This window comes from Schistocerca serialis, chromosome 3 (assembly GCF_023864345.2).
Source record: "Schistocerca serialis cubense isolate TAMUIC-IGC-003099 chromosome 3, iqSchSeri2.2, whole genome shotgun sequence".
Lineage (NCBI taxonomy): Eukaryota > Metazoa > Arthropoda > Insecta > Orthoptera > Acrididae > Schistocerca > Schistocerca serialis.
This window is the reverse complement of record NC_064640.1, coordinates 607,221,916-607,294,004: the sequence shown is the minus strand read 5'-3', so window position 1 is coordinate 607,294,004 and position 72,089 is coordinate 607,221,916.

Genomic DNA, 72,089 nt, shown 5'->3' with positions numbered 1-72,089 from the left:
CTGCTGAAGGCACTAACCACTGATAGGCACAGTTAGCAAAAGAAAGATTTTGATAGAGAACAAACAATGTATTTACCTTAATATTGTTCAAAAGTCATATTATATATATCAATTCATGACATCCAGTCTTACAAATTTACTCTTTCTTAATGAGACACGTCCAGATCGTCCGCTCTCAAAATTCCGCCATCTCTCTTCCCACATCCACCACTGCTGGCGGCTCACCTCCAACTGCGCAACACTACACGCTGTTAACATCCAGCTGCCCAACACTACAATGGCAGACAACAATGCAAACTAGCCACAGACTGCACACAGCACAGCCAGTGATTTTCATACAGAGCGCTACGTCGCGTTACCAATAATAAAACCTCAACAGCCTACTTACAGAGTCACTGTAGACATTCTCTCCTTGATTTGAGTCTGAGATGTTGAGTATATTGCTTATGGACTGGGATTCGAAATCGGATCTTCCCTTACGCAGGATTTGATCCCTTCCATCAATTCTTAGCCTGCCCAATATTCAAAAGTCCCCAATATCCCCATGTATGGAGCGTGTCTGGTTCCTAAGCCTCGTCCAGCACAAAAATTTTCATCATGCCTTTTCAAGCTCTAGTATAAGCACACGCTACAACAGATGTAAAATAATTTTTATTTTTAAGCATCTTATTTCGCTCTCAATAATGTTTTGGTTTGGGAAAGCATTACGGAATCATTTGAATGACTGAGTAGCTGGCTCAGATACTAACGAAAGTGGTAATATTTCAGAAATGTGACTTATTGTAATAAATTTAGCTTTACAGGCTTTGCCAACTGTCTCCTCTGCAGTAATATGGTTCACGATATTTGTAGTGTTGTGGTATCGGTCCAAACGTAGAATTAGTGCCATATAGAGCAATGTTCTGTAGCGGTGACTTTTGGTAACCACTTTTTATAGTGTAAAGACTGGACCGAGGAGTGTTTAGAGGACCCGCAAGGAAGTTGCATTATGTGGTCTGCTTGCAAATCAGGCGGAAAGCACTTCATGTCGTTTGGACGTTTTTGAGTATGATAATTTTTTAATATTCTTTTCATTCCCTCTGTAATACACTCCTGGAAATTGAAATAAGAACACCGTGAATTCATTGTCCCAGGAAGGGCAAACTTTATTGACACATTCCTGGGGTCAGATACATCACATGATCACACTGACAGAACCACAGGCACATAGACAGTGTATATCCACCTTTCGCAGCAATGCAGGCTGCTATTCTACCATGGAGACGATCGTAGAGATGCTGGATGTAGTCCTGTGGAACGGCTTGCCATGCCATTTCCACCTGGCGCCTCAGTTGGACCAGCGTTCGTGCTGGACGTGCAGACCGCGTGAGACGACGCTTCATCCAGTCCCAAACATGCTCAATGGGGGACAGATCCGGAGATCTTGCTGGCCAGGGTAGTTGACTTACACCTTCTAGAGCACGTTGGATGGCACGGGATACATGCGGACGTGCATTGTCCTGTTGGAACAGCAAGTTCCCTTGCCGGTCTAGGAATGGTAGAACGATGGGTTCGATGACGGTTTGGATGTACCGTGCACTATTCAGTGTCCCCTCGACGATCACCAGTGGTGTACGGCCAGTGTAGGGGATCGCTCCCCACACCATGATGCCAGGTGTTGGCCCTGTGTGCCTCGGTCGTATGCAGTCCTGATTGTGGCGCTCACCTGCACGGCGCCAAACACGCATACGACCATCATTGGCACCAAGGCAGAAGCGACTCTCATCGCTGAAGACGACACATCTCCATTCGTCCCTCCATTCACGCCTGTCGCGACACCACTGGAGGTGGGCTGCACGATGTTGGGGCGTGAGCGGAAGACGGCCTAACGGTGTGCGGGACCGTAGCCCAGCTTCATGGAGACGGTTGCGAATGGTCCTCGCCGATACCCCAGGAGCAACAGTGTCCCTAATTTGCTGGGAAGTGGCGGTGCGGTTCCCTACGGCACTGCGTAGGATCCTACGGTCTTGGCGTGCATCCGTGCGTCGCTGCGGTCCGGTCCCAGGTCGACGGGCACGTGCACCTTCCGCCGACCACTGGCGACAACATCGATGTACTGTGGAGACCTCACGCCCCACGTGTTGAGCAATTCGGCGGTACGTCCACCCGGCCTCCCGCATGCCCACTATACGCCCTCGCTCAAAGTCCGTCAACTGCACATACGGTTCACGTCCACGCTGTCGCGGCATGCTACCAGTGTTAAAGACTGCGATGGAGCTCCGTATGCCACGGCAAACTGGCTGACACTGACGGCGGCGGTGCACAAATGCAGCCCAGCTAGCGCCATTCGACGGCCAACACCGCGGTTCCTGGTGTGTCCGCTGTGCCGTGCGTGTGATCATTGCTTGTACAGCCCTCTCGCAGTGTCCGGAGCAAGTATGGTGGGTCTGACACACCGGTGTCAATGTGTTCTTTTTTCCATTTCCAGGAGTGTATATTTGAATGATGAGGTAGATGTGAAAATACTTTGTGGCTGCACATATGTGAGATGAAACGACTTTCAATTGTTTTACTTTATATACAGTTTGCTCAGTTCGTAATTTGTTTCCGGGATAAATGTGATAGTATGGAAAATTGCTAGCTGCAACGTGATCCGGCGCCCAGGTTGTTCTGTAGGTCGCCCTTTGCTGGCTACTTATGTAGCCAAGTGCACACCACCCCCAACACGACTACCACGTGAGGTAGCGCAGTGCTTACAAACTAGGTCACATTTACTCGTATAAGGACGGCACGTCAAATCTCCGTCCGGCCAAGCAGGGCCAAGTTTTCCGTAGTTTCCCTATGTCACTTACGGCAAATGTTGGAATGGTTCCTTTCAAAGAATATGACTTATTTCGCTTCCTATTCTTCCTCTATATAAATCTGTGCTCCGTCTCTAACGACCACTTCGGAAGTAAGACAATAATCCACCCTCCTTCTCCCAACGCGAGCACTGCTAGCGAAGTCCTGAGTCGATCTAACAAACCTTAGCACTGACGAAACTTCTTCATTACTGTAGTCTCTGTATCGTTCTTATTCATTATAAGTGAAACTTGCTCAACGTACCATAGCATCATTAGCTTCGGTATTTGGTATGAAGGCAAAATTTCTTTTCTGTGGGTGTGACTGTAGTGGCTAGGGAGGGCATTGGAGAAGTAAATGAGTGTTTTCACAAGCTATGTAAAATATGCAATAGAGATATAAATATAACGGACAGGAAAGGAAGGTTAATGATTTCAGGCTGAATTGAGTAAGGCAAGAAATGATTTGCGCAGGTTAAGGACGAGAAGGTTAAATATAGATGGGAGGCAGTAACACGTAATACAGGCGTGAAACGATCGGGACAGGTGACGAACGGAGAAGGATAAAGAAACGTGCAAAGTGATAACATGTGGCTAAGGCTCAGAAAAATAACTTACGTAGGGAGCTCTATACTAAAGATGGAAAATAAGTTTCTCCCGTTGCACAAATTAGAAAGGGACACGCCTGAGGCAGATTCATCTACATTCACATGGTACTCAGCAAGCCACTTAATCGTGTGCGAATGAGAGTACTTTTGGTAACACTTCCATCTTTAGCACAGACCTATCTACATAAGTTATTTTTCTCGCTAATGGCGCGTGGGAGGAATTATTGTCAATAAGCCTCTGTAGTTTCTGGAATTTTCTCGTCGTGGTCATTACGCAGATGTATGCGGGAGGAAGTAATATGTTTTCCGACTCTTCCCGGAAAGTTCTCTCTCTAAATTCGAAAAGCAAACCTCTCCGTTATGAACAACGCCGCTCTTGTAAAGTCTGCAAACAGAGTTTCTCGAACATCTCGGTAACGCTCTCGCGCCGTCTAAATCATCCCGTTACTTCGTTGGATCTTCTCTGTCTCCTCGATCAGTCCTACCTGATAAATATCCCATACTGATGAACACTATTCAAGAATCGGTAGAACTACCTTCGTGGATAAGTTACATTTAATTAAGATTCTTCTTAAGAATGTCAGTCGGGCATTCGATTTTCCTACTATTTGTTTTATGTGACCATTCGACTTATGTGTGCACTGGACATAACAAACTTTCATCAAGAAATTGGAAAGTGAGAGTATTGGGAAGACGATAAGGAACAGGAAAGTTTTGTAGTTTCAGAAGTTCTCAAGCTAATGGTGTTGGTCAAATGTTGCAAACTGAACTAGGATCTGAATACCAGATCACCAACTGTTCTTAAATGTAGTGCTGACCTTGTTAAGGGGATAGATAATGTATTGGAGCACACACCGTGGTTTAAGTGGGGGTGGGGGGGGGGGGGTGAAAAACTGTACTGACAAAGATCTATAGTATTATTTAGAGTGGGACTGCTAAAAATAGCAGCAATATCAAGCCATACCAGTGTTGGCTTTGTATCGGTCTTGGCAGTCATTGTCTAAATCATCTGTAAACTTCTGTCAGGAGAATCACTGAGGTTCTTGTCGTTGTAGGTGGGGTAACTATAGGTATTGCCAACATCTTAACAGGAAAGGAGCTGAACTATTATCAGAAAACCTGAGGGGGGTTGACGGGGAGGGAAGGCACTGTTATGAGTGGTAAAACACCCGTTACTACTGCTGGGAACCACCACTTTTTTGGAGTAGAGAGGACAAGAAAAGAAAAATGTTCGAGGGTGTATTAGTGATGAAATGCACATTCAGTCTGAGAAAGTAGCTAAGCAGTACAATTCTACCATGTTGCTGGTGCAGAAGGCTATTATTTCAAAATTTTCCTCGAACAGCCAGAGATTTTCCACAGACACTTAAATTCAGTTAGTGTAAGAAGTGAGATTTTCTTGCTGCATCAGAATATTCTAGGACTGAGGAGCAAATTTAATTTAATTGATGAATTAGAGTGATAGGACCTAATAGACATCTGCCACTGTCTCCTGCAGTGCCTCAGCCGAGGCAAAAGATACTCCACTACAAGAGGAGTAACAAGTCCTTTTAGTTAAGAAAGCGGCCACTTCAAGTCCTGAGAGGAAAACTCGCCACAGCAGGCTCTGTGGCAGTGTGAGATATGGTCTCAGAGGGTATACAGCGGCGCGTAATACCTCCGCCGGCACGGCACCGAGCACACGTGCAAAGGGCAGTAACAGTTGGATACGGCGCGTCGTCCCTTGCCCCCAAAAATTACAGTGTTAACAGCTGGAACATATAATAGGTAACTGACAGGTAGGCTTTTGAATTGTAGTTCACCTCGTTACAAAAAGGTAAATAGGGGCTATTTCCCACCATGTCATCCGGGAAAGTTTATTGACATTGAAACAATAAGTTGGTGTTTTGGGGGCTTACAGCACATATAAAAAATAGGGTGTAATGCCGTGACCAGTTGGGCCAGTTCGTGCGAGATTCCATCACATTCGGAATCCAGTAGACATAGATCTTCGTCACGACGTCCTAAGCAAGTATTCCCAATCCAAACCGTCATCTCTGTGCCCCCTGTTACATAACGGCCACACACAACATTCTGCTTATATGAGGTGCACCATATCAGCAGGGATTGCTGAAACGCCAAAGTCGCCACTGGATAACTACACAGAAATGAATACATGAAAATCACATTAATTAGATTTTATTGCTATAAGCATGCCCCACTTAGAGCTGCTTTATGGGATCACATGTGAGTATCCTATTCTAATGGTAAAAGATGCATTAGTTGACTAATAGGCCAATCGCTTGTCACAACTGAACCATTTATTGGCTTTCAAGAATCACAAGTTCCGCCTTCCGTTAATTCCATGCCGACCGCTGTGGCCGAGCGTTTCTAGGTGCTTCAGTCCGGAACCGCGCGACCGCTACGGTCGCCGGCTCGAATCCTGCCTCGGACATGGCTGTGGGTGATGTCCTTAGCTTAGTTAGGTTTACGTAGTTCTACGTTCTAGGGTACTGATGATCTCAGATTTTAAGTCCCATGTTGTTGTTGTTGTGGTCTTCAGTCCTCAGACTGGTTTGATGCAGCTCTTCATGCTACTCTATCCTGTGCAAGCTTCTTCATCTCCCAGTACTTACTGTAACCTACATCCTTCTGAATGTGTTTAGTGTATTCATCTCTTGCTCTCCCTCTACGATTTTTACCATCCACACTGCCCTCCAATGCTAAATTTGTGATCCCCTGATGCCTCAGAACATGTTCTACCAACCGTTCCCTTCTTCTAGTCACGTTGTGACACAAACTCCTCTTCTCCCCAATTCTATTCAATACCTCCTCATTAGTTATGTGATCTACCCACCTAATCTTCAGCATTCTTCTGTAGCACCACATTTCGAAAGCTTCTATTCTCTTCTTGTCCAAACTACTTATCGTCCATGTTTCACTTCCAGACATGGCTCCACCCCATACAAATACTTTCAGAAACGACATCTTGACATTTAAATCTATACTAGATGTTAACAAATTTCTCTTCTTCAGAAACGCTTTCCTTGCCATTGCCAGTCTACCTTTTATATCCTCTCTACTTCGACCATCATCAGTTATTTTGCTCCCCAAATAGCAAAACTCATTTACTACTTTAAGTCTCTCATATCCTAATCTAATTCCCTCAGCATCACCAGACTTAATTCGACTACATTCCATTATCCTCGTTTTGCTTTTGTTGATGTTCATCTTATATCCTCCTTTCAAGACACTGTCCATTCCGTTCAACTGGTCTTCCAGCTCGCTTGCTGTGTCAGACAGAATTACAATGGCATCGGCGAACCTCAAAGTTTTTATTTCTTCTCCATGAATTTTAATGCCTACTCCGAACTTTTCCTTTGTTTCCTTTACTGCTTGCTCAATATACAGATTGAATAACATCAGGGAGAGGCTACAACCCTGTCTCACTCCCTTCCCAACCACTGCTTCCCTTTCGTGCCCCTCGACTCTTATAACTGCCATTTGGTTTCTGTACAAATTGTAAATAGCCTTTCTCTCCCTGTAATTTACCCCTGCCACCTTTAGCATTTGAATGAGAGTATTCCAGTCAACATTGTCAAAAGCTATCTCTAAGTCTACAAATGCTAGAACCGTAGGTTTACCTTTCCTTAATCTTTCTTCTAAGATAAGTCGTAAGGTCAGTATTGCCTCACGTGTTCCAACATTTCTACGGAATCCAAACTGATCTTCCCCGAGGTCGGCTTCTACCAGTTTTTCCATTCGTCTGTAAAGATTTCGCGTTAGTATTTTGCAGCTGTGACTTATTAAGCTGATAGTTCGGTAATTTTCACATCTGTCAACACCTGCTTTCTTTGGGATTGGAATTATTATATTCTTCTTGTAGTCTGAGGGTATTTCGCCTGTCTCATACATCTTGCTCACCAGATGGTAGAGTTTTGTCAGGACTGGCTCTCCCGAGGCCATCAGTAGTTCTAATGGAATGTTGTCTACTCCCGGGGCCTTGTTGCGACTTAGGTCTTTCAGTGCTCTGTCAAACTCTTCACGCAGTATCGTATCTCCCATTTCATCTTCATCTACAACCTCTTCCATTTCCATAATATTGTCGTGAAGTACATCGCCCTTGTACAGACCCTCTATATACTCTTTCCACCTTTCTGCTATCCCTTCCTTGCTTAGAACTGGGTTTCCATCTGAGCTCTTGATATTCATACAAGTGGCTCTCTTTTCTCCAAAGGTCTCTTTAATTTTCCTGTAGGCAGTATCTGTCTTGCCCCTAGTGAGATAAGCCTCTACATCCTTACATTTGTCCTCTAGCCATCCCTGCTTAGCCATTTTGCACTTCCTGTCGATCTCATTTTTGAGACGTTTGTATTCCTTTTTGCCTGTTTCATTTACTGCATTTTTATATTTTCTCCTTTCATCAATTAAATTCAATATTCCTTCTGTTACCCAAGGATTTCTACCAGCCCTCGTCTTTTTACCTACTTGATCCTCTGCTACCTTCACTACTTCATCCCTCAGAGCTACCCATTCTTCTTCTACTGTATTTCTTCCCCACATTCCTATCAACTGTTCCCTTATGCTCTCCCTGAAACTCTGTACAACCTCTAGTTTAGTCAGTTTATCCAGGTCCCATCTCCTTAAATTCCCACCTTTTTGCAGTTTCTTCAGTTTTAATCTACAGGTCATAACCAATAGATTGTGGTCAGAGTCCACATCTGCCCCTGGAAATGTCTTACAATTTAAAACCTGGTTCCTAAATCTCTCTCTTACCATTATGTAATCTATACCTACTAGTATCTCCAGGATTCTTCCATGTATACAACCTTCTTTTATGATTCTCGAACCAAGTGTTAGCTATGATTAAGTTATGCTCTGTGCAAAATTCTACCAAACGGCTTCCTCTTTCATTTCTTAACCCCAATCCATATGCGCTTACTATGTTTCCTTCTCTCCCTTCTCGTACTCTCGAATTCCAGTCACCCATGACTATTAAATTTTCGTCTCCCTTCACTACCTGAATAATTTCTTTTATGTCATCATACATTTCATCAATTTTTTCATCCTCTGCAGAGCTAGTTGGCATATAAACTTGTATTTCTGTAGTAGGCATGGGCTTCGTGTCTACCTTGGCCACAATAATGCGTTCACTATGCTGTTTGTAGTAGCTTACCCGCACTCCTATTTTTTTATTCATTATTAAACCTACTCCTGCATTACCCCTATTTGATTTTGTGTTTATGCCCCCGTATTCACCTGACCACAAGTCTTGTTCATCCTGCCACCGAACTTCACTAATTCCCACTATATCTAACTTTACCATAGTGCTGATTTTTTGTTAATTCCATCCTTTAGAACTACCTAATTCAAGATCCGTCATTTAAGAGGAAAGAACAAAGCACTGAATGTGCCACAACTGACCAGTGACGCACATTATTCAAGGCTGACGTTGTCTCTGCACACATGAACCTCTCGCGACACCAGATACAAGTGTCTTTTCGAAGTCTTCGTCTCCCGACAGGCTCGCACAATCTGTGGCTGCCTTAGCCAATATGGGGCCAGCACCTCCCTCCAACTGACTCAGGATTTTAGCATTACTTTTTTATCAACCGTATGTTGCTGTCACGTCTTTCTATGAAGCATCTGTACCACGATTGGAATTAGCGATATCCAGTTTTATGTCGCAATACGATAAGTTCGTAGATTTGAAAAGGTGTGTGGGGCCTGAAGATAGCAAAATGAATTGCCGAAACTGGTTGCTTTCAGAATAAAATAAAATATCTTAAAAGTGTACGGCTGTTGGTAAAGTTTACTGACCTTGAAAAGTATATACCAGCCGATGTCTCCTGGCCGTGTTGGACCAACAGAGAATTTATTTTTTATTTATTCATACTATCGACCAATCTTAATTCTCACCCAGAAGCGTACTTCCCGGACAGTGAAACAGTCTTCTGATATTTTCCCGTTTATCCTTTTCGGTGCTGTACGTTGCCCGTATGAACATCTTTTCCGTCGTGTCGTGAGTTTCCCTTTCAGTTTCTCACTTATTTCACTCTCACTCTTTCAGCTTTTAAAACTTTTTGCCACTGCCTTATTTACTAGGGTGACAACAATGTTTGAAGTTCTTTCCGCCCTCTCCTGATAGGTTATCCGATTACGAGGTGAATTCAATATCTCTGGATTCAATTCAGTGAAGATGCCTTGCAATTGCGTTCCACATTTAATGGTCATGCGATTAATATCTTTAAGCCTCATTAAGTACTTGCCAATCTTATCGCTTAAGTGAATGTACGTAAAAATCAGGACGTGACTATCTTCTGGTTAACAGTTCCACACAAACTTCCGGTTTCGAACCATGTCACAGCATTTTATGCTGTACTGGTCGTATTAAATACTACTAATGTTGCCATATGATGTTTTCCTCGGATGCCTATCAGAGCAGACAACAGCATACTTAGGACATATCGTACCTTAGCGTACGGGTCTTGGAGATACAATGAATCTAACTCCTACTCTTGTGTCACTTTGTGAAACTCATGCAATACACAGGTGCCTACTGCGGTAAACTTTCCTGTATTTGTTCCTTCATGCTCCATCCTTTTGAAAATTTGTGCACCCTCGTGCGTAATCTCATTCTATGTGGCCATTTGTCATTGTGAAATGCTAGTGTAACTCATCTTCTTCTGCCAACCCAGCATTAGAGAATATGGCATATTCCGGCCTCACCGTCTCTTCCTCAATCATCCCACATTCTTCCAATAGGATTGTGTTCCGTCGTTTGTCGAGGGATTCTCTGAAGTGACATACCCAATACATGCTTTTTCCAATTCTGCTTTCGGTGGATTACTTTTGCAGTTAAGGGTTGTACTCACAGTTCTTTCCTGTTTTCTTCATTTTCTGTTTTTTCGTCTTTTGTGCAGCCTTTCACTGATCTAAGAAACTTCATTTCTGAAGCTTCAAGTTGATTTAGGTCTTTCGATCTTGATGTCCCACATTCTGCACCATTTAGTACTGTTGGTAGAGCGATGACTTAATAAAATTTTGTTTCAGTTTCCTCTGTCGCTTTACACTTCAGCGTTCTTCTTATCGTGCTACATATAAGTTGATAGGTATTAATTTTCTTACTTACGTCTCTCTCTTCTTCAAAAGTTGTTACATCCTAGATACTCGAAATGTATTATTATGGTACTGATGGTTACTTTTTTTCTTATGGGGTATTTTCATAAAAAGACTACTCTTTTTGTTTTTGTTGCTGATATTTTCAGGTTATAATTTAGCTATGTATCGCTATTTGTAATTTGTCTTCTCTGTCCTCGTCGGCAAAAAGCATTTTATTTAGAAATTTATCCGCCCTCGTTCTTATACCTGATGTACTCTGTCCAACATCCATTTCCTGACAAAGTTGTCGATGTAGATGTTGAACAGTGTAGATTGGCATCTTGTATCTCTATTTGTGATGGCATCTCTTTGCCAGTATATATTCTTATTTTGACATACTTTTACCATGTGCCTGGGGAAACCTCTTTTCTACATTATTGACCAGAGCTTTTCTCTGTGGGTGCGGTCAAATGCTTTTTCATAGTCGATACATGCTAGGTATGTTGCCAAATTGAATTCTCGTGTTTATTGTACAACTTGTATAAGGAGTACATTCACTTCTGCAGAAGAAACCTGCTGGAACATATTTTACAGCTTATCTACTGACAAACTATTTACATTAAAATGTATTATATCTGCAATATCAGGTCCAAAAAATGTACTATACCTCCGTTTTGGGTGCGTATTCCATACTACATGCTTTAACGCTGTAGTTTCATCTCCTCTTCCAGGCTATTGAGTTGCATCACAGTCTCTATGGTTTCAGATATCTGCCGTGGATCGCTATTGTCCTCTGTTCTGTTGCCTACTTCCCTGTGGTAGACCTTTGTTTCTTGTATGTACTGGCTTCTCTGAGTCCCATACCGTTTTTCTCGCAATTTAATATTCTGAATTGCCAAACCTTCTTTTACACTGAAACGCCAAAGGAAGTGATACCACCATGCGTATTCAAATACAGAGATATGTAAACAGGCTGAATACGGCGCTGCGGTTGGCAACGCCTATATAAGACAACAAGTGTGTGGGGTAGTTGTTAGATCGGTTACTGCTGCTACAGTGGCAGGTTATCAAGATTTAAGTGAGTGTGGAATACTGAAGTAAGTAACCCAGTTATCAAAATCGGCGCACGAGCGATGTGACACAGCATCTCCGAAGCAGCGATGAAGTTCGGATTTTCCCACACGACCATTTCACGAGTGTACCCTGAATATCAGAAATCCGGAAGAACATCAAATCTCCGACATCGCCGCGGCCGGAAAAAGATCCTGCAAGAACAGGACCAACGACGACCGAAGAGAATCGTTCAACGTGACAGAAGTGCAACCCTTCCTCAAAATCCTGCAGATTTCAATGCCGAGCCATCAACAAGTGTCAGCGTGAGAACCATACAACGAAACATCATCGATATGCACCTTCGGAGCCGAAAGCCCACTCTTGTACCCTTGATGACTGCGCGCCACAAACTTAACGCCTCGCCAATGCCCATCAACACCGACATTGTACTGTTGATGACTGGAAACATGTTGCCTAGTCGGACGAGTCTCGTTTCAAATTGTATCGAGCGTATGGATATGTACTGGTATGGAGAAAACCTCATGAATCCATGGACCCTGCATGTCAGCAGGGGACTGTTCAAGCTGGTGGAAGCTCTAGAATGATGTGGGGCGTGTGCAGTTAAAGTGATATGGGAGTCCCGATACGTCAAGATGCGACTTTGACAGGTGACAAACACGTAAGCACCCTGTCTGTCACTTGCATCCATTCATGTCCAGTGTGCATTCCGACGGACTTGGGCAGTTCCAGCAGGACAATGCGACACCTCAAACTTCCTGAATTAGTACAGAGTGGCTCCAGGAACACTCTTCCGAGTTTAAACACTTCCGCTGGCTACCAAACTCACCAGACATGAACATTAATGACTATATCTGGGAAGCCTTGCAGCGTGCTGTTCAGAAGAGATCTCCACCCCCTCGTACTCTTACGGATTTATGAACAGCCCTGCCGGATTCATGGTCTTAGTTCCCTCCAGCACTACTTCAGACATTAGTCGAGTCCATGCCATGTCGTGTTGCGGCACTTCTGAGTACTCGCGCGGTCCTTACACGATATTAAGCAGGTGTACCAATTTCTTTGACTCTTCAGTGTATATCGACAGAAAGCTTGGTGTCTTTTTCTGGATGTGCTCTGTCGCATTGCGCATATATTTGTACAGTATCTAACATCCTATGCTGCTTTTTTTGTATCATACTCTACATTCGCTTCTTTATTATACCACACAGTACTGAATATTAGCCAAAAACATTTTTCCGGACGCTGATGACCGCGCAGTTGACCGCCCCACAAACCAAACATCATCATCATCAAAAACATTTTTCCTGCAATTTCAATGGTGAATGATGCTCTACAAGCGATTTTCCTAAACGGGAAACGATCTTTGAGAGGAACAAACATAGTCACACAAATATATCGGGGGAAATGCGTTCGAAAGGAAGTACACCTATTTAAAGATGGAGATTATGTTACAGTGTTTGAAAGTATACATGAGAACACACCATCAAATGGGAATCTTCAGTCCGTACTAGTGTTTTATTTTTATGGCCGCAGCGGACCATCAGCACCGGTCATGTCTCAGTGTGTGGTCGGGGTAGACATTGCCGAGATACCTCAGCACAGCAATGCGGAAGTGGACCGGAGCAGCATCATGTAACAGACACTTCACTCTTGGTACCTCCAAAAGTACGTCTTCCAGCAGGGGAGGCATGGGCGTACGCAGGAAGTGCAGATATGCCTCGCCTGTGAAGCGTTGTGGAAAGATGACTAGTCTCATGAGGCGGTCGCCAATAATTCCCACCAAAACTCAATATTCAGTGGACCCTCCGATCATGTCACGCACTTGCTTATATCAGGCATTAGTACTGATCGAGTTATAAAGTTCACTGAATCGGAGTTCACGGATGTGGTTGATAAGCGGAAATTTTGTCTATTTTATGAAAGTCATGAACTGGAGACATGTTTACTATGCTCATGATAGGAATGGAAAAGGACACAATTATAAATTATCACCTCCACCTGTTTGTTTACCCCAGGTAGTAACACAAATGTGACAGAAAAACCATGGATATTCAAGGAATCAAGTTACCTTACAGGACATAATGGAGGCAGTTTCTGTCAGTCAGCAATAACTCTGATGTTGATAATGCAGGTCATTACAAGAAATACTCCAGAATACTGAAGTAAGTAACCTAGTTATCTTATAAATGCGTTATGAGGGTAGGGTAGCCAGGGGAGAATACACGCAGAAGATAATACGACATACAATGACGAAGGATACTGGTAGAAATACTGATAAAGATTAGAGATAGTTTTAAGAATATATGAAACTTTTGTTAAAAGACGTGTACAGTGTCATGAAGCTCTTAAACAAGCACCTTATGTCAGTACCTCATAAGTGGAGATGGTCATGGTATGTAAATGCTGTCTTAGGATATCTCAGGCAGTCCGTAAAAAATAACTCTGGCAACGTAAATGTGACTCCCGTTTACATCAAAGGAAGTATCGGAAACCATAAAAACCTTTAAAATTAAATATAATGTGTTCTTCATAAAGTATCAACCAAGTCAATTAAAGACTATTCTTTTCAGTCAAGCAATACCTCGAGTTATTCGTGTGACTAACCATTTACATCAGAAAATTTTCTAATTTGTAGACATGTCCCGAACATAAGCCACTGTACGACGAAGGGATGAGAAAAAAACAAACTTTGGTTAATTGCAATTTTGCCAATATTCTCAAAAATTTTAGAAAAGTTGCTGTGTACGTGGCTTATTAACTATTTGAAGCCTCAGTTTGGTTTTCTAAAACGGTCTGATACTTCGAAGGATGTTTACACATACCGAGAGAATTTAGTTAATTCACCAGATAACAAAGTGATCTGTCAAAAGTATTTACTGTATAAATTGATGCACTGCTTGCCAAAACAAGTGAATCACCTAGAAGAAAGGAGGAAATGAAATGAAGCTTCAAGGATTGAGCGGGTATATGATGTTTTAGTGAAAGTATCGAGTCAAATTTACGAAGAACTGAGGCACTATCAGCCTTCGTATCACTCAGACTTTGCGCACACTCTGGCCAGAATGTATGCATTAATTCGGTTGGGAGGTGTGTTATAAAACCATTGTATCTTCTAGCCAACAACTGTTATAACTGATCCTTGACATTCTGAAAACGGGAGTACCTCAAAATCATACAGGCCGTTTATAGAGACGCGTGCCATGTGTGGACGTGCTTTGTCTTGTTGAATAATGGCACCATGAAACTGTCGCATGACGGGTGACACACAAGGACACGGGTTGGCAGTGATGCACCGCTGTGCCGTCAGAGTTCCGTTAATTACTAAAAGGCATGACCTGAAATCATATCTAGTGGCTCCCCATAGTATCGCGACAGGTGTGGTTGCACCGTACTTCCTCAAAACTTCGGAAGAACTGGATCTCCAGTAGATCGCCGCATTTCTCGTAGACCAGATTCATCCGGCGTCGTGTAGAGCCGCGATTCATCGCTGAACACAATGCGACACTCTTCATTAGCACTGCACGCTTTCCGACCACGATACCACCCCAAACGCAGACGTTTGTGTCGTCGTGTTAACGGCAGACTACACATGGGCCAGTAATTTCATAGTCCCGCTACTGCTAGTGTCCGACCAATGGTGCGGGATGTCATGGAATGTTTCACAGACTCCAATACTTCTACACATATTTTTTCTGCTCATGTCAGATCACTTCAGGCAAATGCCGGGATGGTTCCTTCGAAAGGGCACGGCCGATTTCCTTCCCCATCCTTCCCTAATCCGAGCTTGTGCTCCGCCTCTAATGACCTCGTTGTCGACGGGACGTTAAACACTAATCTCCTCCTCCTCTGCTTCTGTCGCATTTTATTACATCTGCTTACGTGTTTCTACCCTCAGTCATCCTTAGATCAAAAACTTAAGAAATCGGTACACCGTATTACATCAAATAGTGAATGGTCGTGTAACATTTGACACAAATCGTTGTATTTATTCTTTAAGTTAATGGCTCAGTGACGAAACAATCAGAAATAGTGAAGTGCAACAAAGAGACAAAAAAATTGCGTATAAATGCGTAAACATGGTTGCTGACTACTACAAAGACGTCCTAACTTCCAATATCGAGCTCGTTACTTGTTGTGGGATGGTAGGCGCAGATGGGAGGAGTTTACGCTGTGCTTGGTCCACAGTACAGCTATCATCCCTTGCGGTGGTCAGGCGTGGTAGACTGGAAATTTATAAAGAGTATGTATGCCCGCCCTCTCGTTCCCATGCAGTCCAACATCGGGCCTTGGCACACCAGGCTGCTCCAAGACTCAGGACATCGCTGTCTCACGTGAGTACGCGCCATCTCCGTGTCCTTCGCAGTGGTCACTCAACATCTGACACTTTTAAGCTCTTATATATGACCTACCACTTGCAGTAAAAGCACTTAACACGAATAACACTAATGCACTCACGTGTCCGCAGTGCCTGTCACAGAGAATTGCAACTCTAATCAATTACGTACCTACGGATTGTGTGAACATGTACGAAGTTCATAGACAGCCAACCGTGCCTTCTACGTGCTTCACTTTTTTGTCAGACAGTGTATCTTGATGTCGTAGGAACAGGAAACCATTTTTTTTTTCTGCAGGAAACAGTCATATGTCAAGTTATGAGTCTTCATTCGAATGAGAACTAATTATATCCTGTCGTACACAAGGTTTTCATATGTATATTACTATCCTTTCAATATAACCAGACGCTAAGTTAGTTTTATTTGCAGATGATACAAACATTGCTCTCCATAGTAAATAAATTATAAACTTAGAAACAGCTGTTAATGAAATTTTCATGGTCTTTAAGAAATGGTTTCTAACCAACTCGCTATCATTTAACACTGAAAAACTTACTATATACGTCTCAGAAACTTCAAAAACTGTCCGTCTGAAACATATGTAAAACACGAGAACATTTAAATAGAAGAGGTTGACACCGTTACATTCTTGTGATAATAACTTGATAATAATTTCATCTGGGAGGAGCCTGCAACTGAACTGCTGAAACACCTAAACGAGTATTTGCATACAATGTATATGTTGTCAGATATCGGTTATGTAAATAATAAAAGTTAGCACAAATGCCATATTTTCATTCTAGAATTTCACACAGTATTTGGGGTAACTCATCAAGAAAATTTGAAGATTTCCAGGCTTGAAAGCATCGCATGCGAATTAATTATGGAATGAATTATAGAACGCCTCGCTGAAATATGTTCTCCACTGCTGCTCATTATATTTATTTCTGAATGAAGTTTATCATAAGTAATGCATATATCTTTCAAGATAACAGCAGAGTTCACGGAATTAATGTCAGTAACACAAATAACAACAATCTTCATAAAGAGTTAAAGTCACTCACTTTCCTCCAGAAAGGTGTCCATTAGTAGGATTACATTCTTTCAGTAGCTTGCCTACAACCACAGAATGTTACACTACCGCACTTCTTCAGTTCTTTCAGTTTCCTTTGTAGAACATTACCGTTTTTCGACTTCCTTCCTTTGTTCTTCGTTGTCACGGTAATAGGAAGATTTCACACTCTATTATATTTCTTATGCTTCACGCAATTAGAGCAAATAAAATTACCTGAGCTTTGAGTCCAAAGAACAAATTCTCGAAGTCATCTGGAAATGGGGGAAGCAAAATTCCCTATATCTTCTCACTCAAAATGAACGTTACCAATTCTATGACGTTTTCTCTGAAAATGGAGTCAAAGGCTGCTTCGCTTCCTAGAACATTTGTGTGCACCGCATTTCATGTATCTGCCTGTGGCATTCTAAAACTTAAGTCTGACAACTGTTTACAATTGGGACACGTGTAGAAACAGTGATTCTGATATTTAGTCACTGATACTGAGCTTCAAATTGACACGCACATGTATAATACCAACTGCTTCACTTTGACTTAACCATAGGAATTTCTTTATCGTATCTGCTCGATACCCTTTTAGTTGTGTTTTAACTAGTCACCTATTGCAACACCAGATTAATGAAATTTGTTAAACTGTGATAAAGTGTCCTCAAAATCATCTAAAAATGCTTACAACCCACACGAATTTCTACTACGCCTACTGATATACGTAGATCGGCGTAGTTTATGATTTATGGATTAATTTTAGTGTGATACTATGGATTGTATTTGTAAAGAGGGCAGCCTAAACTATGGTTCCTTAATAGGGACAGCACGTTTCTGAGCGCTTGCAGAAGCAACAGTTCGAATAACTGCATGATCAGGCCTTGTAACATTTGCTAAGGTGGTCCTCCTACATTGGTAGTGCGGCATGGTAAGAGTACGCTGCAGCAGTTGCGTTTTAAGAGGATGTACAGCTCTATTGTACGATGTAATGATAATGCAAACCTTGTTCGTAAAATAATATTTTGGACCTGAAAAGCCCCTCATTTGGATACATGGCGCACATTGCTGAGGAGGATGTTGTCATAAGAAAAATGAATTGTAGCGATCTACTACCCGGGGCGTCGAATGTAAAGTCCCTTAATCGTTTAAGTAGGGTAGAGATCCATCAAGCCGTGCCTGTAGCGCAAGCCTGCCTGAATCGTTACCAGTCGTCGCAACAGGTAGATTTTTTTTTCTGCGGCTTACCTCTGAGTGGCGCTGGGATTTGTTACGTTTGACCTCTATGAAATGAAAAAGAGTTCTAAATTCCGCTAGCAATGAACGGGTGTTATACGGTGTGTTGCTCGCCTGTCGCATTTACGCGGCTGAGAGCCTCTGCTAGAGAGGCTTTTGTATAACGCAGCGGGCGTTGATCTTTGCAGCGATATAGCCTCCCTTTTAAATAACACCAATGACGCACTCCGTGCTGGCTTTATTTCAATTCGTTACGACACTCCTTCTCTGGAACGATAAGCCTTTGTATGCAGTCAAAGGACACTTTTAAATGAAATAAATGAGTCTCTGCATCTCCCATCCACAGAATGAGGTACTGTAAACAGGCCACTGAAGTATCTCAACAACCAATGATGCGTAAATCTCCTTCTGAAAAAAGTTGTAGGTCAAGGGCAACAAATAGTATCGATATTGCACGGATAGATGAACGTATAGAGGAGATACGGCACTTGGCTTCATCATTTTTAATGGAAGTAATTTGTGTTTTCAGTTCAACGTAGCAGTTCTCGATGTGACAGATAAAGTTTTGTATCCGTTTCAAACTTCTGACGAGCAATTACGGAATAAATAAGCAGTTGAAATTAGAATTCTGAGGAAAAATAGATGAGACGCTGCAATATGATAAGTTCGTAATCAGTGAATTGCCCTTCGTGATATTTGAAGTTCAGTGTTGCCACTGTCTACGTAAATAACATTTGTTGCGTTGGTCGTTTACACTAATTTGGGGTGTCTTCTCTCTCTATATCCCTCCCCCCCACTCTCTCTCTCTCTCTGTCTATCTCTCTCTACGATGTACAATTGTCCAAATAACCCAAATAATGTGGAAAATCCCTGTTGTGTGAAATTACCACGACCTCGTTACACTGTATGGAAAACCACGTACGTCCCTATGTTGTAGCAGCATCAACAGTCATTTGGACTTTATGACAGACAGACGCTTTGTGAGCAAAATTTGCACCGGACATTGAACTTGTGCCATCATCGTAACTTGCTCCCTCTTCACGTATTCGTTGTTTCACATGATAAAATGTAATAAAAGCAGCCAAATATGCGCCTTTAACAGTTTCTGACTCCATTCTACAGAATTCACAGATAAGGTGACGATTGACGATTGGAAACACCCAGGCTTTTATGTCTACCACTAAGGGCACTGGATATCAGTTTATCTATACAGTTAGATGACAATAGAGGGAAACACTTCTGACAACGTGATTTGTGTGTTCCTCGCCCATCAAGTTTTCCTTTCTCGACATTTTTGTTTCTTAGGCCGCTGAACATTGTCTTCGGAATTCATTACTCACTCATAGAGACACTCAGCCTTAACACAAGCAGGGATTAGACTGAAAGAGCCAGGACCGCTACGAAAGCAACAATAACCTTCAGACTGCATTGTCCTCTAGTTTCACACAAAAAGGAGCCCTTTTCAGATAGTAAGGACTAATTTCAAAAATGTTCAAATGTGTGTGAAATCTTACGGGACTTAACTGCTAAGGTCATCAGTCACTAAGGTTACACACTACTTAACCGAAATTATCCTAAGGACAAACACACAACCCATGCCAGAGGGAGGACTCGAACCTCCGCCGGAACCAGCTGCACAGTCCTTGGAGCCGTACAGGCTCTATCAGTAACGTGGCGTAAGGCCGTCGCGTTGAACAGAGATTATGTAAAAAGTAGGGCTTTGTAGCCTAAGGAGTGGGGAATAATATAGAGTATTGGAATCCTGAATAAAAGCAACGTGGCTTTCAGAAAAATATATGTTGCATTAATTATTGAATGACCCTCACACAACTAGAGTCTGTAAGAGATAGAAATTAGCTTAAAATCGGGTAAGGCCGATGGAATTAAGAGAATAGAAATTTAATGCAAGTAACTATTTAAAAAAAAAAACAAGTGTAATCCAGTCACTACTTCTAAACCTTAAACTACGACTCCGGATATAACACCCGTAAACATTTCCCTTTAAATGAAATCTGACCCATAAGTGAACAAAACCGCAAATCTGAATATTCTTTATTTTACATGCTGTAAGAACCAGGACTTTCTATTAGCGCAATGGAATAATGAACGGGGGTTTTAGCGTAAGCTACACCAAGACAACTTGAAACCATAACCTTCTCAACAAATGTCAGTTAGCTACTCGCACTCAGTGTATGGGAATTACATCTTATAGGTGTAATTCGTGCAAGGCACGTGTACTCTGCAGGAAAAAAGCAATGCAACATTGTCAATCACAATTTCATTTTATGAAACATTGCGGTGACAGATAGTTCATCATTGTCGGAATACATGATAACAAATTAAGACCAAATGAAACACACGTGACACATTAAAGGGTGCCCAAGCAGTCGCATCGACACACAATGTTTCCCCTCTGGCGTTAACACAAGCGTATATCCTCCCACGTAAACGATCATTCGACAGATTTCCCGAAGCATCTTGTGCCTTTTGTCGCAATTCGGCAATGGTTCTTGCAGGCCCTGGAGATCGAGCAAGTCCCCGATTCATTGCCTTCCAGACATGTTCAATTGGCGAGTGATCTAGTGATCTTCCTGACCACGGTAGTTGTTGTACACCATGAAGACAACGTTGCGTCGAAACATCCGAATTTAGATGTGCTTTGTCCTGCTTGCAAAAAGCATCACCTTCCTTTCGAAGAAATGGCAGTGGCGCAGGGGTAACAGCCCGTGCAATTTAGCGGGCATTGGTTACTTTACCCTGTGAAAACAGTAATTTGAAGGCGAGTTATAACTGATGACCCCCACACCATGGAAGCTTGGGATGGTAACTATGCAGCATGAGCCATTGCACTCTGGAATAGGCAGCTCACCATTACCCCGCACACGTGTATGTCCCTCAGTCGCACAGCTGCAGACAGAACCTACTCTCGTCATTGCGTCGTTCTTAACGTGCATCTTTAATACGTCGACGTCCAGAACCTGGTCTATGGGTGAGGGAATGAGCCACAGATCTACTACACATCACCGATACATCGTGCCCAACATGTGCAACAACCAGTTGATGCGTCCATCGAAATTCCCACACGCCCATTAAGCGACTCTATTCAAATGTTGAAGTTGTTCAGCAGAAGTATGCCCTCGTTGGCGGGCATGGTTGTGTCTGGAACGACTGTTGCAAACACTCTTCACCTCTAATTTCAGCACAATTACTGCCTGCAGAATCAAAACGCGGAGTACACTGACAGGCTTCCTGAGTGCCATATGATCGCCAATGACAGTGAAAAATGAATCACTAATACTACAAACCCTAAGTATGGAAATATTGTACTCTGCTGCAAATGAACATTGTAATACCGCAGCCACTTTCACCAAGTCACCGCGACCGGCCGTGGAGGAGGAAGGCGCCGGACTCCATGGGGCGAGCCCCCGGCTGCAGTCGTTCTGCAAGCACACCGGGAAGCCGGGCCGACGTCCTCGCCTCGCTCAAGAAGGGTCACGATGCGAAGGGCCCGTCTGACAACGAGAAGCGTGCCAAGAGGTGATGGACAACTGCAGCGATTAGGACGGAACGCCAAGAATGCACGCGCGAAAGCATCTGAGTTCTTCTTGCCTTGCGGCAGTCATTTTACCTGCCTTAGAAAACAGGGATGTACCGACAATTCCAGCACCCCACGGACACAGGGAAGAGCGTGCAAAAAGGGCGGGGAATTGGCGCAGGGAGGCGTGTGAAAGAAACCAGCATTCTTAAGATGATGTTTTCCTCGATAGTGAGGACATTCCTTGTAAATGACGGACACCGGCAGATTTTGAGGCGGAGCCCAAACATTAGTCTGTCCAGGGCGGTTATAAAGAAGTGTTGTGTAGCCGCTCTGCTAACAGCCTCGGAGTGCAGGAAAACATCTTAAGAACCTGAAGTCGTGAGAAAGATGCCAATTCACTAGGCACACGCCAGCCCACGCCTGACAGAAAATATCCACCCTGCACGGAGAGGTGTGGCGATGAAACGGCGATCTGTCATTGGGCTACATTGAAATCTTCGTCCACCAGTGACAACGCCGAAAGGAATAATGTTTCGAAGAGGAGCTGAGCTGAGAGATGGATGAGAAACGAAAGGGAGACTCGTGGAGACACCGCGGAAGCGAGAGGACATGGGCGCTCCTCCACCCATCGAGAAGATCCGCCTTCCGACACCTTGACAGCCCAGCTTCGGCCACGCAACCGACAACGGGCAGACAACGCGGAGATCGTACCTGGGCCGCGCCGCAACGCCACGATTCCTAATGAGGGCAGCCAATCCGTGCAGCACAGCTCTGACGCGAGGCGATGCACCGACGCAGCGCCTGCCGCCGACAGCAGTACACGACAAACGATAACAAGAATGGTGAGACGATTCGTTCCCTCATCCTTCCACTTAATAACTGAGCAGTGGCCAAGCCCAGTCAAATCGGCCCTGAAATTTATAATTTTGTTTTGTTTTGTGTAAACAGCACGAAAATAAATACATTTCCCTCACGTTTTGAACATATAAGCAATCTTTCATATTCATACATGAACCCCTTAATTTTCTACCGTTTGTGTTTGATTTCATTTAATTGCTCGAATTCACTACAGTTTCGGCGTCCAACATGGGGCGACCGGTATCTGATGTCACAAAATAATTTCCCGACTTTATCACAACAACATGTGCCTTGAGGCTACAACATTCCTTTTCCGGCAGTGTATATGCATTCTGTATCATGCAGCAGCTAATAAATTGAAATTATCTAAGTTCGTGGAGGTATATACCGTCTATGCAACTTAATGAAGGCAGTTTGTTTGTTTCAGACAAAGACTCACAGATAAACGAAAACAATACATCCTACAGAAGAACACAAAAGCACCAACACTCAGGAGCCAACCCTAGGTCCACAAACCCCACATTCCATTGAGGCCTGTTATTAATTTCATGAATGCACCATCATACCATGTGGCTTAACACATGAACAAAGTCATAATGCAACAATGTGAAATGAAAAACAACAGAAGACTGAAAAACAAAAAAGAACTCATAACACAAATAAAAGACTTACACACCCCACAAACAGAATCACTCATCTCTTTCGACATACAGAACCTGTACACCTCAGTACCCACCCCGACACAATAAAACTAATCGAAGAAAACTTACTGACATACAACAAACTACCTGCAGACAATATTCATGAAATAACAAAAAACCGCAAAGCAATCACATCCGAAAAATACTTCCAATCCGAAAAGGAATTTTACTTACAGGAAAATGGGCTTCCAATAGGATCCCCTATTTCAGAAACACTGGCAAACATATTCATCAACTACATGTTGTTGTTGTGGTCTTCAATCCTGAGACTGGTTTGATGCAGCTCTCCATGCTACTCTATCCTGTGCAAGCTTCATCTCCCAGTACCTACTGTAGCCTACGTCCTTCTCAATCTGCTTAGTGTATTCATCCCTTGGTCTCCCTCTACGATTTTTACCCTCCACGCTGCACTCCAGTACTAAATTGGTGATCCCTTGATGCCTCAGAACATGTACAACCAACCGATTCTTTCTTCTAGTCAAATTGTGCCACAAACTCTTCGTCTCCCCAATTCTATTCAATACCTCCTCGTTAGTTATGTGATCTACCCATCTAATCTTCAGCATTCTTCTGTAGCAGCACATTTCGAAAGCTTCTATCCTCTTCTTGTCTAAACTATTTATCGTCCATGTTTCACTTCCATACATGGCTACACTCCATACAAATACTTTCAGAAAAGACTTCCTGACACTTAAATCCACACTCGATGTTAACAAATTTCTCTTCTTCAGAAATGCTTTCCTTGCCATTGCTAGTCTACATTTTATAACCTCCTACTACGACCATCATCAGTTATTTTGCTCCCCAAATAGCAAAACTCCTTTACTACTTTAAGTGCCTCATTTCCTAATTTAATTCCCTCAGCATCACCCGACTTAATTCGACTACATTCCATTATCCTCGTTTTGCTTTTGTTGATATTCATTTTATACCCTCCTTTCAGGACACTATCCATTCCGTTCAACTGCTCTTCCAAGGCCTTTGCTGTCTCTGACAGAATTACAAAGTCATCGGCGAACCTCAAAGTTTTTATTTCTTCTCCATGGATTTTAATACCTACTCCGAACTTTTCTTTTGTTTCCTTTACTGCTTGCTCAATATGCAGATTGAATAGCATCGGGGAGAGGCTACAACCCTTCCCAACCATTGCTCTCCTTTCATGTCCCTCGACTCTTATAACTGCCATCTGCTTTCTCTACAAATTGTAAATAGCCTTTCGCTCCCTATATTTTACCCCTGCCACCTTCAGAATTTGAAAGACAGTATTCCAGTCAACATTGTCAAAAGCTATCTCTAAGTCTACAAATGCTAGAAACGTAGGTTTGCCTTTTCTTAATCTAGCTTCTAAAATAAGTCGTAAGGTCAGTATCGCCTCACGTGTTCCAATATTTCTACGGAATCCAAACTGATCTTCCCCGAGGTCGGCTTCTACCAGTTTTTCCATTTGTCTGTAAAGAATTCGCGTTAGTATTTTGCAACTGTGGCTTATTAAACTGATAGGGAATTTCGCCTGTCTCATACATCTTGCTCACCAGATGGTAGAGTTTTGTCAGGATTGGCTCTCACAAGGCTGTCAGTAGTTCTAATGGAATGATGTCTTCTCCCGGGGCCTTGTTTCGACTTAGGTCTTTCAGTGCTTTGTCAAACTCTTCACGCAGTATCATATCTCCCATTTCATCTTTATCTACCTCCTCTTCCATTTCTATAATATTGTCCTCAAGAACATCGCCCCTGTGTGGACCCTCTATATACCCCTTCCACCTTTCTGCTTTCCCTTCTTTGCTTAGAACTGGGTTTCCATCTGAGCTCTTGATATTCATGCAAGTGGTTCTCTTTTCTCCAAAGGTCTCTTTAATTTTCCCGTAGGCAGTATCTATCTTACCACTCGTGAGATAAGCCTCTACATCCTTACATTTGTCCTCTAGCCATCCCTGCTTAGCCATTTTGCACTTCCTGTCGATCTCATTTTTGAGACGTTTGTATTCCTTTTTGCCTGTTTCATTTACTGCATTTTTATATTTTCTCCTTTCATCAGTTAAATTCAGTATCTCTTCTGTTACCCAATGATTTCTACTAGCCCTCGTCTTTTTACCTACTTGATCCTCTGCTGCCTTCACTATTTCATTCCTCAAAGCTACACATTCTTCTTCTACTGTATTTCTTTCCCCCATTCCTGTCAATTGTTCCATTATGCTCTCCCTGAAACTCTGTACAACCTCTGGTTCTTTCAGTTTATCCTGGACCCATCTCCTTAAATTCCCACCTTTTTGCAGCTTCTTCAGTTTTAATCTACAGTTCGTGACCAATAGATTGTGGTCAGAGTCCACATCTGCCCCTGGGAATGTCTTAGAACTTAAAACCTGGTTCCTGAATCTCTGTCTCACCATTATATAATCTATCTGACACCTTCCAGTATTTCCATGCTTCTTCCATGTATACAACCTTCTTTCATGATTCTTGAACCAAGTGTTAGCTATGATTAAGTTATACTCTGTGTAAACCACAAACCACATAGAAAACAATATTTGATACACTCATCACAAAGAAAGGATACAAAATTGTTTTCTGCTACAGATATGTGGACGAAAAAAAAAATGGTTCAAATGGCTCTGAGCACTATGGGACTTAACTTCTGAGGTCATCAGTCCCCTAGAACTTGGAACTACTTAAACCTAACTAACGTAAGGACATCACACACATCTATGCCCGAGGTAGGATTCGAACCTGCGGCCGTAGTGGTCGCGCGGTTCCAGACTGTAGCGCCTAGAACAGCTCGGCCACCACGGCCGGCTACGTGGACGACATAATCTTTAAGGTAGATGAACCAACAGAGAAAATTGAAACACTTCATACAGATACAAACAACATCCATAAAAATACTCAATTTACCATGGAAATAGAAACACAAAATCAAATACATTTCTTGTTTGTAACAATAAAGAAAGAGAACAATAAACACACATTTGACATCTTCAGAAAACCAACAGCCACAGACGTAATCATACATGCTTAATCCAACCACCTGCAAAATCAAAAATTAGCAGCCCTACGACACATGTTACACAGGCTAAATAAATCCCACTCAGCAAAGAAAATTATGAAAAAGAGTTGCAAACAACGCAACTCATAGCCACAAACAATGGTTACAGTGCCCATATAGTACAAAAACTCAATCAAAAAATTAAATCACAACCAAAGAAAAATCAAAACAAGCAGAGAGCACAGAACCCCACAAACACTACAGCACACACCGAAACAAAAAACAATAATATTCATGATATGAATAACAGAAAAAATGGTAAATCTTAGATTCAAACACAAAGCAACACTTAAGATAGCAAATATACTAAAGAAACAGGGATTAAAAATAGCTTACTGAACAAGAAACACACTTCAGTCACATTTACAAACAACAGAAATACCAGATAAATACCAAGGAGCAGGTATATACGAGGTAGAGTTCCAAGAATGTAAATCAGTATATTTGGGGATGACAAACAGGAAGTTTAAAACTAGATATAAAGAACATATAAGAAGTTGGAAATATGAAAACAGTCATTCTACTTTCACTGAACACCCGATAAAACATGGACATTAACCATCCAACGTGGAAAGTGACATGACAGTTTTCAGAGTGAATAATCACTACAAAAATCTCCTGACATTACAAGAAAACTTCCACGTACAAAGAGCCATTGCAATGTAAAAGAAGGTATTCAGTGACCATACCCATATAAACATTAACTCCCTGATCATGCTAGCCACCAATACAATAACAAACCGAACTGCAACCGGGATAAATAATTAATGAATCCCCTTCCCCTCTTCTCTCTCTCTCTCTCTCCCTCCCCACTCCCCCCCCCCCCCCCCAACACACACGCAGACACATGAACTCATAGTTTTCATTTAAAAAAAGATTACATTTCCACACAGCAGATTACACACACACACTCATATTTATTTAAATAAAAATGATAATACATTTGCGCACAGTAAATTACACACACATACATATATTAAAAACAAAAACCAGCAGAATACATACACACGCGCGGGCGCGGGCGCAAACACACACACACACACACACACACACACACACACACACACACATACAACAAATGAAAAACAGCTGACAAAATACAAACACAGAACAACAGTTGCCACCACTACATACCGAAAACGCACATATGTTAATCACCAAATGGAAGTGAAAGTGAAACATGCGAAGTGACAAGTGTGTATGGAACAACGCCAGTAATCGGCGAGCTGGAGAATGAAGACCAACAAATACATCTCCAGGAATATACACATGTGATTAAATATATATAATTAAAAACACTCTTGATCGCAAATTTCTTTTAATTGGAGTGGCCGGTTTCAATCCTTAAGGATCATCTTCAGACCCCAGAACGGCAGGTGGACTTCCATGGAGCATGCTGCGCCGGCCCACGACGCTGGACTGACTGCTTCTTCGAGATGGTTAACCAGATTCAGGAAATTATACGGAAAATGAAGTCGCAAAATTACAAAGTTTGTTTCAAGTAAACTTGTATAGGAGCTGTCATTAAAAAGTGATACAGCATAGAATTTCGTAGCTGACGTAAAGATGAAGTTCCTTGTTATCTTCTAAAAGCTGCGTATGAAGCCAGAGTCGTTCCGTGCAAATCGCACTTTCTCATTTCGAGAGAAAAAGAGACAGAGTCTCTTGTTCAGTGGATGAATGCTATGGCACATATGCAACACTAGCAGTGATAAGTCTCAGCGGATTACTGTTTCTGCAGCTCTAACTCTGTATTCAGGAAGATCATAGAAAATTGGGGTCAAAATTAAAGAAGAAGAGAACCGTTTCGTTGCAAAATCGACGCAGTAAAATCTGGGAAAACGGGAGATAATTTCAATGTTGCATTCGTAACTTCTTCTTACCATTTGCACAAAATAATTCATTGCTGTAGTTGGACTCTTAGCCTAGACATAACGACACTTCTATCTTCAGGATGTCGACGAAAAATTTTCAGCAGTGAAAAGCATTCTTTTTTTTTTTCAGAAACTGTCGGACAGTGTAATTTCCGATAGCTCTGTCATTTCAGATTTATCAGCGGAACAGTATTGTTAAACTTCAGTCATTTCTACATTTCGGTTTGCATCACCACATATTACGAGTGCGATCAATTATGCCTGGTGCACAGCACAATATGTAGAAAAAAGCCAAGACCATTCCTTACTCCTTCCTATTTCTCTTTAAATTTAGTAATTACTGTGATGTACCTGACTGTACAAATTTTTCTTTTATCGGGCGTGACTGGCATAAGGAAAAATGTTTTCGTCATTCAGTAGCCACTTCGCACTTTTGTGACGACCACAAGGACCAAACAAGGAGATGTTTCATTGTTAGCAAAATATAAATTATTCTAAAATTATCATAAGTACTGTGCTACAGGAATTGTTATAAAATATTTAATGACAACAAATTAAAGTCCAGATTGATGAAAGTCGTCTGTTATTGTAACATCATACACTGCCTTGATATTTCTTCCTCTGCTAGTTGCTTGTATAACAGTTACACCTGCAACAGTTTATCTGTCTTTATTAACTGCAAGTTATTCAAAAATTAATGAGTTAAGACATTTTTGGTATGGTTTAAGTGCTTAAAATTTGCGCGTGTGCACTTTGGACTTGCACTATGTCCTCTTGTCACGGCTGCGTCTGCTTATTCGCCGACTCGCGCACCAGGCAGGAAGGGCTGTACAAACCGCAGTAATAAGTTGTTCTTCATGCGGCAATAATGAGTAACTATAACTTTTTTTAAATACTTGCAGGCTGCCTTAGAAGCTAAAATTTTGACAGTGCATTCCTTTTGGTGTATTCTTCATGGGTGAAAAATTTGATGGTAGTTTTCGACGTGTCAGACTAGACCATTCCCCTGTTAGTAACTTGTAGCAGCGTAGGAACTAGTTGTCGTGAGAGGGGAGTGAACGACGAACCATACTTGCGAGAGAACGTGGCAATAAAAATTTTAATAATAATCACGCCTCGAAAACCATTCCCCCTACATGAGAAACATATTTTTCAAAGAAAAACAGAACAGAGGAGCCCGAATCAGGACTAACAGGATACATGCATGGAATCCGTGGGGAGCCAAAGAGAGCAGTAAACAGGGAGCAGTTTCTGGAAAGATCCTATGGAAAATACGGTTCAAGTGCTTAAAATTAGAAAACGAGCTGGAATAACGGAGCACGGCAACTTAGAGTAATGAAGTACGGACCTGAGATATGAGAGACGCTGTCATACGATACTAAGAATGGTCATCACAACTAGTAATGATAAAAATACATAATAAGGAGGTTTGTGGACGTCTGGATATGTTTTCTGAAGTTACAGCCTTGCCTGAAGCCACTCTAGAGAGAATTAACGAAGAAGGAACCATACCACTGTTCCCATTACAGATCTTTTGTGTCCGGTGATCAGTTGCAAAGAGGTTGGTAATGAAGCATTATCGAGTTGAGTTCGCTCAATCAGAAAATGACTGCTGTGCCACGACTATGCAGTTGCGTCATACTTCGATGGGATTGCCTTCTCAACGCCAAGGTGAAGTTATACAGGCTGAATCACCGAAAACGTGCACCGCAAATATTGCGGAAATGGAAAGTGCTATTGATGTGCGGTTTTCACAGACTGGATTGGTACGATATTGCTTCGTAATTCGGAATAACAGGCACTACAGTATCGTATTTATCAGTCAACATCGGGCAAACGACATTCAAGTAAACTGTCTCCCCTGCACGGGAATACACAGGTTGTAGACGCGTTGTTGACGACGTACGGAAGTGTGAGCCTGGCCGTGAGTTTTGCTCGGACAGCCAAACGGTAAGGCGACCGCAGTAAGCGGAAAATCTGGGTTCGAGTCCCGGTCCGGCACAGCTTTTCATTGTCGTCATTCCATTATACAGCTGATGGTTGTCCACATTCGCATCTGCGAATACATTTCATGAATAGATTGGCAATCACGGGCATGTATTGTTAGGCAATAAACAGACTGTAATAGTAATTATAAAGTGTCTTTTTGTGCAAACATATACAGTTTTAAATGGAGCAATACCTGTTGACATTAACAAATTAAAAGTAAAGTAAATAAGAATGTCAGTGGTGTTCGTTGCGGGATTCTAGTGCGAGTTTTTTACGAGACATTGTATTTTGGAAAGTTTCTACACCGATACTTGAACAGTACCTGCACAACACAAGTGCATTAGCTGGTTATGGGGATACAGGCGAATAAAGAGACAACTGAACATCACAGGTGGCGTTCAAAATGGTCAACGTCAAGTCCGGGGAACGGGCTGGCCAAGGTACAGCACTTCTGTGTCCAATCCAAGGATTTGGAAACAATTAGTTGAAGACATGCTGTAGTACTTTGTGCTCTATGGGCTGAACAACCATCATGTTGGTGCCAAAGGTTCCTCCTAACCCGCAAAACATTGGAAATTTGTGGTAAAAAATGGTTCAAATGGCTCTGAGCACTATGGGACTCAACTGCTGTGGTCAAAAGTCCCCTAGAACTTAGAACTACTTAAGCCTAACTAACCTAAGGACAGCACACAACACCCAGCCATCACGAGGCAGAGAAAATCCCTGACCCCGCCGGGAATCGAACCCGGGAACCCGGGCGTGGGAAGCGAGAACGCTACCGCACGACCACGAGATGCGGGCATTTGTGGTAAGTTCTATGGGACCAACCTGCTGAGGTCATCGGTCCCTAGACTTACACACTACTTAATCTAACTTAAACTAACTTACGATAAGAACAACACAAACACCCATGCCCAAGGGAGGACTCGAACCTCCACGGGGGGGGGGGGATAACCTGCAGAGGAACGTCTCCTGCCGGCCGCTGTAACCGAGCAGTTCTAGGCGCTTCAGTCCGGAACCGAACTGCTGCTACGGTCGCATGTTCGAATCCTGCCTCGGGCATGGATGTGTGTGATGTCCTTAGGTTACTAAGGTTTAAGTAGTTCTAAGTCTAGGGGACTGATGACCTCAGATGTTAAGTCTCATTGTCCTTAGAGCCATTTTTTGAACGTCTTCTAGCATCCGCAGAAGATGACCTGTTAGGAGGCTGCGATACATGTGCGCGTTCAGTGTTTCCTCTATGAAAAACAGGCCATGAGCTAATGATTCACTACTCCATACCATACGTTTACACTACATGGACGCTGACGTTCCACCTGACGAAGCCAACGGGGATTGTCAACAGACCAGCAGCGCATGTTTCGGCGGTTTATCTGGCTGTCATTGGTAAGTGTGGCTTCATCACTAAACAGGATACATATACATCTGGAGTACCTTATCTTAATGCCCACGTACCGAAGTTAACACGATTTTCATAACCGTCTCCATGCAGCTCTTTATGGAGAGGATGTGATAGGGATGCAACCTAGGTCGATGGAGAATGCGTAGGTCACTTGCCTGACTCATGTCACTTCCTTCTGCAGTTGCGCAGCAGCTAATGTGCAAATGAAGTGCAACAGAAGCAAGAGCATTAATTTCCCCATCTTCTGTTGTCACTTGTATTCTTCTGTTACGTAATCTAGGTGCTACACTACCACTTTCACGTGACTGATTGGAGAGATTTATAAATAACTGCCGAGATGTTTGACGTCTATTGGGATATCTTGCCGCATGTATCGTACAAGAAAGAGCTGCATTCTTTTACGCTCTCCATACACCACGAGGATGTAGGCCTTTTGTGTATTGGTAAATCCCATTGCCCGCTCAAGACCTAGTGCTTGGACTGTCACACACTAACTGACTAGCAAGTGGCAAATCCCTCAAGGAACAGACAAGCACACTGTAAGTAAACACCGTACGTAGCAATTGCTCAGGTTGAGTGGCACAAACAAGTGTCGCTACGAGAACTTTTCAAAATACGATATTTCGTAAACGACTGGCGCTAGAATCCTGCAATGAACACCAATGACATTTTTAATTATCCTAATTTTAGTTTTTTGATGTCGATAGGCGTTTTTCCATTTTAAAAGTGTATGTTTGCACAAAAAATACAGTTTCTAAGTATTATTACAATCTGTTTATTGGCTAACAATACGAGCCTCTGACTATCAATCCATTCTGTGAAAACCTCACATCATTTCCGCAATATTTGCGGAGCAACTTCTAGGTGATTCGCCCTGTATATGAAGAGAAGGATCTGTATTGTACGACCCCCCAAAAAGAAGGAGACTGTGCATCATGTTAGTGATGGAAGTGAAGTGTCATATATCATCTTTTACAGAGAATAAAAAACAAAGAACGTCTTACCGAGTGGGAATAATAGAGTAGCGGCTGTCCCCCCTAATGTGAATCGACCGGTTCTGGACGTTAAAAGCAGTACCCGATTTTAAAATCGAAGGAACAACAAGGATGACTGCCAGCGAATGTGCTAATATAAAAAGTACAATAGAGCAGCAAATGGACTATATTCGATTCGCCCTTGAAGGATCAATAAATTCACATATGAAGTGCAGGTCTACCCTCGTAACATTTTTAGTTCAGCGATGGACTGCAGAAAGCTTAACACAATTCTAGCAGAAGACCGGAATTGGCCAGAGATGGTAGTGGAACTGTTACTGTGACTTCATGAAGTTAGAATCACGTATATATTATATCTGACACGAGGATACTGGCATACCACATTGATCCCATAGTATCTTAAGTACATGTTATTCTCTTACGGCAGTAGCATGTAAGCACACTGGACAAAAAACCAGTCCCCTCCTGGCCTCTGGTCTTGATAATGATGTCAGTTCGGTGAGGATAACAGTTGACAAGGGTCTTCAGGTATACCACAACAATCAGGGGGCACGCATTTAGAACAAACACACTGCGGAGGTGGTGGCTGCACCATTACACCCTCTGTCCCAAACCAGTTCAAATGGTTCAAGTGGTTCTCAGCACTATGGGACTTAATTTCTGAGGTCATCAGTCCCCTAGAACTTAGAACTACTTAAACGTAACTAACCTAAGACATCACACAGATCCATGCCCGGGACAGGATTCGAGCCTGCGCCCGTAGCGGTCGCGTGGTTCCAGACTGTAGTGCCTAGAACCGCTCGGCCACTTCGGCTGGCCCCAAACCAGTCCAGATATTTTCTGTTGGTTTACGATGGGGTGAATTAAGGGACCAGTCAAGGTGCGATAGGATGCCTGAGTGATCGCCAGCCCGTGGCCATATGTGTGTACCACTTTGAACATGGTTCTCTACTTACTGGAAGACCAGACTGTCCATAGCTCACTCATCATGAAGACACGGAAGAAAGGGCACCACGTGGTTACCGATTGTGCTGAAATAAACATCATGATTCAATTTCATGGTAACCTGAATGACTATGCCCAGCTCATGCACTGTCCAGTCACATTAATGTGGATCAAGATACAAAGGAATTAATGACATTAGCTGACAGTGAACAATGACGTACGTGAAAACACGCTACTGATGTACACTCATCAGCCAGAACATTATGACCACCTTCCGAATCCCCAGAGTGTCCACCTTTGGCTTGGATACCAGCGGCTACCTCTAGTGGGATGGAAGCAATGACGCTTTGATAGTCGCTGGAGGCAGTTGGCATCACACCTGCACACACAAGTCACCTAATTGTCATAAATTACGGAGAGGGGAGTGATGAGCTCTGACGCGACGTTCAATCACATGTGTTCGACAGGGTTCAGATATGGCGAATTGGGAAGCAGGCACATCAATTAGAACTCACCACTGTGTTCCTAGAACCACTCCATCACACTCCTAGCCTTGTGACATAAGGCATTATCTTGTTGAAAAATGCCACTGCAGTTCATTGGAAGTCATCGCCATAATTAGCTGTGATGACCACTGCGTCTGTCCGCAGCTCGTGGTCGTGCGGTAGCGTTCTCGCTTCCCACGCCCGGGTTCCCGGGTTCGATTGCCGGCGGGGTCAGGGATTTTCTCTGCCTCGTGATGACTAGGTGTTGTGTGCTGTCCTTAGGTTACTTAGGTTTAAGTAGTTCTAAGTTCTAGGGGACTGATGACCATAGATGTTAATTCCCATAGTGCTCAGAGCCATTTGAACCATTTTTTTGAACCACTGCGTCTGGACTGCTTACTGGTTAGTGCATCTGACTAGTAAGCTGGAGACTCAAGTTCGAATCCCTGCCTGAGGCACATTTTCGACTTACCCCATTGATATAAGTCAAAACTTACTGGCAGATAAAGTCTTCAATTCTTTATATCTTGATTCATAGTTGGTATCTGTTTTTTCGTATGTGTCCAAAAGAACACAAACCACACATACAACATTAACGTAACCCGTCAGAAGGCTGAACAACCCCCCTTTTGCAGCACAGACCGCTGCGAGACGCTCGAGAAGAGATTCAGTAAGGTTCTGGAAGGTACCAACAGGGATTTGAAGCTTGACCGGCTCCAGTGCTGTGTGGCTGATCCCAGCGGAGGTTCGAGTCCTCCCTCGGGCATGGGTGTGTGTGTTTTTCCTTAGAATACTTTAGGTTAAGTAGTGTGTAGGCTTAGGGACTGATGACCTTAGTAGTTAAGTCCCATAAGATTTCAAACAAATTTGAACATTTTTTCCAGTGCTGTGGCCAGCTGCACTTGGTTTCGCGGTTCAGGATCTGTAGTGTGAACAGTCTGGTCGAGGTGGTGTCACATACTCTCGATAGGGTTTTAATCCGGGGAGTTTGGTAGCCAGGGGAGTTCAGTAAACTCTTCCTAATGCTCTTGGAACCACAAATGTATACTAAGAGCTGCGTGGAATTGTAATGCTGGGAGATGCCATCATCCCAAAGAAAAACACCATTGGATGTAGGGGCGACATGGTCCACGAGGATAGATGGACACTTGTGTTGATCCACTGTGCCTTCCTGAATGACGATATAACCCAGGGAATGTCCTCCGACCTGGAACTTTCCGATGATGTTGCAGGGTGTTCGCTTTCAGACATTGGAAATGGAAAAAAAAATTGAAATGAGCGTTTGACGTCATTGGCCGGGAGTCCCCGCAAGGGGGCCTTGGTGCAAGTCGTATTACATTCGACGCCACATTGGGCGACCTGCGCGCCGGATGGGGACGAAATGATGATGAAGACAGCACAACACCCAGTCCCTGAGCGGAGAAAATCGCCTCCCCAGCCGGGAATCGAACCCGGGCCCGTAGGACGGCATCCCGTCACTCTGACCACTCAGCTATCGGGGCGGACCTTTCAGACATTTAAAACCGTACACGCCAAAGGCCATTTGTCTGGTAGAGCAAACAACGTGAATCATCAGAGAAGGCCACCTGCCGCCACACAGTGGACGTCCAGTTCCGGTACTGGCGTGCAAATTCCATCCTTTGCCGCCAATGAACAGCAGTCAGCATAGGTACATGAAGCAAGCGGCAGCTACAGTGGCTCATACACCGCAACGTTCGCTGAACGGTCGTCGAGGGCACAATGCTGGTAGAACCGTGGTTCACTTGGGTCGTCATTTTCTCAACAGTTGCACGTCTGTTCGCCCGTACACAACCGTCGTCATCTATGGCCCGTGATGCACCACAGTTGCCTGGGTACTGGGTTTAAATAGCGCCATTTTGTCATGCACAGTACACTTTAACCACAGCAACACACGAACAGTTAACAAACTTATCCGTTTAGGAAATGATTCCACCCTTGGTCCGAGAGCCAATGATGCCATTTTAGACGTCAGATTAACCGATCCGTTTCGACATTACCATAACTACTTTCCTGGCGATTCGGTGTCATCTAGTGGGACACGATCAGCTTGTCGAACAGTTGCAGGAAACACCTGAGAAGACGCCGGGTTACGACGTCGAAATTTTGTATTGGGAAGACGCAGAGCACCGGCAGTACACCCGATTCCACGAGATTCAACTGCACTGTTGTCCGCGTCCCCGTGACACAGTTTATATAGTATTCACTGTTAGTCCCGCCTACAGGCGGTGGTGCACGCTGACGTGGAGCATTAACGTGACTTGACCGTGTAGTACTAAAAACACCCCATAACATCACACTACTGTCGCCGACCTGCACAATACCCTCCACTTACTATAGATTAAACGCCTCATTGGGACGTCAGTACACCTGACACTTAGCCTCATTTGAAAACAGGAAACATCATGTCTCCACAGACACCGTTAAACGCCAGCAGTTAGCTACGGTCAAGATCTTGTTTGTTGTTTGGCCCTGTGAAGACGTGCAACTTTATGTTCTACTGTCTTTTGCGAAATAGTAGCAGAATGTTGGACTGAACTTAACCACGGGACAGAGCTTGTGGGGAGACTGGCATTACGGTTACCTGAGGAAATCTATGTTTGAGAACTGACAGAGGGATTCGACCAGATCCGACCAAGCTTAAGATTATCAGAAGATCAATTACCTCCTCCTCAAAGAGTGGTAGGCTTCTGTAGGAAATTTGCGAACAACGAACACCTCAACGGACCCCACATGTTAACATTCATAGTGTTATCTGGAAATGGCAAAATAATTACCACGAGAAGATTGACAGAATATGAAGAGAGTTCTGCCATGCTCAGATGGTGGCACAACACGACCTCACTGTAGTTTCATTTGTAGAGATATTGTTCTCGCTATTTCGAGGGAGCATATGTGTTTCAAATAGTAGAAAAGAACTTAAACCCAAAAACGTTTAATTGGTATGGGACACGTACGGGAGAGAAATTACTCGTTTAGGAAATTGGAAGCCCTACACATGAGCATTTCAGCGTTTCCTTTATCGCCTACTCGGCAGTACAGTAAAGTATGGGCCTATCACAAAGTTCCTGAATTCTTCTTAGGGTTTAAATTAATTATGGATGGCTAATGAGATGGAGGTTTGTCCTCTAAGAGCATAACTTTGAGATTCCCCGCCTCCCTGCAAAAGGGGACTACCTGACAAATGTATCATCGACATCACCTGTAGGTGAAAATAAATACTAAGGCTGACAGAGGAGGGCAAAGGTCTCACGATTCCAGATATGAATTATGCACAGTCAGAGAACTTCTTAAATTATTTACTTAAAAGCATAAATAATGTACAGGGAACGGATCTTGCGCTAAGAAAAATAATTCAGAAGTGGGATGATAAGGCGGATGGAAAATAGGAGGGTGTGCATGTCAGACGAAGTAGATAACACAGTAATCTGCTATGCACATTGCATGGCGCCTGTATGTAAAAACGTTTTAACTATGGGACATGAAAGTTCCATGTAAGATTGCCCTGACGAAAGATATCTTCTTTACTACATGAGTAGCGATTCAAAAAAAAAAAAAAAAGGCATTAATATCATAGTGGGTTCTGACTGCGCTTCAGGCATAACTTGATACAGTCACACAAACCTAGCACAAAAATACTGAAAGACCGTGGGAAACGCATAATAGTCAAGCCAGGAGATTATGTTGTTGTATCCGATCACGAAACGCCACCTGTGCAATGTACTCAATACGTTGTAAGCATCAGTCGTTGTCAGAATAGTGTTCTGTCTAGTTGTGAGTGCATTGTGTAGGAGCTAAGTGACTTCGAACGTGAGCAAATTGTTGATGTTCGTATGGTGGGTGCTACCATAACGAAGGTAGGCAAAGTGTTTGATGTTTCAAGAGCCATCATACCCAAGGTTTATATCGCATGCAGGGAAAGCGGAGAAACATCATCCGCTACCTCACAAAGCCGATGAGAGTGTGTGTTGAGTGATGGTGACGGACGGCCATTGAAGAGGATTGTGACGAAAAATAAAAAGGCGACAGCTGCAAAAGTCATTGCAGAACTGAATGTCTCACTCGCGAACCCTGTCAGCACCGAAACAATACGAAAGGAGCTCCATTAGGAGGGAATCGCAGGACGAGATTGACTTCCAAAATCGCTCTCTCGACCAGCTAAAACCGAGTACAAATGCGTTTACAATACTAAACTGTGCCTGTTCTACCTCTAATCAGGGTTATTTATCTGTAAAACTCCACAGTTTTGTGTAATCGATGTTTCCGCGATAATGAATGTAAGGACTAGGGAATCACAAGTCACTGATGAAATAATACCATGTAACATAGAGTTATGACCAGAAGATCCACAAAATACGAATTAGGTATTATTCGTCCAAAAGCTACACGACATTTGCTGTAAACAGTATAATACATTAACAGATGCAGTAAGTACCTAAAAAGAAGGAAGGAAGATTGAGTTTAACGTCGCGTCGACATCGAAGTCATTAGAGGCGGAGCACGAGCTCGGATTGTGTGAAGGGTGGGTAAGGGAATCGGCCGTGCCATTTCAAAGGAACCGCCGCGGCATTTGCCTTGAGCGATTTAGGGAAATCACGGAGAACCCAAACCTGGATGGCCACACGCGGTTTTCAACCGTCATTCTCCCGAACGCGAGTCCACTATGCTAACCACTGACTCGGTAGGTACGTACCTGTCCGTATTTTCCAAGCTAGTAAATGTTTTGCTGTGGAATGTTCAATCTTTATTGGTCATCAAACTGCAAATGTGGAGTTTCAATGAAGTGAATAAAACACAATGGAAAAGAACCGTATGCACACTTGACAACGGCGACATGTGGATATGTTGTACTGTCTTCGGTGTAACCGCACTGCATTGGCCCAATAACAAAAGTCAAAGTGATCACGCTAACAAATGTTGTGACAGTAACATCGACATCGCATCCAGACCTTCGTCACGCATATGTTAACAGAAGTCTGTACCTCAGTACAGGTGTGTAAACTAGTTCGCGTCCGCAGTAAAATACTGCACGTGCACCCTGGGTAACGCTAAATGAGCTAGAGTGATTTTCGGTAGCCAGACTATATCTATGATCTCCTGGCTAACATACATAGATCCAAGAAGACCAGTAAGTCAAGGTCCTTATCAGACCCAAATGACATAGAACCTAGCAAAAATAATCCGTATCTGCCTACTAAACGCTGAGGGACATAGCAGAGCTAAAAGTGAATACATCTGGAAGTTCCAACTAGAAGAAAATATTGACATTGCCTTGATCCAGGAAACTCATATAGAAAACGACAACCAGCAACAGTATAGGGGTAAAATCCATGGATGTGAACTACTTGGCGCAACCTATCATCGATCATACGGTGTCGCGACCTATCTCCGGAACAACATCGAAAACGCCCAACTAGTACAGTCAAGCACAGGTCGCGATATCCATCAATTTACTGCCAAAATAGCCGATACAACTGTTGTTAACATATATAAGCTACCGCAAATACAATGGCCCCAAAGGATGTTATATGTCAATCCTCACCCAGGTATATATGCGGGCGACTTGAACAGTAATCATACAACTTGGAAGTATAGAACAACAGATCAAAACGGTGAACAACTTTTAAACTGGGCAGATTCTCATAATTACAGCTTAATTTTCAGTGCAAAAGATAGAGGAACCTTTAGATCGGTGGCATGGAACACGGAAACGAACCCAGACCTATTCTTCGTTGTGCAGGACACCCAAAATCGTCTAGTCACAGTTTCAAGGAGTGTGTTGAACGACTTCCCACATACACAGCTCGCCCTATTATACTTGAGGTTGGCATAAAAATTCCAGTTATTCATTCCACTCCCAGACACAGATGGAACCTGAAGAAAGCAGAGTGGGACAAATCTGCAGCACAGTTAGATGGGTTTGTCTGGTAGATATCTCCTAAAAGTACTAACTAGGGCCTTTTTGCAAGAGCTGTCATATCTACAGCAAAGAGGTTTGTACCACGTGGCTTCCGTAAGGAATATATCCCTGGTTGGAGCAGCGAAACTGAGGAGCAGCGTCAGGAGTTCCAGAATGATGGAGACCCTGAGGTAGCAGACGAGCTTCTCAACAGACTTGACATGGAAGGACGTAAGAAATGGGAAGAAACCACTAGCAATACAGATCTTAAAAGATCGAGTAGGAAAGCTTGGAGCCTCTTGAGGTAACTAGGTAGCACTAATACCCCCACCCGGGAAATACCAGGGGTAACAGCCGACGAAATCGCCGCACGAATTGTAGCGCTCTCCAGGGCTCACAGCATGAAACAGCACATGAAAAGTATCAAAAAAGAGCTAAAAACTCTTCGTCGGTCAACAGGAGCTCATCCAGAATATTTGAGACCTTTCACCGTAACTAAAATAAACAGAGCATTAGATGATACCATATCTGCCAAGGCCCCTGGGTTTGATGGGATACAGCCAGAATTTCTCAAAAACTGCGGCAAACATACAAAAATGTGGCTGGCTAAATTTTACTCAAACATCTTATCAACAGGATATCTCCCGCAAAATCTAAAAAAAGCCAAAATTATCTCCGTATTAAAACCAAATAAACCGAAGAACCTCCCCGAGAGCTACCGACCTATTGCACTTCCTAGTGCATGCTACAAACTACCGGAAAGGATGCTTCTAAACAGATTAGGCCCTGTTCTATTGGAAAGTGTCCCAGTGAAACAGGTAGGTTTTAGACCACAGCGCAGCTGTGCTGACCAAGTATTAAGCCTCAAACCGCGCATAGAAGCTGGATTTGAACATAAACTAAAAACCACTGCTGCTTTTGTCGACTTAACTGCGGCCTAAGATACAGTTTGAAGAGAGGACCTTCTTTACAAACTTCTGAGTAAAATACCATGCATCCAAATAGTATCCTTAATAAATAACATGCCTTATGACTGGCCTTTTCAAATAGTCATAGGAGAAAGCAAGAGCAAAATAAGGAAACTGAATAATGGCCTACACCAAGGATCGGTGCTTGCACCTACTCTTTTCAATCTATGTATCTCTGACCTGCCCGAAACAAGATCCAAGAAATACGGTTATACTGACGACCTAGCACTAGCTGCCTGCAGTAAAACCATAGAAGGGACCAGCAATATACTCACAGAGGACCTCTCAGTGGTGGGCAAATACTTTGCTGACTGGAGACTTACTCCTAACATGAATAAAACTGAAGTGTCCAGTTTTCACCTCAACAATGGACAAGCAAATAAGCAGGCAGTAGTATATTTTAACAACCACCTCCTACGCTACAATCTATATCCTGAATACCTGGGCATCACACTGGATAGAACGGTATCGTATAACAGGCACTTGGAGAACGCCGCAGCCAAAGTTAATACTAGGAACAACATAATCCACAAAGTCTGCGGCACAGCCTGGGGTGCAAACGCATCCACACTTACAACTTCAGCTCTTAGCCTGGTGTATTCCGTTGCTGAATACTGCTCCCCGGCTTGGCTAATAAGTTGCCACACAAAGAATGTCGACATCAAGGTGAATGAAACTATGAGAATAATCATAGTAGCTTCAGAAGTACTCCAGTTCCCTAGCTTCCTGCCCTGTGTCATACTGCTGCCCCCACATTCGCGGTAAGAACACCTCCTTAGAGAATACAAAAAATATTTGCAAATCACAGTCTACCTGTCCACGAAGACATCCCTGATATAGCTCTGAAAAGACTTAAATCTAGGTCTCCTCCACTCCTTACTGCAGAACAACTTCTAGCAGAAAATTTCAATACAAATGACAAATGGAGGGACTACTGGGAGTCCACTATGCAAGCCCTTGCCCCCCACACCTTCGACCGTACTGAGATCATGCCAGTCAGGAAGGGAACTGCCTCGCCACATATGGGAGATACTTAATAGAATAAGAGCCTCACATGGTGTCTGTCAGGATGCACTTTACAAACGGGGATTTGCAGAATCACCGTCTTACGACTGTGATGAACCTCGCCAGACTATCCCACACATTACAACCACCTGCCCACTAAGATCATATCCTGGAGACCCAACCGATTTCTTCCAAGCTGCAGACACGGCGCTGGACTGGATCAATGGCCTCGATATTACAATATAGTTCTAATTGTCAGATATCATAATAAATTCTAAATATGTATATAGTTGTTTGTATTTAAACTGCAAAATTATAGATATGTACATTTATTTTGTAGTTTGTTTTGTAACTGTACACCATCATCATGTTAACACTGACTTAGATATCCGTACTTGATTTTATGTTATTATTTGATCCATGTAAGCCATACTCTAAATAAAAAGCCTCAGTGCAGGAAGTTGATTGTAGATAACAGAGTGAAAGCGGATGATGCAATATCAGTGTTGCAATGTGATCTGTGGCTTCTCAGTTTGCAAGGGTACAAAATCAACAAGACGTCTGCAGCAGAGTTTGTACTGTCTAAAGATATATTCATAAAGAGGTTGGCAGTATTTGGTTGCCATTGATGGCAGTACCTGTGACGTAATATACTTGTTGGGAGAACCTTCTATCAGACTGTTACATTTGTGCCCTGACCATGAAGCACAAAGTTAGACCATTCTCACCAACACGTTCAACAAGGACCGAACTGAAAAAGCTTTTCATGTGCTCTTTGATCATTTTTCAGCTTTTAATCGCTTCAGTATGAATGTTCCGTGGACAAATTACTGTTAGTTTCTTTGCAACCCGTGTTTCCTGGAAACAGATGTAAAGCCTGTTGTCTAATCTACCATCCATCAACGCAGCCACACCTATTGTGTGGCACTATGAACAGATTGAACCACACTAGCTGTTGATTTTTTATCTCTGATCATCATTCCACACGTTTGCCTTAATAGTGTTTTTGTCTTAATGAACGTGTTTACTTAAATCTGTCGCAAATGTTTCTGCTCTCTTTCTAATAATATGGTCGAAAAAATGGTTCAAATGGCTCTGAGCACTATGGGACTTAACATCTCTGGTCATCAGTCCCCTAGAACTTAGAACTACTGAAACCTAACCAACCTAAGGACATCACACACATCCATGCCCGAGGCAGGATTCGAACCTGCGACCGTAGCGGTCACGCGGTTCCAGACTCAAGCGCCTAGAACCGCACGGCCACTCCGGCCGGCCATAATATGGTCGTCTTCAGTGTTTTTGGGCACCATGACCTTAGTAATATTCCTGGAAGAAGTTATATATTCTTCTACGAAGCCACTGACGGACTGCAAAGAAGCTTTAAAATTGACATAGAAACTGCCATAGCAGCTTCCAGAGGTCACGTTTGAATGTGCCAATAGTGGACTACTGATCCGCAGTCTCTGGCTTCGTCAGACTGTGCTCTGACGGCTTCTTTAGGTGTATTGTTTCTCTTGAAAGAGACTGGGTTTTGCCTTTTGGGCGTCACATAATCTAAAATTATCTTTCTGCTGGATTTCGAACGAATGCTACTATAACGGTTCATAAGTTTTCTGTAAGATTGGTAACTGCGATTAAAATAATCCTCATGTTCGATCAACAGTACACTGTAGCATATTGGGTTGTTATATTCTTGGGGGTAAGGAGCGTATTCACTTTGACTTGTAGTTCCTTCATTTGCTGGCGAGGATGTTCCAAAACTGTTGGAACTCTCAATTCTATGTGCAGTTCCTTCTCCGCCGTTAGACTTACTATTCCTATCACTATTCCTATCCAGTCTGTCAGTATGTATTTCTGTTAAATCCCCCCAGTATTTTTGCACTACGCTGTTACATAACATACACACAAACGGCTCATCCTCCACTCCAATTACATCCTTATTACCCGATGCGTAAGTTCGACGTACCTTTCCGCGCAGCAGGTTCATAACGTTAACATGATTAATTGGCTTCTGACTACTCATGTTTGACAACAGTATGTGCACTTCACTACCGCACAATGCAACGGTCTCGCTCGCCCTATCTCTACAACCAAGCCGCAGTGATGCTAGTACGCTGACCTTTAGATGGCGTTAGAGGTCGCACACGTAGTTGTACATATACAGCATACATTGATAGCTATTCTAACTGGTACAACATTATATTTTAAACGTATTTCCAACCAGTTTCAGCCGTTCAGACTGGGGTACTTCCCTTGCCAATGATATAAATGCCAGTAACAGGAAAACGTGGTGCCGATGCCATAAAATCTGTAGAATGGAACGATGAAACGCTGTTATTTCGTCAGATGAGCCTTGTTTCGCACCATTTCCAACTTCTGGCTGAGTTTGCGTACCAAAACTGGAACATGACGGGGGTTCGGCGATGATTTGGGCAGCCATATGGTGGTATTCCGTGGAGCACACGGTTATTTTACAAGATTGCATTACTGCCAAGGTATATGCGACCATACTGGCTGATCATATCCGCCCCATGATAAAATGTTTGTCATCCAGTGATGATGCTGTGTTTCAAGGAGACAGAGCCCCTGTTCACACAGCTCGCATGGTCCAAGATTTGTTTTGTGAACACGAAACATCTCTCCTGGGCACCACAGTAACCAGATATCAGTATTCTGGAGACTGTAGTTTACTTTGTAGAGATGAGTGCGTGATCCATCTCCATCATCGTTATTTGAACTTGCCAATATTTTTCAAGAGGAATGGTGTAGGGTTCCCTTGAAAACGTTGCAGGAAATCTGTAGTTACGCCTTCCGAGAAATCCGGAAGCTGTTTTGGACGCCAACGGTTTTTCTACACAGTATTACACATGTAACATGTTATGTTTGACTCCATGAACATTTTCTAGATTACTCCTTCTAGAAAAAACTTGCACTATGCTTCGACTGTCGACTGCGCTTTTGAGGACCTCACTATAAAGAACTGAGCATGAAGCATTTCCAAAGAGCCGGCCGGTGTGGCCGTGCGGTTAAAGGCGCTTCAGTCTGGAACCGCGTGACCGCTACGGTGGCAGGTTCGAATCCTGCCTCGGGCATGGATGTGTGTGATGTCCTTAGGTTAGTTAGGTTTAATTAGTTCTAAGTTCTAGGCGACTGATGACCTCAGAAGTTAAGTCGCATAGTGCTCAGAGCCATTTGAACCATTTCCAAAGAACAATACAGCCGACTTGCTAGTGTCGACAGAATCAGAAATTGTATAGATATTTAAAATAATTTTCATTAATTGTTTGTTCTCAGTTGTATATTTGCCAATTAAATGACACGCTTCTATCCAAGTAGTTGCGTCAGCAACCCGTTTTGTATTTTCAGAAGCTCAGAGTACTGCATAAAAATTACCTGAATGTATGGCATAACAAGTGTTGGTCGAAGCTCTCGAGGCAAGATTACCTACTGGAACCTGAAAAACAATCTATTTGAACAATGTAAACGATCTGGTTCTTTCATAACAGTCTGTACAATATGACAAATGGGTCTCATCGTGGTAACTATTGTGCTAAAGACAGAAAATATGCTCCTTTATCACTGCTATACAAGGCATCAGTGCATGTATAATTCAATTTAATTTGATGAGGGAACGAAGTGTAATTAAATATTGAAGATTTAGTATTAATCTCTGATTATTAATGTTGAAAGAATACAATTGGTTCAGATAGAACACCAGTTTTAGTGTTAGACGAACCATGTGGTGTTTATCCTACTATCAGAGAAAGACCATGTTTACAAATTAATATTGAAACCATCAAAAAATAGGAAAATGGTGGATGAATGGGAAACACTCTACTCATTCCAATTACGAATCAGTATATCACATAGAAGACACAAGTCTGGCCCACGTGAATCAAAGCCTGCAAATCCCACACTATAAGTCATCATCGTTCGACTCAGAGAAGAACAATATATTTCAAATGTAGCTCATAAAGCTTGTTAATTGCTCTATTATTGCCTGGTTTACACCACTTATCTATAGAGAAAATACAGTTTGCAATTCTCTTATCATTATCACTGATACAAACCCTGGCTGCAGTTATACATTACTCTGTTTCCTTATCAGTATGTTCCATGGTATCCTCATTCCTTATCACACCACAGAGCAGAACCATCCAGAACAAACAAGGAGAGCACTGCATGTCTTGCAAAGTGTGGTGTCTCTGCAGCCACCTTACTTACAATTCCATTCACTGAGCCCTGCTTGCCTCAGACACCTTGGTTGAGATAAACCATTGTAACAGAACAATAGAAATTACACAGATAATTCAATAACGGGCACGGATGTTACATCAGAAGACTGCTTGCAGAGAATAAATGAGAAAAACTTCTTCATTGAATTTGACAATATAATACACAACTTTCAACATCTCCGTAATCTCACGCTATGGGTGTTAGAAATTTCCCAAGCCTCTCAAACCAAGTTGTTTTATCTGCAATATGGCTCACTGAATACTAAATGTGCTGCACGCCCGCACTAATGGTCAGTGTACCAGAGTGTCAATGGTGGCAATTATGCCTTCAATGTTAAATGTACTGCCACACCATGATTAGCATTTGACACCTATAGACTTCTCCCTCACGGCACTTGGTATGCATTTCTGGTGGTTCTCTTGGATGCTATGTCCAAATACGTGAAAATGTTTCCACTAAAGTATGTCATTACTGCTACTATGGTAAAGTTAACGAGCATGCAATACATTCTGCAGTAAGAGTGACCTAGGAGTTGTTTTTCAGTTACAGTTCCCAGTTTAAGGGGGGTAGGGCGTCAAACGGGCCGACTTGGAGCAGGAGAGGCACCACAAGACATTTTATTTTCTACTGTCTATACTTTTACAAATAAATTCATAAAACTTTGTCAGCATTACCAGGAAGGATTCAGGATTCACACTCATAGCAGTGGAAGTGCAAAAACATAACAAAATAAATTATTTTTAGATATGGAATTTCGTCATTTTTTCGCTTACTCTTGGCTGCATTTGTTGCTATAGGTACATTTTTCTTCACAAGGAAGAAAGAGTCTTTGATGAATTCTGCACAGCATACAAACCATACTTACAGGTGTATGAAACTCTAGAATTTTCCAAATCTTTTAAAAACTGTAGTAAAAATTGAGGTAATTAACTACAAAATTTGATTTTTTTCTAAACATAAAGTTTAAAGCGTAACAGCTCATTCATTTTTTCATAAATTAAATAGATTCTAGAGTTTCAGACACTTGTAAGTATGGTTTGTATGCTGTGCAAAATTCATCGAACAGTCTTTCTTACTTATGAAGCAAAGTATACCTATAACAACAAATGCAGGCAATAGTAAGTGAAAAAATGATAAAATTTCACATTTAAAAAAATTATTTTTTATGTTTTTGAACTTCCGCTGCTACTAGTGTGAATCCTTAATCCTTCCTGGTCATGCTGACAAAGTTTTATGAATTTACTTGTAAAAGTATAGACAGTGGAAATTAAAATGTCCTGTGGTGCCTCTGCTGCTCCAAGTCGGCCCGTTTGACGTCCTACCCCCCTGCACCGGAATACCAAGAGAACTGGGAATTAAAGCACTCTACATGCCCTGTCATCGAATCTGGTAGAAAGGGTAGAGAAAGAAATGGCCAAAGTTTTCTAGACTTACTATTTCCAAAAATATGACACATGGACGAAAAGGGTGAAGTCGTCCTCATGGGATGAAGTAGCTGTCTTCGACATTGAACTGGACGCTAAAGCCATCCACATGCGACACATTGACCATGTCTAGGGTTGTAAAATTACTGTTGTCCATTGTGTGCTATGATAAATAAGAATAAACTGCGGTAGTTTTCTTGGTACATTTGGGCAATAACCTACCCAAGTTACCCGTACGTTACATGTGTTGCATACGTGTCAGGGGTTACCTCATATCGATAGCGTATGCGATCAGTTTCTTACTAGATTCCCATAGAAACCGGAAGCATTGAACCGTCTAGAAACTGAATGAGAATATATAAGGGCAGCATTACTATGTGACCAATTGTGGGAAATGTACAATATAAGGATGGTCGAAAACATGACAGAAGCCAAGTGTAGATACTGTGGAACCATACAGCATCATGAAGTGGCTCCTCATCTACGAGATCATCTTCAGAAGAATAAACTTTGTCCTGAATCTGTCACACATTATTTCTCAAGAACCTTTATAGAGAGCAGGAAAAAATTCGAGGTCCACTCCTGAAACAACAAATGAAACGTATATGTCTGCTGCGTCTGCGATCTCACCTGATGAGCAGTCTAGTGTCTCGAACGGTGTATCATCAGCTTCATTTGACAGTCCTACAACAATTTCTGATAGAGTCGTGGACGAATTCGTCATTAGAAGAGTTTATGCACCAAGACTCTTGTTATCAATGCTAGAGACCCAATACTGGAGGGAAGCTTTTCATTTAATTCCTCCTTTTTAACAAATGTAGAAGTGAATAATTTTTAATGCACAGAAAGACGCGATCCGGTTACACATTACTTCATAACAATGAGTCCCTATCCGCAACACTACGCTGAAGTTGTGTTACATAGTAGCATGTCTTTCATATTCGTATTACTGAGGTTTTATTTGCGATTATTTTATTAACTCACATTTAATTATAATTAACTGTACCAAAATTTGGTGAATCTTCAATGTTCTGTACCCTTTAAATGTCATAGAATAATAACTCGCAAATTATACAGGGCCTGAAAAAAAATGATGCACCCAGAAAATATGGTCGGACGTCAATGTAACTTCGTGCAGGTGCGCACCAATGGCTGGTATGTATATCATTAAAGTTGTATTTATCATCTTTAGTGTTAGTACCAGGCCTGGTGTGATATATAATGGGTGTGAACAGCGTCAGACGTTGAGTAATCACTGAAGACGAAAGAATGACTCAAATGGCTCTGGGCACTATGGGACTCAACATCTGTGGTCATCAGTCCCCTAGAACGTAGATCTACTTAAACCTAACTAACCTAAGGACATCACACACATCCATGCCCGAGGCAGGATTCGAACCTGCGACCGTAGCGGTTGCGAGGTTCCAGACTGTAGCGCCTAGAACGTCTCGGCCACTCCGGCCGGCTAGTGACTGAGGGAACTTTGACGGCACAAAAGTACGTCAAGGACATCCTGCGACTAATCTGTTACCTCTCATGAGACAGTCAGGCAGTAGTAGCTGACCGAGACAGACCAGCAACAGGGAAGTAACAGCTTTTGTGACATTTACGAGTTCCTAACCAGGAGCGAATTTTATTATATCATCAGTGTGCTTTAATATTGTAGTTTCCTGAGTTTCTGTGTGTAAATTTAATATCTAATAGCCACAGTCCTCGCGTTTTCGTTTGCGTCAGAAAGTAAACCGATTTTGTGACGCATTATAAGATCCTAATCAGGGGCGAATTATTTAGTTTCACCTGAGTGCTTCGGTAGTTAGGTATTTGAATCTCTGCGTATTATTAGACACAGTTCCTGCCTGCGTATAATTAGACACAGTTCCTGCGTTTTCGTCAGGGTCTACAGCAAATTTCCTTAATGCAAGCCGATAGTCACATGTTTGCTTGTTTTGAAAACTAGCGACCGCTTGTTGGCTTTAGTCAGGTAGTCAGTCAGGCAGTAGTAGCAGACCGAGACAGACGCAGCAACAGGGAAGTAATCGCTTTTGTGAAATTTACGAGTTCCTAACTAGGAGCGAATTTTATTATATCATCTGTGTGATTTAATAGTGTAGTTTCTTGAGTTTCTGAGTGTAAATTTAATATATAATAGCCACAGTTCTCGCGTTTTCGTTCGCGTCGGAAAGTAAACCGATTTTGTGACATATTATAAGTTCCTAATCGGGGGCGAGTTATTTAGTTGCACCTGAGTGCTTCGGTAGTTAGGTTTTTGAATATCTGCGTATTATTAGACACAGTTCCCGCGTTTTCGGCAGGATCTACAGTAGAGCTGCGCAGCACTTGTCGATAGTCCGTTTATCTGCATAGTTTAGTTTTCCACGGTCTTTAGTATGGACACGCACTGCGATTGTTGTCTGCGGATGCGATCCGAGATGGTGAGACTTCGCTCTCAGCTTCAGGCTGTGATGGCTTCAGTTACACAGCTTGAGGCTGTAGTGGATGGGCACCGCAGCTGTGGGCCGGTCGTGAGGATCCAACGGACGTCCAGCACGGCCGAGTCCTCCGATCGATCCTCACCGGTTGCCAACCCAGTTAATGCTCGCACTGAGGTTGAACCCGCACCTGTAGTCGAGTGAGAGGTCGCCCCGGTGCGAAGCAGGCGGCGAAAGACTTCCCAAGCGGCCGCACGTAACGCCTCCCCGGTTTGTCTGACAAACAGGTTCCAGGTCCTGTCTGTGGCTGACACTGCCGCTGAGCCAGATGCTGTCGCCTGTCCTATTTCAGAGGAAACCACTCAGCCTGCAAGATCCGGGAAATCACAGAGGGTGGGATTATTGGTAGTTGAGAGCTCCAACGGTAGGCGCGCTACTGGGCCCCTTAGGGACTTGGCTGACAAGAAGGGAAAGAAAATCAATTTGCACTCCGTTCCAGATGTGGAAAGGGTCCTCCCTGATGCCATGAAGAACACAGGGTGCAGACAACTGCAGGTGGTTGCTCACGTCGGTACCAAAGATGTGTGTCACTTTGGATCAGAAGAGATTCTCTCTGGTTTCGAGCGGCTGACAGAAGTGGTAAGGGTTGCCAGTCTTGCTTGCTAGAAGCAAGCAGAGCTGACCATCTGTAGCATGGTCGACAGAACCGATTGCGGACCTCTGGTACAGAGCTGAGTGGAGGCTCTGAATCACAGGCTCAGACGGTTGTGCGACCGTGTAGGCTGCAGATTCCTCGATTTGCGCCAAAGAGTGGTTGGGTTTCGGATTCCGCTGAATAGGTCAGGTGTCCACCATACGCAGGAGGTGGCCACACGGGTAGCAGGGGCTATGTATCGCGGACTGCACGGTTTCTTAGGTTAAAGGGTCTCGGGAAAACACAAGAAGGGCTTTAGTCACATGGGGTGCAGGCCGAACACAGGAAGAACGTAGATACGGGAACCATTGGTATAACAGTTGTGAATTGTCGTAGCTGTGTTGGGAAAATACCAGAGCTCCAGAGCAAAAACCTATTAGTGTTCCGAAAGGGTAGGCTAAACACGATTGGCGGTGGCGTGTTTATTGCTGTTAGAAGTAGTTTAACGTGTCACAAAATTGAAGTAGATACTTCCTGTGAGTTAGTATGGGCAGGGGTCATTGTTGGCAACCGGAATAAAAAAATAGTAGGGTCATTTTACCGACCTCCCAGTTCAGATGATACAGTTGCTGAAAGGTTCAAAGAAAACTTGAGTTTGATTTCAAACACGTACCCGACTATACGATTATAGTTGGTGGTGGCTTTAATTTACCCTCGATATGTTGGCGAAAATACATGTTTAATTCCGGAGGTAAGCATAAATTATCATCCAAAATTGTGCTAAACGCATACTCTGAAAATTATTTCCAGCAGTTAGTCCATGAGGCCACGCGAGTAGTAAACGGTTGTTAAAACACACTTGACCTCTTAGCAACAAATAATCCTGACTTAATAATGAGCATCAAACCAGATACAGTGATTAGTGAACACAGGGTTGTCGTAGCGAGATTCAATATTGTAATCCCAAAATCCTCCAAAAATAAGCGAATAATATACCTATTCAAAAAAGCAGACAAAAATTCGCTTGACGCCTTCCTGAGAGACAATCTCCATTCATTATAAATTATTAATATAAGTGCAGAACAGATATGGCTTGAATTCAAAGAAATAGTATCGGCAGCAGTTGAGAGGTTTATACCAAATAAATTAACGAACGACGGAGCTGATCTTTCTTGGTACAAAAATCGGGTTAGAACACTGTTGCAGAAACAACGAAACAAACGTGTCAAATTTAAACAGGCGCAAAATCCCCAAGATTGGGGGACTTCAATGCGAGATGCTTATAACAGTTTCCTCAACGAAACTTTGTCTCGAAACCTGGCAGAAAATCTAAAGATATTCTGGTCGTATGTGAAGTATGTTAGCGGCAAGAAACAATCAATGCCTTCTCTGCGCGATAGCAATGGAGATACTATCGAAGCCAGTGCTGCCAAAGCAGAGTTACTAAACACAGCCTTCCGAAATGCCTTCACAAAAGAAGACGAATTAAATATTACAAATTTCAAGAACAGTAGCCAACATGAGTAACGTACACTACTGGCCATTAAAATTGCTACACCTCGAAGATGACGTACTACAGACGCGAAAATTTAACCGACAGGAAGAAGATGCTGTGATATGCAAATGATTAGCTTTTCAGAGCATTCATACAAGGCTGGCGCCGGTGGCGACACTTGCAACGTGCTGACATGAGGAAAGTTTCCAACCGTTTCCTCATACACAAACAGCAGGTGACGGGCATTTCCTGGTGAAAACTTGTGATGCCTCGTGTAAGGAGGAAAAATGCGTACCATCACGTTTCCGACTTTGATAAAGGTAGGATTGAAGCCTATCGCGATTGCTGTTTATCGTATCGTGAGATTGATTCTCGTGTTGGTCGAGATCCAAAGACTGTTAGCAGAATATGGAATCGGTGGGTTCAGTAGGGTAATACGGAATGCCGTGCTGGATCCCATCGGCCTCGTATCACCAGCAGTCGAGATGACAGGCATCTTATCCGCATTGCTGTAACGGATCATGCAGTCACATCTCAATCCCTGAGTCAACAGATGGGGACGTTTGCAAGACAATAACCATCTGCACTAACAGTTCGACGACGTTTGCAGCAGCATGGACTATCGGCTCGCAGACCATGGCTGCGGCTACCTTGACGCTGCATCACAGACAGGAGCGCCTGCGATGGTGTACTCAACGACGAACCTTGGTGCACGAATGGCACAACGTCATTTTTTCGGATGAATCCAGGTTCTGTTTACAGCATCATGATGGTCGCATCCGTGTGGAGACATCGCGGTGAACGCACATTGGAATCGTGTATTAGTCATCGCCATACTGGCGTATCACCCGGCGTGCCATTGGTTACATGTCTCGGTCACCTTTTGTTCGCATTGACGGCACTTTGAACAGTGGACGTTACATTTCAGATGTGTTACGACCTGTGGCTCTACCCTTCATTCGATCACTGCGAAACCCTTACATTTCAGCAGGATAATGCACAACCGCATGTTGCAGGTCCTGTACGGGCCTTTCTGGATACAGAAAATGTTCGAATGCTGCCCTGGCCAGCACAATCTCCAGATCTCTCACCAACTGAAAACGTCTGTTCAATGGTGGCCGAGCAACTGGCTCGTCACAATACGCCAGTCACTACTCTTGATGAACTGTGGTATCGTGTTGAAGCTGCGTGGGCAGCTGTACCTGTACACGTCATCCAAGCTCTGTTTGACTCAATGCCCAGGCGTATAAAGGCCGTTATCACGGCCAGAGGTGGTTGTTCTGGGTACTGGTTTCTCAGGGTCTATGCACCCAAATTGCGTAAAAATGTAATCACATGTCAGTTCTAGTATAATATATTTGTCCAATGAATACCCGTTTATCATCTGCATTTCTTCTTGCTGTAGCAATTTTAATGGCCAGTAGTGTTTTTTTTATTTATTTTTATTCATTCAACGGACATACAGTCGGTAGAAGAATTAGGAGAACGTTATTTAAATATACAATGGAAAACATATGCGTAGTAATCTTCTCGGGCATGGGCACATAAATGCCGGCCGCGGTGGTCGAGCGGTTCTAGGCGCTTCAGTCCGTAACCAAGCGGCTGCTACGGTTGTAGGTTCGAATGCTGCCTCTGGCATGAATGTGTGTGATGTCCTTGTGTTTGTTAGGTTTAAGTAGTCTTAAGTCTAGGGGACTGATGACCTCAGATGTTAATTCCCATAGTGCTTAGAGCCATTTGAACCATTTTTTTTTTTTTGACACATAAATGTAAACAAAAATAGAAGTAAAATCGGGTTTCGAATTCGAACGCAAAAGTGTAAAGCCACCGCGCAAGTCACTGTGCCAGCACTTTGGTTGAAGAATCAACACGCCTAAGGGAACAAAAAGTACCTTTAAATCTTTGACCGCCGTTTTCTCAGAAACTCACCTCTTCCTTCACTGAGCGAAGTTTCCGGGAAATCAGGTCGTGGCGCTTGCAGAGCCCTTCTCGTAAGTTTCTACTGTAGGCCCCTGTATTACACAGCTCTATTAGTCGGGATGCTGAAAGGAGAATTTCTTATACACTGCAGAAAAAACAATCAGTACACCCTATTAGAGATTTCCAATTAATTTTAGGTTTATTGTCGCAACATTGCATAGGGAGTACACGAAACAATTACATTCACAATTTTTTGGAGCACTGTTCGAGGAAAATCAACGATATATTATTATTATAATTTGTTTAGTAAGAACAGTCGTGATCGCATGTAAATTATTAATTTTCGTTCTTAGATAAACGATTTTGATCTTTTAAGAGATTATCATGAAACTGGTGATCTAAAAATAAAAATCAACAACTTAAATGCTATCACTTCTGTGTTTAGTAAGTACATTACATTTACATGTCAACAGCACGTCCAGTTCTAAGATACCAGATACCGATCCATGTTGAAACATCCACATTAGTACATGATGTAGCCTTCACGGGTGGCAACGCAGGCACTGACTCTGTCGATCCTACAGATGAATTCTGTACGGGGAGGATGCATTATGCAACACCTACTCGACTTGTTCATGTTGTTCCATAAGAGTTGCTGGTTGACGAGTCCTATCATAGCCCACACGTACTCGATTGAAGACAACTCCGGAGATCATGCTGGCCAGGGAAGTTGCTGCACGCCTTGCAGAGCACGTTGAGTTTCACAGGCGTTGTGTTGGCGAGCATTATCCTGTTGGAACAACACATCACCTCTTAGTTGCAATCGACGATGACAGGCTTAACTATGTTCAGCACATACCGAGCGCTGGTTAGCGTCTCCTCCAGAAACATGGTAGGTGAACGAGAGTTGTTGCTTGTCTCACCCCAGACCATAAGGCTTGGGATGAGGCCAGTGTGTAATGGTCGAAAGAACTCTGCGAGGCAGCACTCACCAGGTCTATGTCGCAAGCACAACCGACCATCACTTGCGTGCAGCAGAATCTGCTTTCATCGACGAAGACAAAGGTCCACCATTCCATCTTCCAAGTGATCCTTTGACGGCACCAATCGAGCCACGCACGTTAATGCTGACTTGAAGATGGGCGGGAGGTGTGTGTGCTCGTAGTCCCACTGCTAATAGGCGGTTCGCAACAGTTCGTGTTGACACGTCTGGGCTCACAAGTCCTCTTACCTGTGCTGTGGCAGCTGTATGATTTGACACTGCTGTCCTTAAAATTCGACGAGCCTGGTGGACGTCTGTGGTGTATGGACATCCAGAATATCGGTTACAGATGTATCCAGAAAGGCCCGTACAGGACCTGCATAATGCGGTCGTGCATTATCCTGCTGAAATGTAGGGATCGAATGAAGGGTAGAGCCACTGGTCGTAACACATCTGAAATGTAACGTCCACTGTTCAAAGTGCCGTCAGTGCGAACAAAAGGTGACCGAGACGTGTAACCAATGGCACGCCGGGTGATACGCCAGTATGGCGATGACGAATACACGCTTCGAATGTACGTTCACCGCCATGTCGCCAAACACGGATGCGACCATCATGATGCTGTAAACAGAACCTGGATTCGTCCGAAAAAATGATGTTTTGCCATTCGTGCACCAAGGTTCGTCGTTGACTACACCATCGCAGGCGCTCCTGTCTGTGTTGCAACGTCAAGGGTAACCGCAGCCACGGTCTCCGAGCTGAGAGTCCATGCTGCTGCAAACGTCGTCGAACTGTTCGTGCAGATGGTTGTTGTCTTGCAAACGTCCCCATCTGTTGACTCAGGGATCGAGACGTGGCTGCACGATCCGTTACAGCCATGCGGATAAGATGCCTGTCATCTCGACTGCTAGTGATACGAGGCCGTTGGGATCCAGCACGGCGTTCCGTATTACCCTCCTGAACCCACCGATTCCATATTCTGCTACCAGTCATTGAATCTCGACCAACGCGAGAATCAATGTCGCGATACGATAGACCGCAATCGCGGTAGGCTACAATCCGACCTTTATCAAAGTCGGAAACGTGATGGTACGCATTTCTCCTCCGTACACGAGGCATCACAACAACGTTCACGAGGCAACCCCGGTCAACTGCTGTTTGTGTACGAGAAATTGGTTGGAAACTTTCCTCATGTCAGCACGTTGTAAGTGTCGCCACAGGCGCCACCCTTGTGCGAATTCTCTGAAAAGCTAATCATTTGCATATCACAGCATCTTCTTCCTGTCGGTTAAACTTCGCGTCTTTAGTACGTCATCCTCCTGGTGTAGCAATTTTAATGGCCAGTAGTGTAATAAATGAATGAGAAAATTATTTTAAATATTTTTCGGTGAAATTCCTGTACTGTATGTTATTGATAATCAATTAAAAATGCCAGTTTTCTATCAAGTGATCCGTTATGCATTGTTTGCCGCTAAATGATTTCCAACGTGTGAAATCTTCAGCAACATTAACGACGTGAGATTCATACGAAGAAATGTCGCTGTGGCAAATCTGCCTTCGCACGATGCTCCTGGTGTTCGGAATTTCTATGTTTCCTACGATCGATATAATCCAAGGAGATTCACCAAATCTTCCTGAAGAGTAAACATAAGAATAAAATATAAGTAATACGAATATGAGAACTTAAAAAGATTGTAACCCCTGACAATACCATACACACATAACAATATAATAGATGTATGATACTTATTGTTAAACCTAGTTGTTATTTTACAATTAATATAACACCCTTATATCTCGTAATTTGATAAGAAACATTCTTGTAGCAACCTTCAGTGGACATGGGTGGATAAATGAAAAATAAATAAATAAATAGAATAAATAAGTAAGAATAATAACCGGGTTTTGAAAAACGGGGAACAGAACTGAGAAGCCGCGACGCCAGGCACTGCGCCACCATTTCGGCTGAGATTATCGTGTGCTAAAGGCCTCTAAAATACAGCGGAAACTTTAATCGTCGCTTTCTCAGTAACGGTCGAGTATCTACGGATTAGCAGACACACGTGTTTCCTTAGTTTGGCTCCTCTTCCACTGAGCATAGTTTAGTGGGAAATCGGATTATGGCACTTGGCGTGTTCGCCTCGTTAATTTATAAGTTCCTTTTTTCATAACTTATCGGTTTTGTTAAGTAATGAAGACCAATGTGACATTACGTAGAGTATTTCAGTCCGCATTTTCGGTTAGGGGAGGTCACGAGAGTAGACACGTGACGCCACTGTAAACCAAGATGTATTAGCACAAGGAGCCAACCACACCTGGCGAATGTGGCGAGGACCGCTTGGTGTCTGCATGTGAAAGGACGCCGGGGGCCCGTATCGCGGTTCCGGAGAGCGAAGGTAGACAGCTTGCTGAGCGACTGCCACCTCTCCAGCTACAGGGCCCGGGCAAAGTCGTCATGCAGATGACCGCTGTAGATAGCGTAAGCAGAGCGAGGGACGTTTAAAGGGATAGGCCCGACCCAATACTGCCTGTAAGATTAAGAGAAACCGAAGGACGGCGACAACAGCCATAGGTAAGTAGATGAAGCAGCATTCTGACGGTTGTGGCAGAGCAGAAAGACCTCAGAGCACATGCATATCCTAAAGACGAGAAACTTCAAATCAAGATTGCCCGGTCAGCAAGTAGGACTAGCCAAAAGATTTCTGAAACGCATATCCGTGGACAAGCGACAGCAAATGCTTGGCCTATTTACACTGAGTATAGGGAAAACTTACAAGATGAAGAGGTTCACTATAGCACTTAACCCAACAGCGGTTGTAGCGGGACAGCCACAGAAGACCAGAGCAAAGATGTCAACAATTACGCGCTGAAACGTTTAGATAACTGTTCATTTTTGGCGTCATGACTAAGGCAGAAACACGGGAAATAACCACTCAAACAGAAGCAAGACCATGTAAACATGATACTGAACTCATAACGTAAATATGGCAAAATGACATTTATCGTGAGTTGTATGATATAGTGATTTATTGAAGCGTGACGGTTAGGGATGAGAAACATGATTTGTAGAATGATAGGTTGAGTCTACGAAGAGTCGACAGTAGTATGTGAACTACATTCACCCACAAAGCCTCAATAACTTTATAAATTGTGCACGCTAGATCTCACATACTCGCTGTACACAAAACGAAAAACAGTTTACTACAAATGCACATATACCGTAATATGTTTTGTTGTTCCTGTATTTTGAACATTCATTTAGTTACAAAAGTTCACAGTTACTAAACTGTTAAACGGTCGACTCAGCAACCTTGCATGACTTAGTATATTGTCCATTATACCGAAATTGCTGTTGGGAACCGTACACTGACAGTCTTGAAAGAGACCACAGTTTCGCGCTGCCGCCTAATCAACAAAATACCAGCGCACGGAATATCAGAACGGTTGTATGATTCGACTGAAGCGTTTCCAACAAACATAACGCAACATGTCCTTCTCAATGGAGAGGAAGCGACAAACGTAAAACTAATTTCGGGCGTAGTCCAGGTCAGTGCTATGGAGACATTACGTTTCAGAATATATAAATGACCAAGTGGATAACGTTGGAAATTCCATGAGGCTTTTCGCTCGTGATGCCGTTGTATACAGAGAAGTAGCAACATACGAATAGTGTAACGAAATGCAGGAATACGTGCAGAGGATCAACATTTGGTACAGCAACTGGCAGTTGACCTCATCATAAACAAATGTTACGTATTACGCATAATTGTACAGAAACACTAATTATTATATGAGTACACTATTGGAGAACCATCGCTGGCAGCAGTAACATCACTAAAGTATTTGGGTGTTTCAGTAAGACAGATGTAAGACTGAAATTCATTGTAAAGATTCTCACGGACCCACAAAGGAGGTAGCTCATAACATCCTCGATCGACCGGTATCTGAGTATTGCTCGTTAGTCTGGAATCCGTAGAAGATAGGAGTGATAGGTCAAATTTTTTTCTTTTTTCAAACTGTATTACGACTACTAGCGCCCACCATCTTATTATTTTATACAGGTTGTAGTGCTCCACAGAGACCTCTTGGCCAGAGCCCACAGTCCCCTTCACGCAGCACAATTGTGCTACGCAGTTAAGGCGGCACGCACTGGTGCTCGTGCAGGACCACGTGGACGTGGAGCTACGTGGAATTATTTTGTCTATTCGTCTATATCATTTTTTATTTACTTACTGCAATTACACTTACTTTTTAAAGAAAAATACATGAATGTAGAAGTAAGATGTTATAAATTTGTGACATATTTTAAGAACAGAACAAAAATAAAGCAGGAAAGAGTAGATATATACGTCCTTCACCAACACCACGCGGGGAAGGGGACACGGTATTGAGTTTCAAGTCCAACGTCCCCAAGTGGTTAGTATTATTCGCATGAACATCAATCCTCCTGAAATCTCGACTTTATTCAGTCCATGCTGATATAATCAAATATATGTTGATGTTGTTTGTTAGCGTGCATGGTATGTTAATGTTTGTTAGGTTACAGAGCAACTACTGCTACTACTATTATGTCTGTAAGCAAAACTAACTTTCCATGGCTTAGGGACAGTATCCTACTACAGAGACATCTAACTAATTAATGCACATATCTTCCGCGGCTGTAGAAAAAAATAACAAGCCACAAGAAACATAAATACATATTTCTATAATAAAACTAGTTCCTTTGAGTAGGGTACTTGTTAATTTTGTATATATTGGGTAACATTCACGCTGTCACTGTTGTATAATAACTCTGTTTGAATTACTGCTGTGTGTTTGTATGTTAATTTCTATTACATTCATATTATTTTATTTACAGTGGTATTATACTATATATAATATATTATTACTTTACTAGGTTTAACAAGGCATCCATAACTTCTAGAACATCTATCTACGTGCTGTTCAATTTTCTTATATTCCTTTCATATTCGTACGTCAGGAAATATAAATTGCAATCTGTGTCTATGTTGTCAATGTCACTCGTTTCTCCATCAGTACTCGAACTGTCTATGTCACCCTGCTGTTGTATTCTACACCTCCTGTATTGATGAGTCTGTTTATGTATGTTCTGCCTTTGAGATGTTGTTAGCGATTGTGTTCAGGTGTGTGTATGTGTCTGAGTTAATCAGTGCAGCGTACAGCGTATTTTCTACTACGTGTTCTACACTGAGGTGACAAAAGTTATGAGACAGCGATTTGCACATACGCAGATGGCGGTAGTATCGCGTATACAAGATATAAAACGGCAGCGCAGTGACGGAGCTGTCATTTGTGTTCAGGTAATTCGTGTGAAAGGGTTTCCGAAATGATTATGGCGGCACGACAGAAATTAAGAGACTTTGAACACGGAGTCGTACTTGAAGGTAGACGCATGGGATATTCCATTTCGTAATTCATTAGGGAATTGAGCGTTCCGAGACACATGAGTAAAGACTGTGCCGAGAATACCAAATTTCGTGCCTTACCTCTCACCACGGACAACGACGTGGCCGACGGCTTTCACTTAATGACCCTGTGCGGCTGGTCCCGGCGGAGGTTCGAGTCCTCCCTCGGGCGTGGGTGTCTGTGTTTGTCCTTAGAATAATTTAGGTTAAGTAGTGTGTAAGCTTAGGGACTGATGACCTTAGCAGTTAAGTGCCATACGATTTCACACACATTTGAACATTTTGAACTTAACGACCGCGAGCAGCGGAGTTTGCGTAGAGTTTTCAGGGTTGACGGACAAGCAACACTACATGAAATAACGGCAGAAATCAATATGGGACATGTGAAGAACGTATCCGTTAGGACAATGAGCCGGAATTTGGCGATAATGGACTACGGCAGCAAACGACCGACGCGAGCGCCTTTGCTTACAGCATGACATCGCCTGCTGCGCCTCTCTTAGACTCATGACCATATCTGTTGGACCATAGACGACTGGGAAGCCGTAGCCTGGTCAGGTGAGACCCGATTTCAATTGGTAACAGCTGATGGTAGGGTTCGAGCGCGCCGCGGACCCCTCGAAGCCATGGAACCAAGTTGTAAACAAGTTATTATGTACGTCGTTGGTGCCTTCACACTGGTGTCGGATGTGTTTACGTGGAATAGACTGGCTCCCCTGGTCCACCTGAACTACTTCGAGTCCATTTGCAGCCATTCATAGACTTTATGTTCCAATCAACGATGGAATTTTTATGGGTGATAATCCGCTAAGTCACTAGGGCGCAGGTGTTCACGACTGATTTGAAGAACATTCTGGACAATAAGGGCGAGTGATTTGTCCACTCAGATCGCGGGACATGAATCCTACAGAAAATTTATGGGACATAATCGAGAGATCAGTTCGTGCACAAAATCCTACACTGGCAACGCTTTCGGAATTATGGACGGCTATAAAGGGGACTTGACTCAGTATTTTTGCAGGGGACTTGCAACAACTTGTTGAGTCCATGCTATGTCGAGTTGCTGCACTCCGCCGGGCAAAAGAGGTTCCACACGATATTACGAAGTATCCAGTAACTTTTGTCATCTCAGTGTATGTAATACATTTCAAAACGAAGTGTTCTGGGGAGAAATTTTCCCCTCAAGTGCAATGAATTCTTTCTGAAAGCGACACGCACTGCATGAGCGTGGGATAAGGGCCGTTTTAAAAAGATGAGCGATGCCTCGTTCGGAGTTGATGGTTGACATAGAGCGTCCATGACCGCTCCCAGATATTAGGGAAAAATGAGTAGACTCGACTGCCCTTATCACTTTTATCCCACTCCTTCTGCGAAGTATCCATTCACCAATCTTTTAGTTGACCCTATCTTCTATGTGCGGCCCAGACATCTGCAACGTTCTCTCAGTTTTACCCATCTTCTGCGTGTATGTTGCAACCCTTTACACCTGCTAGTTATATCGATAGGGTACATTCCAAGCACCATATACTGCAGATAGACTGATGTGCCGAACGACCAAGATAGTCCACGCAGCACACTGTAATGTTATTGCAATAATTTGCTCTGAAAGCGGTGCTGATGTTCAAGACCATAAAAGTGGATTAAAAGCTGTGAACTATCTGAGGAAGCTAACCTTGCATTACTGCGCATCTGTTTCACCAGGTATCCAGTCTAGCTTACCAAATTTCCAACCAGACTAACATTAATAATAATCTTTTAGTACTCATCTTACGATAACCGGTGATATATATATATATATATATATATATATATATATATATATATATATATAAAGACAATTTAAACAAAAAGAAATAAATCAGTTTATATTTGGACATTTATTTTAACATTGATCATTGTTCCGTTAAAATTTCAGCATATTAAACTTGATTCATAACTAAACTGGTGCCTTATTTAGAACTGTGAAAATAGAGTTTGTAATCTTACGGAACACATCAAATAGGGAGCCAAGATTGGGAGACTACATACAACACTGCATTCATAAAATAACACACGAAGAACGTTGGAACATATCCAAGAGGAAATTAACCACAACCAACCGATTCAATTTTCACCCAAAGAAGTCACGTTCGTAGCGCAATCCTGTCCGTCACGAAATTACCACACACTGGTATATTAAATTCATACTAACTCTCTGTGAAATCTTCCTGAAGAGAATAGCTGAGGGCTACTTTGATGCTTACACCACATGCTTCACGTGTTCAACTTGGTTCACACAAAGAGTGTAACTGCACAATAATTTTGATAATTAAAATAAATTACATCGAAACGCAATTTACAAAAGAAAAACCTCGAACTGGTTACTATCGTCTTACGATTAACCTGATGGGTCAAACAATTGTATAAGCACGTGGTACTGGTCTCACAAAGTACACCCCACGTGGGTTGAACATAAAGAAAAGTTACTATATTGAAAAATATTGTCAAGACGAGACGTTATAATCTCACGCACATTCGCATTTAAGATTGATGATCTTAGTTAGAGTTACTGATCAACACGTGGTTCCACTTTACTCACAAAGTAGTGACAAAGCAACTACCAGAAGATATTCTGAACTTCACACTCGAATTACACTGCGTTGCAATTTAAAATAACATTAGATATTTTAGAGCTAAACCTGAAATAAAGGTGACTAAATTTTCAGTTAGGCTGAACTTAAGAAATCCATTGTCCTACGGACTTAGCAGACACGCGCCTAGCCGGAGAACTTACCACTTCAGACGCTCGCTGCGGACAGACTGACCTGGGCACCTACCGAGCGTGCTTAACAGATACAAACGGAAGTGACCAGAGAGGCACCTTCCTATACCAACATGACAAGGGACAGACAGGACCATACTAAGAATAGAAACCTCTCTGCTTTTAGAAAGCGTAGCTACCTGTTCCGACGTTGGTCCTACTGTTCTCTTGCAGACAGGCTTGTCTGCTACCATCAAGCATGCAACTAGAAATACATTTGCTCATTCATCCTCTCACACAGAAGGGAAGGGGGATGTCAGTATCTTATCATATACAGTATATAAAAGAAAGCAGATGTAGGTTCCGTATGAGACTGTGTGACATGAATTACATATAAACTGTGTTTTAAAGTGTAGTAGTGTGACAGATCGTTCTTGTTTAAGTGTAAAAGTAACACGTTTCACTGCTCTGTCTCCTCCCAGATAGTCAGAAACACCACAGTAAATTTAGAAGAGGAATTTACGCCGTAAATGACAACAGATTTAAGAAATTAGCATGAAAGGAATCCAACAGAGACCTTTCAACACTCTTCAGCTCCCGTCGAACAGTGATCTTATCCATGATGAAAGCGAGTCTATGTGCTCATGTATTAGTTGTAAAGCCGCCTAAAACAGTGCACAGTAGTACATTCTCATATATGTAACTCGTAGTCTGTACTGTGTCGAATTTAATGTCGCTAGTTTGTAAAGTATACATACAGCTTTTTTATTGATTAATCGCATGTGTTCGTTGAACCTATGTCGTTCGTCAATATTTACCCCAGGTACTGAGATACAGCTTCGCGTTTTATGATAGTGTTGTTGATTTTAACTGTCGGTTTTAGTGTTTAGTGATCCTTTGAGCATTATGTATGCTGTTTTCTGTGCTGCTATGGATAATTTGTTTTCGTTGCACCAATCTCGTATTGTGTGTAGCATACCACTGGCTGTGTTTTCAAACATTGCTCTTGTCTTTGCCGATATCACAACCCAACGGGTCGTCAGCATAGGCAATGCTCCCGTCTGAATGATCATCTACCTCGATTAAATTCAAGAGATGTTCAACCGTGATATACCAGAAGATGAGTCCGCAGACACAGCCTTGTGAACATCCTTCCGTAATCCTTCTGAGAATGTGGCGGTTGCCCTCTTGCCGCTATGATATTCAATTCTTACAATAGTCTAGGAGATTACTGTACAGAGATCTGGGTATTTGTAGTTCTTAAAATTGCGCAAACATTGTTGGCAACCAAAGCTTATCAAAGCCGCTAGCAGTGTCCATAAGAACCGCAATTGCGTACTTCTTTAGTGTCTATTCTACAATTTGGAAAGCCAGATTAATTGAGTCACCAACACATTTTCCCTGTCTAAGCCGTATTGGTATCTGTTACGCCGGAGCCAAGGTAGCCCCTGCGGACCGGCAACCCATATTACACCAACAGAGGACGGGGTTGTCTATGTCCAAGGCGTACCAAAAGCCCCATGGCAACCACCGGCTATATCCAGGCAAGATAATGGAAACAGACATTCCGAGCACTACTTCCTGCAGTGGGAGCTCGAACCACAGCCTGCAGTAAGTATCACTATGCCAAAACCTGACTGACTGGAGATGGCTATTTTGGGGCTAGAACCAGCCTCGAAGTTCAGTTTACTCCGGATGCCGACCTCGTGGTCTTGGACCGCTGAAGATTACATCTTCGTCTCTGAATTGGACTTTTACTAGTGTGTGTGTGTGTGTGTGTTACCACGAAACTTTTTGGAAAATTATAAGTGAACTTTTTGTTTGCCTCAATTAGGAGACTTTTATTGTCATCGTTATTGTTACCTTTCTTTTCTTCTTCAGTCATCAACCTTGTAAACGGACATAAATAAAAGTTGTGTTGTGAAAATTGCAGATTGTCGGTCACAACATAACTGGCGGCGCGTTGGTGCCTGCGTGTGTCTTCTTCATGGCGGAAGTTGTACATCAGCAGCTGGTCCAAGGTGCACAACTTAGTACAAGGTTTTCAACAGTTTTGCAAGAAATCTCTGGATACACAGGAACGTATATTTACGGAACTCTTGCAAAACCATCCGGTTCCGCCACCCCCGCCGTTCCCCGCTTTCAACGAAGATGCTGAAGACTGGGAAACACACGAGAAGCGGCTCCAGCAGCATTTTCAAACCCACCACGTTGTGTAAGAGGCTGCTCGTCGTTCCTACTTTTTGTCCTGGAATCAGTCCAAAGTGTATGTTCTCTTGACGAAACTCCAACCTCGATCTCCGGATTCTTTGACTTTCTCCCAGACATGTGAGGTTCTCGCAGCTTACTACCGACGACGGTTCCACGTGTTGGCTGCCCGTGTCGAATTTTACCAGTGTCGCAAGAAGGCTTGACAATCCTATCGCCAGTGGGCAGCGGAACTGCAAGGTCTCAGCCGGAAATGTCACTTCAACACACGAGTCTCCAAAGAATCCTACGCGGACGAGATGGTCCGCGACCACCTCATCCTGACGCGGCTTTCGGCGCGACGCCCTCCGGCTCGACGATCCTACTCTGGACCAGATCATTCATCTAGCATAGAAAGTACGAAGTGTCTACGGCTGCCGACAAGCGTTTGGAATCCTGGACAGAAGTGGGGCCCTCAGCGACCACGACGCCTCGGAGCCCGTCGCATCGCTAGTAGAGGGGAAAGACGTTGCCGCCGTCCGTTCCGATGACCGGCGCCGCCCGTCCCGTTCTGCACAGCGTCGACAGGCAGCCGCCCTGTCCAGGGGTTCGCGCCCTCGGACGGCTCCACGGGTCCGGCGCAGACCGTCGGTGTACGTAGGCCCCTGCGCCCTCGCCAGCGTCGCCAGCCCCTACAGCTGCAGTCCTGCCCGGGATGCTTTAAGAACCGTGCACGGGAAGACTGCCCTGACAGGTGGGCGTATTGTGCAGTGTGTACCCGTAACGGACATGGCAGTTCGGTCTGCCGATCTCGGCAGCCCCCTCCTCATCCGGCCAATGATCGTCGGGGGCCTATACCCATGGATATCAACCAGGTGCAGTCTTCGAGATCTCTAAGCCGATGACCGACGTTCAGGTCAACGGTCGGCTGCTGCAGATGCAGGTGTGTACCGGAGCAGCGGTCTCACTGATCAACTATTCCTCTTATGCGAAAGTCTACATCTACATCTACATCCATACTCCGCAAGCCACCTGACGGTGTGTGGCGGAGCGTACCTTGAGTACCTCTATCGGTTCTCTCTTCTATTCCAGGCACGTGTTGTTCGTGTAAAGAAAGATTGTCGGTATGCCTCTGTGTGGGCACTAATCTCTCTGATTTTATCCTCATGGTCTCTTCGCGAGGTATACGTAGGAGGGAGCTATATACTGCTTGACTCCTCGGTGAAGGTATGTTCTCGAAACTTCGACAAAAGCCCGTACCGAGCTACTGAGCGTTTCTCTTGCAGAGTCTTCCACTGGAGTTTATCTATTACCTCCGTAACGCTTTCGCGATTACTAAATTATCCTGTAACGAAGAGCGCTGCTCTCCGTTGGATCTTCTCTATATCTTGTATCAACCCTATCTGGTACGGTTCCCACACCGGTGAGCAGTATTCAAGCAGTGGGCGACCAAGTGTACTGTAACCTAATTCCTTTGTTTTCGGACTGCATTTCCTTAGAATTCTTCCAATGAATCTAAGTCTTCTATCTGCTTTATCGACCATTAAACTTATATGGTCATTCCATTTTAAATCACTCTTAATGCCTACTCCCAGTTAATTTACGGAATTAACTGCTTCCAGTTACTGACCTGCTATATTGTAGCTAAATGATAAAGGATCTTTCTTTCTATGTACTCGCAGTACATTACACTATTCTAAATTGGGATTCAATTGCCATTCCCTGCACCATGCCTCAATTCGTTACAGACCGTCCAGCATTTCAGTACAATTTTCCTTTGTTACAACCTCTCGATATACTACAGCATCATCCGCAAAAATCCTCAGTGAACTTCCAATGTTATCCACAAGGTCATTTATATATATTGTGAACAGCAACGATCCTTCGACACGCGCCTGCGGCAGACCAGAAATCACTCTTACTTCGCAAGACTTCTCTCCATTGATAATGACATGCTGCGTTCTGTTATCTAGGAATTCTTCAATCCAATCGCACAATTGGTCTGATAGTCCATATGCTCTTACTTTGTTCATTAAACGACTGTGGGGAACTGTATCGAACGCCTTGCGGAAGTCAAGAAACACGGTCTCTACATGGGAACCCGTGCCTATGGCCCTCTGAGTCTCGTGGACGAATAGCGTGAGCTGGGTTTCACACGATCGTATTTTTGAAACCCATGCTGATTCCTACAGAGTAGGTTTCTAGTCTCCAGAAAAGTCATTATACTCGAACATAATACGTGTTCCAAAATTCTACAACTGATCGACGTTAGAGATATAGGTCTATAGTTCTGCACATCTGTTCGACGTCCCTTCTTGAAAACGGGGATGACCTCTGCCCTTTTCCAATCTTTTGGAACGCTACGCTCATCTAGAGACCTACAGTACACCGCTGCAAGAAGGGGGGCAAGTTCCTTCGCGTACTCTGTGTAAAATCGAACTGGTATTCCATCAGGTCCAGCGGCCTTTCCTCTTTTGAGCGATTTTAATTGTTTTTCTATCCCTCTGTCGTCTATTTCGATGTCTTCCATTTTGTCATCTGTGTGACATTCTAGAGAAGTAACTACAGTGGAGTCTTCCTCTGTGAAACAGCTTTGGAAAAAGACATTTAGTATTTCGGCCTTTAGTTTGTTATCCTCTGTTTCAGTGCCATTTTGGTCACAGAGTATCTGGACATTTTGTATTGATCCACCTACCGCTTTGACATAAGACCAAAATTTCTTAGGATTTTCTGCCAAGTCAATACATAGAATTTTACTTTCGAATTCGTTGAACACCTCTCGCATAGCCCCCCTCACACTACATTTCGCTTCGTGTAATTTTTATTTGTCTGCAAGTCTTTGGCTGTGTTTATGTTTACTGTGAAGTTCCCTTTGCTTCCGTAGCAGTTTTATAACTCGGTTGTTGTACCACGGTGGCTCTTTTCCGTCTCTTACGATCTTGCTTGGCACATACTCATCTAACGCATATTGTATGATGGTTTTGAACTTTGTCCACTGATCCTCGACACTATCTGTACTTCAGATAAAACTTTTGCGTTGAGCCATCAAGTACTCTGAAATCCGCTTTTTGTCACTTTTGGTAAACAGAAAAATCTTCCTACCATTATTAATATTTCTATTTACGGCTGAAATCATCGATGCTGTAACCGCTTTATGATCGCTGATTCCCTGTTCTGCGTTAACTGTTTCAAATAGTTTAGCTCTGTTTGTCACCAGAAGGTCTAATATGTTATCGCCACGAGTCGGTTCTCTGTTTAACTGCTCAAGGTAGTTTTCAGATAAAGCACTTAAAAAAATTTCACTGGATTCTTTGTCCCTGCCACCCGTTATGAACGTTTGAGTCTCCCAGTCTATATCCGGCATATTAAAATCTCCACCCAGAACTACAACATGGTGGGGAAATCTACTCGAAATATTTTCCAAATTTTCCTTCAGGTGCTCAGCCACAACAGCTGCTGAGCCAGGGGGCCTATAGAGACATCCAATTACCACGTCTGAGCCTGCTTTACCCGTGACCTTCACCCAAATTATTTCACATTTCGGATCTCCGTCAATTTCCTTCGATACTATTGCACTTCTTATCGCTATAAACACGCCTCCCCCTTCACTGTCCAGCCTGTCTCTGCAGTATACATTCCAATCTAAGTTTAGAATTACATTACTGTTTACATCTGGTTTCAGCCAACTTTCCGTCGCTAGTACTATGTGGGCATTGTGACCGTTTATTAATGAGAGCAGTTCTGGGAATTTTCTGTAGACGCTCCTGCAGTTTACTACTACCACATTAATATTGTCATTCCCTGTTGCGTTTTTCCTACTGCTACCTTGTCGCGTCTCAGGAGGCGCCTTGTCGGGCCTAGGGAGGGAATTTTCTAACCTAAAAAACCCACATGTGCACTCTTGTAGCCGCTTCCTTCGTGTAGTGGACGTCTGACCTATTCAGGGGGCCCCCCTGGCGCCCACACCTCGGCGCCTCCTTACTTATAATAAGCAAGCGATCGCCCTCTTGGGTCAGTTCGCGGCTTCCGTCCTGCATAAATAGCTTCGCCGGGAAGTTGCCTTCCTTGTGGTAAGATCTCTTCGGGTAGAATGCCTTCCGGGCCTTTGGCTTTGCCATTGACGACAATGTTCATCTGGTGTCTTCCCAGGTTCCGTTTCCAGCAGTCGATACCTTGTGCACGGAATTCCAGGACCTCTTCTCACCGGGTGTCGGCTGTGGTCAAGATTTTCATGCGTCGCTCCAGCTGAAACCGTCTGCCCGCCTGAAATACTCCCGGGTCCGGCAGGTTCTCCACGGCCTCCAGCAGCCTCTTCAATAAGAAATGGAGCGTCTCACCACGGAGGGAGAGGTCACTCCGGTCCGTTACAGTTCGTGGGCGACATCCTTGGTCGTCCTCAAGAAACCAGATGGGCATCTTCGAGTTTGGGGTGACCTCAAGGCTACGCTTAACCTTCAGCTACAGGTTAAAAACTACACCCTCCGGCGTCCCGAGGACTTGTTCTCCAAGCTCGGAGGGGGACAATTTTTTTCTAAGATTGATCTTGCCGAGGCGTACCTCCAAATACCTTTAGATGAGCCTTCTACTCACTCGGTCGTCGTCAACACACTGTTTGAGCTGTTCCGGTTGAACCACCTCATGAATGGCATCGCTAGTGCACCGGCCATCTTTCAGCGTTACCTGGAACAGCTCTTGCGGGATTTGCCAGGTTGTATAAACTACCTCGACGACATCGTCACCGGCCGTACCGCGGAGGAAAATCTCATTCATCAGCGACAATTGTTCCAGCGCTTGTTGACTGTGGGCCTAAAATGCAACCTTGCTAAATGCTCCTTTTTTCAACCTGCTATCTCCTACCTGGGTCACATCATTTCCCGCGATGGCACATCGCCTACCTCCCCACACATCGCCGCTATAACGGCCCTTCCTCGTCCGCGCGACGTCCACCAATTGCGGTCTTTCCTGGGTAAATTTGCTTACTATCGAAATTTCATTCCCTCCGCCGCCCACATTGCGGTGCCCCTCCATCACCTATGCAGAAAGAACGTGCCTCTTCATTGATCGCCGGCTTGTGAATCGGCTTCCCAAACCTTAAAGCGGAGGTTGCACTCAGCGGCGTGTCTCATGCCATTTAACCCCTCTCTTCCTCTCCTCTGGGCTACGGACACATCACACTATGGTGTTGGGGCTGTCCTTTCGCACTGTGGTGTACATATCTAAATCTCTTACAGATGCCCAATGCAAATATTCCCAAATTGAGAAGGAGGCCTTAGCCATCGTGTTTGCCTGTAGGAAATTCCTCCCGTGCCGTTACGGTACGTATTTTCGCTTAATCACTGACTATAAGCACTATTTTCCCCGTCAGCCCAGTTACCAATGAAGACTTCCCACCGCCTGCAGCGATGGGCCCTATTCCTTTCACGTTTTAGGTACACCATCCATTTCTGGTCCATCTCCCAGCATGCAAACGCCAATGCCTTGTCTCGGCTCCCCTCCGACCAAAATTCGGCGTTCAATTCGTCGGACCTCCTAATTTTTCAGGTCGATGACGACATACAGGATACCTTAGCTGCATTCACAATCACAGCTGAGAAGGTGGCCGCAGCGACGACCGCAGATCCGCTCCTATAACTGGTGCACCGCAATGTTCTCCACGGCTGGCCGACGCTTCCTCCGCCTCGCGCCCAGGCTGACATCCGATTCTTCTTCTCCACCATCAACTGGTGGCTGTCAACAGGGTGCTCCTCCATGCGGAAAATAACGCTAAACCCACGAGTCATTGTACCAACTTCCCTGCGGTCCCGGATTTTCCACGTCTTACATCAAGGTCACTGGGATATTGCGCGGACGAAAACCCTGGCACGTCGCCATGTCTTCTGGTTAGTCATGACAGCAGACGTTAAGCGCATGGTCTGGGGTTGTTAACAGTGTACCCAGGCCCTTCCCACGCCGCGCCAGTCCTTCCAATCCTGGCCGGCCGCTTCCCTCCCATGAGAATCCATCCATGTAGATTCTGCGGGACCCTTCGTTGGCGCTTACTGGTTACTCGTCACTGATGCCAATCCCACTTCCCTTTCATTATCCGCTGCTCCACTATCACCACAGAGAATACTATCATGGCCCTGTCAAAAATATTTTCCATTGAAGACCTTCCTGTCACCATGGTATCAGACAACGGCCCGCAATTTCGCAGTCAAGAGTTCGCCTAATTCGGCCACAATAATGGTATCCACCACGTCTATACCCCTCGCTTCCATCCCCAGTCCAATGGCGAAGCGGAGCACCTTGTTCGCATTTTCAAAACTCAGATTAAGAAGTACACGGAGGACCATTCTCTGGAGGAAGCTCTTACGTTATTTCTCAGTACCTAAAGGGCCACAGCAGTGGATGACAAGACTCCAGCCGAACTGCCCCATGGTTACCAGCGTCGGACCCTACTCCATCTCCTCCTGCTGCAGGTTGGACCTCGTGCCCTGCCCAGTGCTTCCCGATATTCATCCATTCATCCAGTTCCAAGGTGTGGGCTCACAGTTTTGGGCCGAGGTGCAGCTGGCTTCGGGGGGGGAGTCGTTTTCTGGGCCCTTGGTCGACAACTGTTCAACATATGCCTGGACAACAGGGTGGTTTCGCGTCACTGCAACCAATTGCAGCCTCTTATCGTCGAGCAGCCACAGCCCCAAACGCCGGTTTCTCT